The following is a 72089-nucleotide window of genomic DNA, read 5'->3' as shown; positions in this document are numbered from 1 at the left end:
AGGAAACTAAATAACCTCAAAAAGATGAAATATGGAAATGGTAATATATTCTTAGCTCAACTAACTCCAAAACTCTCTGGGAAGCAGTCAAAAGACAATCAAAATCTCAAGGAAAAATAAATACTTCCTGAAATGGAAAAATCCCTTACCATACAAAATAGACTAAGAAATGCCTCAGTAAATTAGACTAAGAATATGGCTGAAAATCTGAGAAACAAAGTCATCAGAATATGTACAAATTCTCTAATAAATTAATTTAAATTAAAATTAGGGTGGTGTATGGTTTTTCACTTGAGAATAGAAATTCTAAGAGTGTACATTTTTAAACAGTTAAGATGCAATTTTGTAATACTATATATCAAAATTAAGGGTAAAGGGACTCAAATATATGGTGACGGAAGGAAATTCAACTTTTGGTGGTGAACACACAATGCAATATACATTTGATGTATAATTAAATTGTAAACTTGAAACCTATATAATTTAACCAACATATAATTTAACCAATGTCACACCAATAAATTTAATTAAAAATAAGATGTAAAATGTTTTAATCAAAATTAAACCTTAAGTATCCTCAGATATAGCAAGGAGCAAACATAAGTGTTAGCATCAGATTTGCATGAGGAAGTGAGACACTTACTGATAACTTAGAGGAGTAGAGCGAGCCAAGTAGAGGCCATTCAGTGGTGACAAAGATTGTTTGTGCTCATGAAACCCACATGTTTCTTTACATTTCCCAGCTTCCCATGCATGCAGTTAGGTTGGTGCAATATGACTGAATTTTGCCCAGTGACACAGGGGCTTAAATGATATATGCTATTTTTAAGTTTCCCCTCAAAACCCCTGCTCAACTACCCATTTCCTATCTACAGTGACCATAGAGACCACATATTGGCAGCATTATGAGAAGAAAGAAGCTTAGATCCCTGCACCTGGGGGACAGCCACCAAGGAAAGCCACCTAACCCACATTGACTGAGATGTCACCAAGAATAAACCTTTATTCTATTACATCATTGAGATTCCAAGGTTTATTTAAAATATTACAAGATAGCCTAGAAAAGTACTTCTGAAATTTTGGTGGGCATAAAAATTCTCTGAAGATCTTGTTAAAATACAGGTTTCTGGGTGACCTTCTCAGAGATTCTGATTCTTTAAGTCTGGAGGTTGGGAAACCGATTCTGTATTTCTAACAAATTACCAGTTTTTGTTGTTGCCACTTGTCCAAGAACAGATTGGTATAAATATCCTAAATAAAATACTTGGAATGGGATTATATAACAAAGTTTGCATGTGAGCTCCTAAGGCAGGAAGGAGCCTCAATTTTACATGTACAAGGAACTGAAGGTAGATGAGTACGGAAGAATTATAAGCAAAGATTATAAATCAAGAATGATACTGAAACTTTGAATTGGAAACTTTGGAATTGATCACCCTGATAATTCCAGTACCCACCCTGATAATTCCAGTACATATATATATATATATATATATATATATATATATATATATAAATTTTTTTTAATTAAGAAAAGAATTACCATATGACCCAGCAATCCCTTTTCTGGGTACCTACCAAAAAATTTGAAAATATTTATTCAAAGAGATGTATGCATCCTGATGTTCATAGCAGCATGTTATTTACAGTGGTCAAGACTTGGAAATAGCCAAAGTGCCCTTTGATAGATGATTGGATAAAGAAGATGTGGTACATATATAAAATGAACCTATATAATTTTATTAAACAATGCCATTCAAATAAATTTAATTTAAAAAATATTACTATAATAAACAAAAAACAGTGATTCAGATTCCCTCTTTCACAAAGGACATTGCAAATTAAGAAAGAAAAACACTAAAAACTCTCTAGAAACAAGTCAAAAGCATGAAAAATCACATACAAAACAACATGCAAGTGATTTAAAAAATTTTTACATAATCTTTTTGTTTCATTTTAGATAGTCTCTATGACTATATCTTCAAGTTCAAATAAGAGGCCTAATGTCCTTTATGATAAAGCATTACAGGTTGAAACTACAGTGAGGACTTTCACTTCTAACCAGGATGAAGTAATTGGAAGCAGATTAACTCTTCCAACTGAAACAACCAAAAATGGACGAAATATATAACAACAATTTCCAGTTGTTTCAATATTAGACATCCCACAACAAAGGAGAGTGATCCATGATACATGAGAAACAAACAAGGTGACAGCCCTTTCGTAGCCCCAGCTTACTATTTTTAGACAACTTCCAATCTGTTGGGAGGAGGAACCAAGTGGTTCTATGCTGACAAGCTGACGATTTAGTTAAACTCTCTGTCTCTTCATTTCCTTATGAATATAACACAGAAGATGATAGTGTCTCTTCATAGGATATTTATGAGTGTTAAATGAGCACATAGAACAGTACCTGCCACTACAGTAAATGTGCAATGTTTTAGACCGTATTATTGGTATAAAGTCAGTTAATCATGGCTCATTGCTAAAAAGGGCTGCCTGATTACATAAAAATGCTAAATAAAGTGGGCAAAATAGGTAAACAATTATTACAGATGTTGGAAATCAAGCATCAGAAGACAATGATACTTGAGAAAGGGAAAACAAACAAAATGAGCCCTATGGCTGTGGTAACTTACTGAATGGAGAAAATTACCAGGCTATTATGCAGGAAGAAGAGCTTCACAAGAGCCCAACAGTTTCCATGAAGGAAGGAGATGGAGTTGGAACTTCATGGAGACCAAAATTGCTGGAGTATACAATTGCAGAGAACTAGAGAAAAAAATGTTACCAAGAGAGGAGCTGTGTGTGTGTGTATACATACACATAAATATATACAATGCAAAAGAGGTAAAATTTGTAGCATATGTATCCTAATAAAAAAATTAATAAGCATGCAAAGAAGCAGAAAAATATAACCAATAAGGGGGGAGATAAATTAAAAGAAACAGTTACAAAAATTATACAGAAGAAAATTCATAGACAAGGATATATTAAAAATTGTGATAACTATATTACGTGTATACAAGAGGTGGAGGAAAAATCGAGACTGTTAAATAGAGACATAGAAGATATAACAAAGACACAAATCAAACTTCAAGAGATAAAAAATATCTGAGATAAAAGTATACAATAGGTAGGTTCAATGGTATATTAGACACTGTAGGATAAAAAGTTAAATTAAATTATAACAATAAAAAGCATCTAAAATTTAAAACAGAGAAAAACTAAAAAATTAACAGTTATGAAAAAGCTTCAAGCACTCTAATATGTATATAATTATAGTCTCTGGAGGCAAATAAAGAAAGAGGGAGAATTTTTTAAAAACTTGAAGAAATAATGGTAAAATTTTTCAAAATTTGATTAAAATTATAAATCTATAGATATAAGAAGCTCAAAAAAAAAAAAAGCCAAAGAAACATAAAGAAAACTACACCAAGTCACATTATAAGAAAATTTCTAAAAACCTCTAATGAAGAGAAAATCTTAAAAGTATTCAGAGAGAAAAGCCACATTACAAAGAGAAACAAGGATAAGAATGAGTTGATTTATACTAAGTAAAACAGTATGGTACTGGCATAAAGACAGATATACAGACCAATGGAATAGAACAGAAAGCCCAGAAATAAACCCATGTAGACACAGTTCACTAATTTCCAACCAAGATGCCAAGAATGCACAATGGGGAAAAAATTCTTTATAACAAATAGTATTGAGAAAACTAGATAGACACATGCAAAAAAATGAAATTGGGCCCTTATTTTACATCATACACAAAAATCAACTCAAAATGGATTAGATTTATAAGACCTGGACCTATAAAACCTTTAGTTTAACACAGAGGAAAATCTTTGTGACATTCATTTAGGAAGTGATTTTGTGTATATGATGCCAAAAGTATAGGCAACAAAAGCAAAAATAGGCAAGTGGGACTGTATCAAACTAAAACACTTCTGCACAGCAAAGGGAAGAATCTACAGAGTGAAAAAGCAACCTATGGAATGGGAGAAAATATTTTCAAAACATTTATCTAATAAGGGGTTAACTTCTAATATCTACAAATATATTCTCAAGCTCAATAACAATAACAAAACAAATCAGAAATTTAATAAAATAAATAAAAATTACCCAATTTAAAAAACGGATGAAGAACCTAAACATTTCTCCAAAGAAGACATACAAATGACCAACGGATATATGAGAAGATGTTGAGCATCACTAATCATCAAGAAAATCGAAATCAAAATCAAAGAGAGATATCACTTCACACCTTTGAAGATGGCTATTATCAAAAAATAAATAAACAAGAGTTGATGAGAATGTGGAAAAATTGGAACCCTTGTACAATGATCATGGGGATGTAAAATGGTATAGGTGCTATGGAAAACAGTGTGGGAGTTCCTCAAAAAAATAAAAAATGTAATTCAGCGACCCACTTTCAATTATTTCCAATATAATTGAAATTAGGATCTTGTAGAAAAGTCTGCACTCACATGTCCATTGCAATATTACAAGCATACGTCGTTTTATTGTGCTTTGCTTTATTGCACTTCACAGGTTGCATTTTTTTACAAATTGAAGGCAAGACCCTCCACCAGCAAAAAGATTATGTCTCACTTTATCATAGTGGTCTGGAAACAAACTTGCAACATCTCTGAAGAATGCCTATATTCACAAGAGACAATACATGGAAACACACTAAATGTCTCTCAGTGGATGAATAGATAAGGAAACTGAGACCTATACATTTAGTGGAATATTATTCAGCCTTGAAAAAAAGAGATAAATCTGCCATGTGTAACAACATGGATGAACTTTGAGAGTATTATGCTAAATGAAATAAGCCAGTCACAGAAAGACAAATACTGCATGATTCCACTTACATGAGGTATCTAAACAGTCAAACTCATGGAAACAGAAGGTAGAATGGTGGTTGCCAGGGCCTGAGGGAGAGGGTCATGGGGGCTGCTTCTCAATAAATATAAATTTTCAGTTGTACAAGGTCAATAAGTTCTAGAAATTGTTGTACAACATTGTGCCTAAATCGACAATACTGTATTGTACATTTAAAATTTTAAGAGGGTAGATCTCATGTTAGGTGTTCCTACCTCGATTAAAAGAAAATATTTTCTCTGACATATGAGAGCTGTAAGAATTATTCACAAACTGCAGACCTTCACTTAAGGTAGAAACAAGAATCAATGAAATAAATAGAAATACAACTGAGAACAATCAATGAAACCAGATGGTGATAACTTCAAAATCAATAAAATTAGAAAAAAAAATCTCTAGCCATGTTGATAAGAAATAAAGAGAAAAGACAAAGTTTATTAATATTAACTATGAGAAAGTAACATTACCATAATATTTACATATATTAAAAGGTTAAAAAATAAATTTTGTTAATAAACTTTGCAATTTAGGTGAAATTGAAAAAAATTCTCAAAAGACACAAACTAACAAAGATCACTATAGAAGAAATAGATAACCTAGATATCCCTATGTCTTAAAGAAAATGAATTTGTAGCTGAAATCCTTCTTAGAAGGAAACCCAAGGCACAGATGGCTTTACTGGTGAATTCTAAATAGTATTTAAGGAAGAAACGTTACCTGTTCTACACAAACTCTTCGGGAAAATTAAAGAAGATAGAAAACTTCCCAAGCCATTGGCTAAATGGAACTTCTCTGTACCAAAACCAGACAAAGACATTACAAGATAACAAAGTTAAAGACAATGCTCCTGGTTGCAAAAATAAATACTGAACAAACTTTTAGTAATTTGAACACAGCAACATGTAAAAAGGATAATACATTAAGACCTTTGAGATCTTTGAGATTTCTCAAAGATAAGCAAGACTAATTTATCATTAAAAAACTATATTTTATTTAACATTTTAACAGAGTACAATATATATATACAATCATCTCAATAGATGAAAAACATTTGAGAAAAATCCAGCATCCAATCCAGGCAAAAACTCTCAACAAATTTGGAATAGAAATAAATTTTCTGGACTTGACCAAAGACACCAATTAAAACCACATTTAATAGTATAACTAGTGGTGAAAGATTGAAGGTACTTATCCCAAGATCAAGAGACAAAAATTTCATGGAGAAAATATGGGAGAAATAAGGACAGGTTCACAAAACTCTAGCCTAACCTCTAATAGACTGTAAGGTGATGATCATCATGACTTACATGTCCCAGAGATATACAAGGCTCTGAATGGAGTGTTTGGTTATGAGAGACTTTGAATTGAATAGTATTTTTTTTTTAAGTATAAGCTTTAGTATTTTTGTAATAAAATATACAATATAGTTTACTATTTTCTTTATCTAGCCTTCCTCAAAGAAAACAATTGTGGAATAGCCTAAGACTAATAAAGGGCAAAAATATTTTCCAACTTTTTTGAACATCTAAGAAGAATCCCGTGGTTTTAAAATTAGCCACTATTAGGGAACACCACATCAAAACTATGTAAACTTTTGGAAACTTTTGAAACTTTTGAAAAACTATTTATATACTGTGGCTACCTTATTGAGTTAGGGGACAGAGTGGTTACTTGAAGCCAAGAGAGAGCTGTGGGGAGACGTTTGATTGACTAGAGCTGTGTAATTCAGTCCAGTGGCAATAAATATCGCAGTCTGACTCTTCACTCTTCCTCCAGTTTCCAGTTGATGATTCTCCTTGGCTAAACCTAATCAGGAAGCCAGAGGACAGGATGCAGTTCATTGAAATCAGCATCTTCACAATGCAGAGAAGGTGAAAAATAAATCTGGAGGAACAAAAAAAAAGCTATCCAGAACAATCCACCATTTTTTGCCAAATCAAAATTCTTTCTATTATTTTGATCAGGTAAAGTATGTGGCAAGATAGAATCCCAGGAACTATAATATAAATTACAGTCATGTTCCCACCTAAAATCTCAAATATTATTCACCACCAGTGCTCTTCAAACAAGGTGGGGTCAAGGAAATGGTGAAAAACAAACAACATGAAACATAACTAACAGCATCTGCCTCTTCTACTACGTCTTGTCTTCAGGCCCAAATTGTTCATCATAGCTACCTTCTTCTACCATCCTTTTGATGTTCCCCTTCACCTCTGCCGCAATCTTGGTTGAATGGGCTCCTGTACTTGGTATTGTGATTCAAAATTTCATTCTTCTAGAACCTAAGTTCATCAGCCAACATCGTCGTATAAGAAAGACCCCCAAATTTAGCAGCAATCCATTGGACTCTGGTAATCAGAGTCAATCATTCCAGCTTGTGGAGTGAGCCCTTTTTCTGCCTATTGGTAGGAGGAAATTAAAATGGCTAAGACACAGTGTTAACTTCCAATTTACTAGAACCATGACTGTATTTTCCATATACCTTGGTGGATGCATTCCACTATTGTGCCTCTGAACATACTGAGATCAAAAGGATAAAAAGCATTGGTTAAACAAAAGTTGGGACCACTCTCACATATACTGTTTTAGTTCCAGAACACCTACACACTGGTTATAGGAAAGTGGTAAGATGAATTTATTGGTTTAAAGTATATATTACTTTCCATAGGACTGTAGACATACTGTAGCCTTAATTCAGTCATTTCAAGTACATATAAAAGCCAGCAGCTTCTGCTGCTTCTGAGTAATGACGCATACTGGAAAATGTGATTTCTATGAAAATGAACCATTGTCATTCTTCCTTTGTTGTTAAATGGGATCACCTAGTTGGAAGCAATGTTGTGTGGGATAGATGCCAATGAATAAGTCATTCCATTCATAGGAAAATCCTGATGAAGCCAAAGTTTTAAGCCAGAACTGTCAGAACAGTTACCATGGGAATCTGAGCCATTTGTTCATTAATTTGCTTAAGCTTTCTGGACATGTTGAAACCCAATCTCATATATACCATTTCCATTGTAAATTGAAATCTTACTGTGCATATCTAATATTATGTTCATTTGATCAATTAATACCCAGCTTTTGAAGGACATTTGTTAGAAAATAAATCATGTCCTTACTGCAAACTTTAGGTAGGTTTAAACAGCATAATTGTCCAATTCATATACTTCCAATAACAATAGGTCTACTGAATCATGAAACTCAAGTAGTAGAGCAATTTATATTCAAACTAGACCTGCTTCAGAAGTCAGTTCTTAGTTCAGGCCCCACTCGAAACTGTAAATAACTGAAGCAACACACCCAAAGATTGTGTTTTCTAAAAAATCCAAAGAAGCTTACCAGGATTATTCCTCTTTTTTTGCACTATGCAGTGTAAGGAGGAAAAACATGTTTGTCCTTCAGCAAAGATATCCTGATATAGCACCAGACCCTAGAAAATTCAAAATTTCAATGATCTCGCCTTTCACATGTGTTTCTCTAGCACCCTCTAAAAAGCATATATCTTAGTAGGAAATCTAGAATGATTTCTTCATTAGGTTCATTTGGCATAATGTCTTTAGTGTAACCAGATGTCCTGTGAAACATCAAGATGATGAAGAACACACTTTAATGCATTTTAACTAAAAGCAAGAGAGGTAAGCTATTTGGAAGATAAGACTGTAAAGATATATTGTTGTCCCTAAAGAGTGTTCTTTGACTGTTAGGGTTGAATGACAACAACAACAAAACATATACTTATTTATAATGGGAGCTGTATCAAGATGTTTCAGTAAAATTACCTCATCTGGAACAGTCTGATTGTATCTGTAAAAATAATGTATTTGTGCTTTCACTTTACTTAAGAAATCAAGTAATACAAATAAAGTCAAAGCGCCTGTTGCTATTCTTACCAGAGGTGATTCAGTCATCTGTTTGTGATTCTTCCAGATCTTTTCTATTTTTTTGTTTACAAAAGCTTTACCTAAAGATATATTAAGATGTGTATACAAAAGTTTTGTGTTTTTTTATTTATATAAAGGCTTTATACTATATGTATCATTTTCCTACCCTATGTGTCTATTCTTTAATTATTGCATAGAATTTCATAGTGTGCATGTACTACAGTTTGACACCTATTGTTGGATATATAGGGAGTTTCTGATATTTTGCTTTATAAACAATACCGCAATGAACATCCTCATATAAGCACCAAGTATAAGTGAATCTCAGGAGAGATATAGAAAAGTGGAATACTTGAGTATACACAGTTTAAATTTAATAAAGTCTGACTGCTCAAATGAATAGTCTAAATTTTATTCCCACAGGCAAAGTTTATAAGAATACTGCTCAATTGCTTGATATTTTCAATTTCTGATAATCTGATATATGAAATTAGGAATTTCAGTTATTTTAATTCAGTTTTCACAATAAAAGCAAGGTTAAGCATCTCTTCATATGTTTAATGGCCTTCAGAGAATAACTTCTTATATGTCCATTTTTCTATTATTATTAATTTTTAACTTATTTTAGGAGCTCTTTATTAACTCTAATTATTAACTTTTGTCTTTAATAAATAAACAATTATTTTTATACAAAATATTTTGTTCAAATAGTCTTTTCATTTTTAGGGTGACTTTTATCATAAAGAATATAATTTGGATTAGTCAATTTATCAATGTCTTACTTTATTACCTTTGCTTTTGGTTTTATTTATGTATGCTTTCTATAACCTCTCTCCTCTCTCTCTCTCTCTTATATTATTATATATATATATATATATACATATATATATATGTATATATGCACATAGGTATATATGTATGTATGTATATACACATGACATATATGCATATATACATATATACACACATGCACACATTATATTAATAGGGACACCATTTCTGGAGTAATTGTTATGCATTTGGAAAATAAGTGCAATTAGATTTGTACCTCCCACCATACATAGAAAAATAAATTTCAGATGGATTCAAAACCTGAAGGTAATATATATAATGTTAGAATGAGATCGCCGCTATGTAAAATAGGTATCAGGCACATACAGCCAGCACAGTGTTGACCCGGCTTAGATTTAGAGCAGTATCTCACCTGATTTAGAGCAGTACCTCACCTGAAATTCTAGTAAATCACAATTACAAGAGACTCTGTATACCTACAAATTTAATAATTACATTATACAGATACATGATGCCTAATGAATTTCATCCTTGCTAGAAGGAAAAAAACATGACTGCAAGCATACTTTTTACTCACATTTCTGTGAACATAAGCTAGCTTTCATGGAGGAGAGGTCATGTATTCCACTGAGAAAAAATGAATTTTGGAATAAACCCATTTCTTTAAAAGAAATTTCTAGGTTCAGGAAATAGAATAGTAATTGATTTTTTTTTTTTAAATGAAAGGCAAAGTTGGCTTCATGCCAAGTTAGATGACTGTCAGTTTTGTACAATAAAATTCATTTAATAATTGGTACCATCTGGCCAGAATGCAGTCAAAAGAGAATGGATATGCTGTTGGAGCATGGAAACTAGAATAGGTTAAAAATGTTGTGACAGTTTTTTTTTTAAAGGCTTCATATCCTGTATAAGGCATTAATTTTCAAGACAGTGATTATGGTTTGCCTTTTATGTACCATTATGTCTAATTTGCTTTATGCTCTAGCAGTGAAAATTATTTTCCTCCCTCCAATTTATATGGCAAACCCAAATGAACATTCAAGTAAAAAAACTCATTGGTTTAATTTGACCAAACACTACTTCACCATAAAAAGCACGTACTTTATTCTGAAGTAAGTGGATAAAAATAATAAGCAATCTTTAAATCACTGCAATTCATTCAGCTGAAAAAAGTGAAGCTTGAAAATAAGTTACCATCCTCATTCCAGAAAGGTGAAAGGGAGTAGCCAAAGCAATAGTAATATTTCAAAACTAATGGCTTGATGTGGCCTTGGTCTTAGTTAATGATTTATCAGAAAGATGCAGAAAACCTAGATAACTAGGGAAACGACTAGTTATATCTAATAAAATTAGGTCTGAAAAATTTTTGTTCAAATAGTAAACAATCATGCACATGCTTATTAGTTTTGTAAACAAGCATGTTCAGACCCATTATTGTGACAGAACTGAAGGAATTTGGTGAGCCAGAGATTTAAAGAGATTTTTATTTATGCTGTAAGTTTCTTTGCATATTTAATAAGTGCATAAAACATCGGTAAAACATAAGGTTAATTACCTATGTCAACTATAAATTTTCAGAGACCAGTTTGCACATTTTCACCAGTCTAAGGATCTTACTGTTTACTGTTGGGAATGGAACAAAGAACCTAAGCCTAGTAACACTATCCATATCCTGAAAACCAAGTGCAATAACATATTATTCTCAAACTATGTTACAATTCACTCCAGAGGCATGAGATGTAAAACCGATATAAGATTCAGACTCTGATGTATATTCTGTGAAGATGTCTTTCAAATGTGATTCCCAAAGGAGTGCTGAATCTAGGCAAAACTTCACCATGTCTTGGGAAGTAAGAATAAAAATAGATATGAATTATCAAAAAGTTACATATATTTTGATTACAAAATTTCCTCTTATACTGAGATAATATTTTTCAATTATAAAATTGTAGTGATATACGTAATAAGCCCCTAGTTCTTATTTGAAAAAGATAATTGCAATTAAGGTTTTTTCTTGTGATATATAAATATCTTGGAAATACTAGTTTATTACCAGTAAAAATTAGACCAGTAATTTTGGGAGGCTGAGGCAAGATTAGTAGATGTTGCTGTTAAAAAAAAAAAAAAAATTGCTATTTTTGTTTTGCTTTTTGTAGTCAAGGAAACAGATGTGTTTGTTATATCAATTCATGTGAGAAAAGCACTTTAGGCAGAAAGAAAATGATAATAAATGGAATTCTGGATTTACACAAAAGAATAAAGATCACTGAATGTGTTAATTACATGGGCAAATACTAATTTGTTTGTTTCTGTGCAATAAAACAGATCTCAATAATTTTAAATAATTCAATTCAAAAGATACTCTCAACAGAATGAATAGACAAGCCATTTACTAGCAGAAAATATTAGCAAATCTCATGTATCATAAAGAGCTTGTATGAAGAATATACAGAGTTCCAAAACTCTAAAATAAGAGAACAAACAAAAAATAGGCGCAAGTTTTGAAAACACATTTCACTAAAGAAAATATATGAAAGGTTAATTAGCACATGAAATGATGTCCATTAGTCATCAGGGAAATGCAATTGTAAATTAAAAGAACAGCAAGATATTCCTACACATCTACTAGAACACATAAATTTAAAAGTCTGACCATATAAAATATTGGTGATGAGTCTAACAATTAGAGATTTCACACACTGCTTATGAGAATGTAAAATGGTAGAACCCCTTTGGGAAATAATTTGGCAGTTTCTTAAAATTTACACATACACCTAGCATATGACCCAGACTCTCAATTCCTAGATATCTGAACAAAAGAAATGAAAGCATGTCCATAAAAAGACTTGTATGGGAATGTTCATTGTAGCTATATTTGTAATAGCAAAAACCTGCAAGCAACCCAAATGTCCACCAGCAAGTAAATAAATAAATTTATAATTGCTCTTCTCAAATTCTAGAGGCCACTCAATTCCTCAGCTCAGGCCCAATTATCACATCATTCTGACCTCGGTTTTCATTATCATATCTCCTTTGACTCTGACTATCCTGTCTTCTTCCTGTCTTCCTGCCTTATATAGAGCCTCTGTCCATCCATATAATCTAGAATAAGTTTTCCAGAAAAAATCCTTAATCACATCTGAAAGTCCTTTTTGCTCTATGAGGTATTATATTCACACATGTTTGAGATTAGAATGTAAACACCTTTGGGGGCCATTTTTCTACCTACAAGAGTCCAAATAAGCCAGCCCTCTCACTTTGTAGGTGAAGAAAAAAAAAAAGGACAGAGAGTCTGTGTGGTTAGTAAAGATCACCAGAGTAAATTAATGACACAGCCTGGAATGAAACCAGTTTGTGAAATTCTCAGGGAAATTAACTTTCTATGACCCAGACTAATTCTAGAAAAATATAAGCCCTTTAATGTTTCCCCAAACACTAGAGCTATGTTTTATGTCTGTGTTAGACTTTTCCCTTAACTGAGTTTTACATATTTCTAATGTCTGTGTTAGAATTTTCCCTTAACTGAGTTTTACATATTTCTAAATAAATTTTCATTTTCCCCTACTAAAATACAGCACGATAAAACCCAGCAGTTTTGTACTCTGTACTAGGTTCTGTCCTAGTCTTTCCTATATGCACAATTTATATATTTTTAAATAAAAATGTTTAGGTTGAATACACAATATTTAATTATATTAAACATGTATTCTTCTTTGGTTTTCATGATCACGGATCATTCATTTATACAAGGCACTGAGTTAAATGCTCAAATAGGTCAACTTACTTTCTCTTTATCTAATTCTAACTTCAGTTCTATAACAGCCATTCGCCAATGACAAAATTTAGTTTCAGAAATGGTAAGAAACTTGATATAGTTCCCTCAACTAGTATGTGACATAAATATTTGAACTCAGAATTTCCAATGAATCTAATAAGACATCTATTATAGGGTGAGGGACAGTCAGTTATTCAGTGAATTTTAAATTAAACCCTTTCTTCCCCTCCTCTGCTCCTCTACAAAATCATTCTGATTTAAAAAAAATATGTTAAAAATAACAGATATAATACCTCATCATTTATAAAGCATCTCTACACATTACATAAAGGAGAGACACATAAATACAAATGCAATAATAAGTAGACAAGTATAAATGAGTATAAATAGTATAGGTAAAGAAACTCCCTCTTGGTTCTCAGGAAGCACAATAATCAAGTCTTGCTCTTACATACATGACCCCTTCTACATCTTTCTCTCCTGACTCCCCGGTGATCCCAGTGACATCTGCCTCTTACGCTGCTCTCCTGTCCTCATGGGCTACACGCTGTGTGTGCTGTTCAGACATAACCCGCCTTGTTCATCCAAATAATCCCTTCTTTTCAGATGACACAACCTATTTCATTCTAATAAAAGGAATCTAGAGACACTTTCTTTATACTGCACAGGAAAGCACTTATTTTTCTTCTCCATTAAATCCTCTGAATGAGGCCATCCTCTCTGTATTTCAGTTATTATTTCCAAAAGTAGGGCTGGTTTTCTTTTTCAATCTGCAACCGTAAACTTCCCCTTGTCATGTAATGTCTTCAGCCCAGTATTGTCTGCTGATCATATGACTTATCTACTATATGAATTGTGTTTCAAGAATTCTAAGAGAAGTCCATAAATCACTTAATCTTCTTTCTCAACCCATTCTAGTTGAAGCTTTAAGAAATCACACTCTTTTATGAACACTTCTTTCCTTCTGAATACAATGAGGTTTGCATGAGATCTAGCAAGCAAATCAGCACATATGAATGTTTTATGTGATTGAAAAACAGAAATGCCAAGACAGACTCATGCTGCATTGGAATAAATGCAGTGAAACAGGAGGGAAGTTGGTCTTACTTTTGGTACTAATAGAGTGTTGTTCCTGTTGATTAGGAAAAAAACAAAAAGCATGACTTTTATGGTACCTCTAGGAGACCTTGACATAAAAAATAAAGTCAGAATTCCTAGCTGTATTGTAAAACCTAAAATTTTATGTGCTGCCTTAATATCTGTGAGCCTCTCAGGGCTCTGAATACTTAACCATGAGTTTCCTTTTAGTGGCCAGATATTCTTCTCACCCTGTAGGTAAGGCTCCCCACTCAGCTAGTTCCTCTACTAGCTGGATAGCTGCACTCTATCCAGTTATTAATCTAACGACCTTAACTTCCCTGGAGCCCAGAGAATTATTCAAATAAGCCAATCACATCTTCTCACGTAAACCAGAAAACACCTCACCTCCCTGTTACTACAAAGTTTGCCTCCCACATTTTCTATTGGAGTTCACTTTATTCTCAAGTGCAACTCCCATGTGGATGAACATAGTATACAGTGTCCTCATCCTCCCACATGTGAATATATGTAGTTAATAAACTTCTGTGACTTTCATCTATCTGGTGTTGAGTGTCACTTGCTTGACCATCTCATACTATTTAGGGCAAGTGTCTTTCCCTCACCAATGAGGTGAAAAAGAGGCAATCAAAACATAAGCCCATATCTGTGAAGTCGGAAATAAAAATTTTTAAGAGCAAATATTTTTAAAATAATGTTTTAATTCAAATAATTATTCGTTGTTGTCACCAGGAGACTGGCTAGGTAAAACGTATATATGAATACCCAGAAATAATGTACAAGCATTCAGGTAACTACAATATTTTGCATGAACAAATTAAGCATGTAAGAATAGTGACTTATTAGGACATTAGGGAAATAATAGGTGGAAACAAAGATAAAAGAAAATAAACAAATAACTTTGCATAGATCACATGCTATAGTGTACCATGAATTGAAGACAAAATAAACATGTTCTGAAGCAACTACTTTTATATAAAACCTGTAAGTTCCACGAAGGCAGAGAGAGAATTTGTTGTATCTCTAGTGCCTTCCTATTATAGCACTTGGTATCAAAGATGCTTAATAAATATTTGATTATTTTTGTTTGAATTTGTCTTGAAACATGGGTTTTCATCATAGAGGTTATATGGTTATATCTTTAGAAAATACTAATTTTATAGGTAATGTCTTCTAATGTGCTATAAGGAATACTGTAAGAATAATACTATACTCCATGTGTCTTTTTCTAACTTTACTGAGATATAATTAACATATAACATTGTGTAAGTTTAAGGTGTACAGCATGTTGATTTTATACACTAACATACATGAAATGATAATCACCCTAGCATTAGCTAACACTCTCATGCCTCAAATAATTGGCATTTTCTTTTTGTGGTGAGAACGTTTAATATATTTTCTTAACAACTTTCAAGTATATAATATAATATTGTTAACTATAATCACTATGCTGTACATTAGATCTCCAAAACTTTTTCATCTTATAACTAGAAGTTTATAATGACTTTAAAAGTGATTCCATGGCTTAAACAAGAGTTTATTACTCTTTAAAGTGAACAAAACATTTTCATATTTTACTTCAATTGATTTTTCAGACCCTTTGAAGACAGCATCCTTTCTACCCCACTTTAAACATAAAACAAATGAAAATCACGGAGATTATATAATTTACACAATAGCATTAACTTGGTAATCCTTGAAAAAACACAAACAGCACTTTAAGTCCCAGATCTCTGCATCTTCCACTAAATGTGTATTTTTATAAAACATCCCTGCTCTATTTATATCCATCTCCAAATATCTTATTTATATAAGAAAATAACACAGAATAAATACTAAAGTCAATCAGAAAGCCAAATGGCAAACGAGATCACAAAAACAGTGTTTGGCCTCATATAAGGGCACTTACATGAATGATAGTAGAAGTGTATTATTGGTAGAAAACAAGTGTATTTTGGGATGCTTTCAGATGAGAAAAAAATAGTATTAAGCAATTTCAAAAAAAGATAATCATCAGAAAAAATCAGGTAATGCATTTATAAAAAGTCCCTTGAGGTCAAGAATGCATTTTTATTTTTGTTTTCCTTACACCTAGAATAATTAATATTTGGCATTCAGAACATGCTCAAAAGTGTTCTATTACTGAAAGAATAAATAATCATAATGATTTATTTATAGGTTTATATAAAAATTTTGAAAGTTGCAGTAAAATTTCAAAAAGATTAAGTTTGCCTTTTCTTTTATTAAAAAAAAAATATCATTGATGACTTAGTTGCAGTTAACCTAAACGTTCCCAAAATACATCACTTGAAAGTCAACTTTTACAGGTTTATTTTTGTCTTCTTAAGTAAGGACAAATGCACAAGTCTTGCCATGTAGAATTTGATGTTTAATGCTGGAGTTTCTGTGACCCTTCAGGACTTCTTGCTTTTGGGTTCCCATCTGAGGAACTAGATGATCTCCCTACAACTGTATCTTTTGATAGGCCCTTTCTCTTATACCATGTACACCTCAGAAAGTAAGATATCAGTAGAAATCCACACTTTGGAGCTCAACAAACCTCATGTGAAGCTCAATAACCCTCCCTCCAGGTATGGAAATTAAATACAAGTGCGGGGACAGTAAATAAAAGAGAGATTACCACCATTGTGTTTTGAGTTGTTGAAAGGAAATGTACACTCAGTTTATTCCAATCATTCACAGAATGCATAAAGGTGTACTATAACAGCCTATAGGATGGCCTGGTTAATAATTATTGTTATTTATTTGTTTATTTTACTTCATTTAGTATTTTAAATTGCAGAAGTAATTCTTGCTTATTTTAGCTATCAAGCAATTCAAAAGTATAAAGTTAATCATCTGTATAAGTTCATACTCATAATATCAATCTCTTGAGTACCTATTATTATTAGTTTGGTATGTATCCTTTTATACTTCTTTAGGTTACATAAACATCTACAGTCATACTCAAAATTACTTTCGAGCACAAGTTTTCTCTCCTTAAATGTTTCTGACTTTAAGAAACTTCCTAAAATTTTATGATACCATAAAAGCTGAGATCTATTTTAATTAATTATCTTCTAATAAACAAATTTTATTTTAAAAGAAATATGCTCTTTGAGTTTATGCATTACTATACTTAATATAAAGGAAACGCAGTTGAGTTAACACAAAATAGTAATTAACATAATTTTTTAAACCAAAGTTTATTTTAAAATAAATTAAGTGAAAAACATAATTCAAAATTTACCTTAGACTGTATGGATTTCTATTACTATACAATTAAGCTAGGATCAAGACAAGGATGTCTCTCTCACTACTTCAATTCAAAACTGTTTTATTTCAACACAAGAAGAGATATAAGATAGCACTAGAAAAAAAATTTTTTAAATGACAATCCTACTTGTTTGCTGTTTATGATTGCTGTAAAAATGTAAGCATCTACAGGTACATGATTAGATCAGCAAAAGTTCAGCAATGTTACTATAAATGCATATTGAAAAGTTACTTTTCTGTATATCAGCAACAACTGATTAGAAGTTATAATTAAAATAGATTGAAATAAATAGCACTGATAAGAGTAAACAAAAATTGATATTTAAGGATAAATTAAATCAAATGTATGCAAAACCTACATGGAGAAAATTTTATTTATAAACATTAAATAATTCCTGAATAAATAGGTTCCTTGTTCCCAGTTAGAGAATAAATAAAATCTTATGAATGTCAAATATTCAGTAATTAATTTATAAATATCAAAAATCCTCAAATTTTGTTTTATTTTTGAATTGCCCACTGATCTACGGATTCTATGGAAGTCCAAAGGGTCAAGAACAACTAAGACGCTCTTAGAAAAGAGCAAAGTGAGAGGAAGTGGAGGTGCTAACCCCACTGGATCTTAAGGCTTCATATAGTGACTTAGATAACATGCTATTTACAAAGATCTAGGTAAATGGATGAATGCAACAAAAGAGCATCGCATAAGACAAAGTCAGTATTATAATTAGCAAAGAAAGAATAGACTGCACAATAAATCATTCTGCTGAGACAATTGTATATCCATAAGAAAAAAAAAATGGATTCTTGCTGTTTTAAAGACCTAAATTTAGAAGTAAAAACCTTTGAAATTTTTTGAATATGTTTATTCCAGCAGAGATTTTTTTTAATAACCCACAAAAAAGAACAACCATAAGACAAACTGTTGATAAATTTGACTACGTTAATAACTTTTAGCATTGCAAGTTTTTTTAGAGACATATAGATGATTATTTACCCAGACCTAGAGAAACATACTCAGTTGAACAAAGAACCCTGCATGAGACTGTACATAGTAGCATTGCTTGCAGTGGTAAAAGATTGAAAATAAAAACTCAGTGGTTAGCCACAGAAGAATGGATATGTAAATTGCCACGTATTTATATAATATGATACCACAAAGCAAGTAAATGAATTTTAACTAAATGTACAACTTGGATAAGTGTCAAAAAGGAAATATTGAATGAAAAATCAAGTTGTAGAAGGACATGTGCAGTATGATATCATTTACATAAAAGTAATACCATGGAAAACTAAGACATTACTTATGTTTCTTCACAGACAACTTCACAGAATAATTTTAAAGTGTTAAAATATTCTTGAGTATATTAAACATTGAATTTAAGACAGATTTTTTAAAAGTGGAAGAAAAAGAGAGTGGAAAATGTTCAAATTTGATAGAGCAATGATTGGTTAAATAGGTGTTATATTTATCTGTAATGTTTGAAACTTTTCCTTAAAAGCACTCATATATAGCAAAATTGTTTGCCATCCTTAAAAGGGATAATACTTATTCTTAAGTTGCACAGAAAATAAAGCATTCAGGTTATATTTAAGGATTACATTGTGTAATATCACTATATACTTAAAATTATAGTATTAAACATAATTAGATGTCCAGAATATGAGAGAAACACTAAAACCAAGACTCTGCTGTGAGCTTGGTAGATACAGGCCTCACTTATCTTAAACTCAGTTCAGGGCATACTGGTACACCTATCATTAAATAGGATAATATTTTTTGTTCTGTTTAAAATCCATTCATTTATACATTCATTCATTCTCTGTCACTATCACTATCACTATCATTCTTGCTTTCTCCTTCACATAGAGTTGGCAAATAACTTGATTTATAAACAGTAGGCTCATTTCTGTATTCTTCAATTTACCAATAGCACTTCCAAATCCAATTCTTCATTCATTCAGTCTAAGAAACCTAAGCAAAGGGTATTCGAATGTCTTCTTTCATAATTTCCTTCCTTTCCTAATTACCTATCTCGGATACATCATTATTAAAACCCATTAAGATTGTGTAGTAGTTCTCAATCAGTTGTGTTTCTGACACTAATGAATACTGGGACTTCAGATGGCAAAGGCAATGAAAGGCATAGCTAACATATTTTTAAATCTTTAGCCACTTACCAATGTTGAAATAGGCTTGTTGAATACCCTACCTAGCTTACTCACTCAAAAGCTCTTAGATGTTTTCATTAAACCCACAAAGTTTCTGGATTGCTGGCTTGACATTTCATCATTACATTTGCCCATTCTGTTTTGACAGGCTTTGTCATATATGTGTGTGTGCATAGACATAGATATTTTTATATATGTACATATACATAGATTTATGTATATGGCATATATGTATGGGTATGTGTGTTATACTGTAGCAAAAATAAAATCACTAAAATATAACATGCCTATCAGCACAACATGTCATACTACAAATAAAAGTTTTGAGAAATGTTGTTCTTACCTGAAGTTACCTAATTGAACAGATAGCCACAAATCTATGTCAAAATCTATTTTAATAGATAGCCACAATTCTATGTCAAAATCTATTTTAATTCAGTAGTCAGAATGTAATTATTAATTAATAGGGGCTTTAAATTATACTATTTTTCACAAGACACATTCTTCTTTAATTTATTAGGTCTTTAAATATTTAAGACATTTCTTCAATCTAAATCTAGTCCCAATACAACTCCTGTTTCCATCAAAACAAAGCAAAAGAACACTTTCGAATTTTCCTGTTTTTCACTTTCAAGAGTTTATGTTCATCCAACTCTAACCAGAGTCTTTGTCTTCTAAAGTTAACATGCCTACATCATCTTTCTAACATTGCATTTGCTTCTAGTGGTTAAGAGTGTGGACTCAGAATACCTGAATTTGAGTAGAGTTTCTGCGACTTTCCTATCTGTGAAGTTAAACCTCATTGAGTCTCAATTTTCCTCAACTATAATATGGTGATAATAATGATACTCATTTCAGTGGATTGCCATATGAATTAAGTGAGTAATATCCTTAAACATTTTAGAACCATACTTAGAGTTTAGTGAATACTCAATAAATTTTAAGTATTATGTTTTTATGATCACACTAGATTTCTCCATTATCAGTGGAAAAAAGCAGGTTTCTTTTATAATCTGTAGGAAAAGCTATATTACTTGTCTAGTCACTTTGGTTGTCAACACAAAAACACAGTTCTTGCATCAATATCTATCAAAATCCACTCCCTCTTTGTTTAATAATTCGCTTCTTTGGTCCATATGCACAGATTATCCCTTCTAAACATTCCATTGCTAATCAAGGTCTCAGAATATTCTCTTTCTATTGAAGTCTACAAAAGTATTCTTGTCCTGTTTTTCTCATTGGAATGTAAAGTCCACAGGAGCAAGAACTGTGTCTGTTATATTCACCAGAACTTGAAAAATTTACCAATATCAACAGTAGGCCTTCAGTAAAAAACTTACTAAATAAGCGATGGCAAAATAGTATGTAAATTCAAAGGGGTTAGGATTTGTCTGCTGTATTCACTGCAGAACATCTAGTACCAAGAACAAATTTGAATTGAATGAATAAAATTTTGAAACTATAAAATAATAAGTTTAAGAGAGACAGACTAGGTATGTCTCCCTATTCATCCACCTTCAAATACTTGATGTGCAGATCTCAGATGTGTTTGTTTGCTAGGCTGGGTATTCTCTGTTGGATTATAGCTGTTCAGTTGTAATTTTAAGAGGAGAGATTGGGGGAGATCTCTCCTCTTAAGAGGAGAGATTAGGAGATCTCCCCTCTTAAGAGGAGAGATTAGTAGATCTCCCCTAATCTCTCCCCTTAAAATTACAACTGAACCGCTATAATCCAACAGAGAATACTAATGCCAAGCAGAAAGCTGAGTCACCCTCCCAACCCTCACAGAGCACACCTCCTCATACTCTCCTAGAACTAGCACCAGGCCCCATCACTGCATCTGGCTGTTGAGGTAGTACTGGGATTTCAGGAGCTCCTCATAGGCTCAAATTTCCATCACTTTCCACATTCTTCCATGGGAGTGGAGCCCTGGTCACAGAAGAGACACACATTCCCCAGGAAATAAAGGACATTTTCTTCACCACAAGCAGAGATCCAGGAGCCTGGAAGTGCAGGAGGCTTGGGCATCACCTAATGGAACACAAAAGGAAAACATCTTCTTATCAATCTGATAAAAGGAAAGATCACTAAATAATAACATTTTTTTAGAAATGAAAGCAGAGTTCATTCCCGTTAATATCTAGGTGGAGAAAGACTTCATCAAACACAATGAATAACCAAGGTGACAAAGTATCTCAGAAAGAAAATAAAAAATCTCCAGAAAATAAAAATATAGAAATATATGATCCAAATGATAGAGAATTCAAGATTGCATTTCTGAAAAAACTCAAAGAGATGCAATAAAATTCTGATTTACTGTTCAATAAACTCAAAAAAAATTAACAAAAAACTGGAATACTTTACCAAGGAGAATGAAATTCTAAAGTAAAAACCAACAAGAACTTCTGGAACTGAAGAACTCAATAAAAAATATGAAGAATGAAATAGCAAGCTAAGAAATAAAGCTGAGCGGATGGAGGAAAGAATTAATGATATCGAAGATAAAAATTTGGAATTGATGCAGATGAAAGAATAGAGAGACTTGTGGAAAAAAAAGTGAAAGAGCTCCACAAGAACTCCCTGATACCATAAAAAAAAGAGCAATATAAAAATAATGGGTATATACACAAAAAGGAGAAGAGAAGGAAAAGGGAATAAAGAGTCTATTCGAACAAACAATTGACAAAGTTTCCCAAACTTTTAGAAAGAACTGGATCCTTGAATCCAAGAAGCAAACGGAACACCTAATTATTTCAATTTTAAAAGTCCTTCTCCAAGATACATTATATTAAAACTGTCAAAAATTAATGACAAAAAAAAAAAAAGAGAATTCTCAACACAGCCAGGGAAAAGAAGATGGTGACCTATAAAGGAAAATCCATTAGATTATCATCAGTCGTTTTAGCACAAACTTTACAAGCTAGGCGGGAGTGGAACCAGATATTCAAACTATTGAAATTACCAACAAAGAATGTTGTCTAGCAAAGCTCTCCTTTAGATATGAATAAAAAATGAAGACTTTTTCAGACATACTGAAACTGGGGAAATTTTCCACCACAAAGCCTGCATTATAGGAAATACTGAAAGCATTCTTTTACCTAAAACAAAAGGACAAAAAAACCCACAAAACTATGAGTAAAATGACAGACAGAAATAGGAAAGTGCAACCCCTATGAAGAACAGGGTATTATAAATTTACATATTATATAATGGCTAAAGATCAAAAAACCTTTTAACCCATTTCCTGTTTGCCCCAAGATTACTTGCTGACGGTGCTTGCAGCTGCGGCATTTACCCCAAGATAACTCATGTATTACAGTCCTAACCTTACACCCAAAGTTTGTCATTTATCTCCCTTATACTTTTCAGAGAGTTATAGCAAAATAGGACTGATGCAGTAGGAACAGCTCATTTGAACAGAAAACAGATGCCAAATGATCTGGAAAAAAAAAAAAAGGATTGCAAAGAGGACAACTGTAGCCAGATTCTGTGGTGAACTTATGGCACTGAAATCATGTGACAAGGAGGTGACAAAGTTGTCAACATTCCACAATGATACTGTTACTGAAGTAGACAACAAAAATGGAAAAGAAACTAAGAAGCCATGTGTCACTGTAGATTATAATGAAAATATGGGAGCAGTGGACTCTGCTGAACAGATGCTCACTTCTTATCCAACTGAGCACAAAAGGCACAGTTTTGGTATAAGAAATTCTTTTGCCACCTTCTAAACATTACAATGCTTGAACTCATACATCCTGTTCAAGAAGGATGATCCAGAACACATGATTAGCCATGTAAACTTCAGACTGACGTTGACTGAAAGAATGCTGGAAAAGCATCACAAGACAGGGCAGCAATGTTTTCAAGGTCGTCCGTGCTCTGATGATGTTACACCTCTTTGCTTGTCTGAATAACATTTCCCGAAGAGCATACCACCGACATCAGGAAAACAGAATCCAACGGGTCACTGCAAAGTTTGCTGCTCACACGACAAGGATGGCAAGATCCAGAGAGAAGCGCCATATTTTTGTGCAGAATGTGATATTTTGCTTTGTGTTGTTCCATGCTTTAAAATTTACCACATAAAAAAAAATTATTAAATACTGATCATCATATACATTTCTGTTACGTTAGGATTAGAGACAAGTTCTACTTAGAAATCAATTTGATAACAGTTTTCATATTTTATTTTCAGATTGAAAACCAGTCAGATTTGCTTCAGCCTCAAAGAGTGTGTTAATGTAAAATTAAATTAACGCTGGCAGCAAGCTGTACTTTTTTTTTCTAAACAGGAAATAGATTAAAAAGAGAAGAAGACGACAGCTACTATAACCTAGAAATGAACTCACGACATAAATAGGAATAATTTGAGACAACAAAAACAGAAAAGATGAGAGAGTAGAGATCTGAATCTGCAAAAGAAAATGGAGATAAGACACAAGCAGCAGAAAAAGGTCTACTATCTATATAAAACTTTCCTTTACATAAACTTAATGATGACCACACACAAAAAATCCAAAACTGAGATATATAACACAGAACAAGAAGGGGAATGGGGGTGGGGGGAGAGGGCAGAAAAAAACACAGAATACCACCAAATTAAAATAACAGAAACACAAGGACAAAGAAACAATGAAGATACTGAGTTACCAGAAAACAAAAGATAAAATGGCTACAGGAAAAATCTCATATTACATTAATCACTCTAAATGAAAATGGACTGAACTCACCAAAAAAAGGCACAGAGTAGCAGATTGAATCAACAAACAAAACCCCACTATATGCTTTCTTCAAAATACATATCAGCTGCAAAGTCAAATAAGGACTCAAAGTGAAAGGATGGAAAATGATACTCCAAGCAAATGGCATCCAGAGAAAAGCACATGTAGCCATTCTTATAGCTGATGCAACAGACTTCAAGGTGAAAAAAACAACTAGAAGGAAAGATAAACACTTTATAATGATAAAGGGGACAATACATCGAGAAGACATAACACATCAATATAAATGCTCCCAATCAAGGAGCACTAAAACATACAAAGCAACTGCTATCAGAACTAAAGGGAGAAACAAAAGTAGGGAATATAAATACCCCACTGTCAACTTTGGATAGATCATCCAAATAGAAAATCGATAAGGAAATATCAACCTTAAATGAAACCAGTTCTTTGAAAAGATTAATAAAATTAACAAATCTCTGGCTAAATTCACTAAGGAAAAAAAAGAAAGGACACAAAAAATCAGAAATGAAAGGGAAGTTATGACAGATACCACTGAAATACAAAATACCATAGAAGAATACTATGAAAGATTACATGATACTAAATTCAATAACCAAGACGAAATGGACAAGTTCTTAGAAATATATAACCTTCTTAGATTGAATCATTAAGAACTGAAAAACTTAAATTGACCGATTAACAGTAAGAAAAATGAAACAATCATCAAAAATCACTCAAAAAGTAAAAGTCCAGGACAAGATGTTTTCACTAGTGAATTCTACCAAACAATCAAAGATGATTTAGTACCTGTTTTTCTCAAAGTTTTCCCAAAAATTTGAAGAAAAGACAATACTTTCTAACTATTTTATGAGGTTGATATTACCCTGATACCAAAATCTATTGAAGATAATATACACACAAAAAAAAACTACAGACCAATATCTCTGATTAATACAGATGCAAAAATCCTAAACAAAATAGCAAATTGAATACAACAATACATTAAAAAAATATACAACATGACCAAGTGGGCTTCATCCAGGGGCACAGGGATGGTTTAATATACACAAATCGATTAATGTGATATACCACATAAACATATGATTATATCAATAGATGCAGAAAAAGCATTTGACAAGATACAGCAACCATTTATGATTAAAACATTTAATAAAATAGGTATAGAAAGAAAGTACTTCAACATAATAAAAGTCAAATATGACAAATCCACAGCTAATATCGTACATAATGGTGAAAAACTGAAAACTTTCCCTATAAGATCAGGAACAAGATAAGGTTGTCCCTTATCACCACTATAAGCAATATAGTGTTGGAAGTCCTAACTAGGGCAATCAGGCAAGAGAAAGAAATAAAAGGCATCCAAATTGGGAATGAAGAAGTCAAATTGTCACTTTTTGCAGATGATATGATTCTTTATATAGAAAAACCCTAAAGATTCCACACACACAAAAAAAAATCTACTGGAAACAATAAACAAATACAGTAGATTTTCAGGATGTAAAATCAATGTAAAAAAATCCACAGCATTGTTATGCACTAACAATAAATTTTCAGAAAAAGAAATGAAAAAAAAAAATCCTTTTGTGATTGTAACAAAAAGAATACAATGCCTAGAAAGAAACCTATTGAAGCATGTGAAGAACCTGTGTACTGAAACTATAAGACTTTTTTTAAAGAAATTGAAGACATAAAGAAATAGACATATATTTCGTGTTCATGGATTGAAAAAATCTACAGATAAAATGACCTATTACCCAAAGCAATGTACAGGTTTAATATAATCCCCATCAAAATACCTGTGGCACTTTTAAAAGAAATAGAAGAAAATATCATCAAATTTGTATGGAAACACAAAAGATCCCGAATAGCCAAAGCAATCCTGAGAAAAATGAACAAGGCAAGAAGCATTACTCTGCCTGACTTCAAATTATACTATAAAGTAACAATAATCAAAACAGCATGGTATTGGCTGGAAAACAGACACACAGACCAATGCAACAGAATTGAAAGCCCAGAAATAAACCCACATGTGTGGGCAAATAATTTTCAACAAAGGGGCCAAAAACATACAATGGAGAAAGGAAAGCCTCTTCAATAAATGATGCTGAAAAAATTGGAAAACCACACGCAAAAGAATGAAACTAAACTGCTGTCACCTTTATTTTCCCATTATTTTGGATACTGTGAAGTACAAGGCTAAATACGTGTCTCTCTTTCAATATTTGCAGAAAATCTTACCGTGTGCATGCTGTATGAGTATCACCTTCATTTTTATTTTCCACTTATATTTTTCTCTTATCTCCATTGCAAAGTCTGTCATTTTCATTAATGTTTTAAATTCTGATTTTCTCTAAAGAATTATAAATCATTTTCAGAATATAACTAGTACTTTATAGTGTAGTAGATTGCATTATTGACCCCAATTCTTCACTCTTTCCTGCATCCACACCTTTCGTCATATAACTTTGAAGTTCTTCCCCTAGACTTTAGGTTCAATCATGTGTCTTGCTTTGGCCGGTCCAGTGAGGCAGATATGAAGTGTGCCAGTTCAGAGCCTAGGCATTAAGAACTTTTATCTATTTTGACACACATTCTTGTGCGGTCATTGCTATTGGAAGAATACTGCTGGATAATCTGCTGGTCCAAGGTAAATAAGAAACACATACAACAAACCCAAAGAATTGGTACATGAAACAAGGCCTCTCTAGCTGTTGTAGCCTAGATTAACAGACCCCAAAAGAGTCCAACTGAGATCAGCAGAGACACGCCAGGTCCTATTTAAATAAGACCTTCTTGTTATCGTCCATGTGAGTTAACTAAATAAATTGTTGAATGTTATTGATATTTTTGTTAGTTTTTTACAAAGCATTATTTTGGCAGTAGCTAACCAATAAATATACAGTGTGTGTGTGAGTGCATGCGTGTGTTGTGTGTGTGCTTTCTCTTAAGCTTGCTTGGTATTTTAAATTCTGTTTCTTGGTTATGTGTCACCCATTATCAGCTAAAATGGAGCTGAAATATTAATGGATATTATTAATTAATAAATGGTTTGACTTGTCACTGATGAGAGATTCATGACCTTGGTTTAAGCTTTAACTCTAGAGTCTATCATCCACATAATATTGTGACCTTGAATAATCTTTTATCACTCAGCCCTTCATTTTTATCATCAATAAGTAGTTGATGTTTGAGTATGTGACCTCAAGCCTCGTCTCAGGATTCTCCACAATTTTGTAGGGTATGACCAATCGATGATATCTGTCATTACCACAAGACTGAAAGAAAGCAGCAGAATATTTGTCAGGTATTTGCCTTCTCTCTAAATATAACATGAAGTATCACCTATTTACTTATTCATGTTTATAGCTAACAACATTTAACTCTCATACTCCATATTACTTAAATGAAGATTCCTATAAAATCAAATATAATATTGTAAATAATCAAAGTCAGTAACATTTATACCTGATTTAAAATTCTATTCTCATAGTGTGGTCCATGAAGATCATTCCATTACAGCTCTTATTTTATTTTAATTTAAGATCAAATTGTTATCCCATAGTAATATATTTATTTAGTAGCAAAACTGGAACTAGAAATCTCCTCATTATCACCAGTCCAACACTCTAACTAGGAGGCCTCACTAAATCTCTTGTGCCTCTAAGTAATTTCCATAATTTTACTAACTACTGCTTTACGGAGCCTCTGACCTAATTTATAGCCTTTTCTCAACAGACTAATGGTAAAGAAAATAGGAGAATTTTATACATTTGGGAAATAAATTCATAGTTAGCCAATAATATTTTCTACATTACTGAATATTAAAAAAGCAAAAACTGTAAAAAGTGAAAGTATCTTCCAATGTTTTTATTAAAGGTCCAAGTATTTCATCATTTTTTTCTTTAATTCTCTCATTAAAGTATATATAAATCATACTTTAAATGTAACTCTAGGTTTGAGTTTCTAGAGAAAGAAGCTATATAAGAATTCTATAAGAGCTTAAATTTATGATTTCTCCATGAGGAAAAAACAGATCCTGAACTGTTTTTAAAGGTGTTATAGAATAGGAGAGCCTCTTAGAATGACTCTAATTCTGAAATAATTAAAAATAAAAATGACTAGTTAGAGATTTTTAATAAAAAGGAGTAAAAAGAGATCAATTAGCAGTATCACTACATACCTCATCCAGTATTTGGTTCCTGAACTTGGTTAATTGAAGAATTGAGTTCACGTCTCCACTTGATCCAATGCCGATTTAATGTGAGAAGTAAATTTATTGTTAATGTGCTGTGGAAATAGCCCCCAAGAGAGGTTAAGTGATCTAACAGCCGACTTGTCAGGTAGCTTCATTTACTTCAAGACACATAAAGACAATTCAGAGAGGACAAAGAATCAGATGTGATATCTGATTCAGGGAGATAATGATACATCAAACGGGAGTCAAAACAAAACCATAAGTCAACCTTATGCATGTAGGAAAACTTGTCTTCTGGTATTAGACTTCCAAAACTGTTTTGGCTTGCTAACTAGAGATTTCTAATTATATTTGTATCAAACCGCTGTTTCCTGGTTAATTCTAACAGAATTTGTATCCCTCCCTGCAAACTGTGAATGTGCATACACAGGCATGTACAGTACAAATGGGCACTTATTTCATATTACTCTCTCTATGTCTGTAATGAACCATTTCTATTGACATGATGCTAACTGCATAGATCTGGTACTCAAAAGTCTAATTCTTTTGCTGCCTGGCCACCATCTGGAGCTACCACCAAAGCCAGTTATCTTATAGATTTACTCTTGATACTCCAGGAATCTAGACTAGAAAATAACAAAGGCTTTACAGTAATTCAGGGCCAATATTGGAAAAGCAGTGTAAGTAAAGTCCAACAGGATTTTCGAAAATATCCAGTATTTGCTTAATGCTGGGTTGGGTGCTCTAAATAGAAAGACGAATAAAGCACAATATCTAATCTCAAAGAGTTTGCAGTCTGGTAAGGAAATGTCATAGGCTGTCCTGATGGTGTGTCAGTAGGGCTGGTTTGATATATGAAAAGTGGAAAGCCATTAAATTAACAGAGAGGTTCCTAAGGTAAGGTGAAACAAGATTTTCATCCTCCCCTGAATTTACTGACAATGGCAATACAAGGAGTAGTAGATATAAATTAACCACCTACCTTTTAGAGCTGGTTCTAAAAAGGATTCAAGACTGTTATGGATATAATCTGCCCATAAATTGCAGTCATGAAGAAAGTAATTATCCTTACTTTAACTTGTTTTGCAGATACTTCTTAGATTGACTTGTGATTGTTCTCTTCTTAAATATATTTTAAAACCATGTTTAATTTTTCAAATTGTAAAATATTATGTATTTATTAGGTAATGTTTGGGCTACAAAAAAATCAAAAAAATAATTCATAATTCCAATACTCAAAGAAAATCAGTATCGACATATTCTTATTCATTTGGTCATTCATTTATATTTTCAACGAATATTACTAAGGGCATGATCCATACTTGAGCTGGTCTCATTATTTAAAAAGATACTTATACCTGGAACTAATATGATATTATATGTCAACTGTAGTTAAAAAATAAATTTTAAAAAGCTTTTAAAGATACCTTCTTTTCTAAAATTCACTTTCCCACTGTGTTATAAATATTCTGTTTATTTGTCTGTACCATCCAGCCCTGAAGAAATTATAAACTCCATGAGGGCAGGGACCATGTCCATATAGGTTATCACTGTGTCACCAGTGTCTGGTAGATAACAAATGTGTAGTAGTTAAGAGAGGAAGGAATAAATTGTCCAGATGGGAAGCTGAAATGTTCTGGACCATGGTGGTAGTAGTTGGGCTGGAAAGCTAACATGGAAAGTACCAAAGGTTTACAAAATATCTGCATTTATGCTGCTGTTCCTGTTCACAGTGGTCTATCTACACTGAGATGTTCTCCCAGCAACATTTTTCCCTTCCACCACCTCAGTGCTCTAGCCAACAACATTTGGGGAAAGGGTTCTTTCCCTAGAAGGAGGCTTGTTCTTGAGATAATTTTCAAGGATGTTATTGGATTTCTTTATCTAGATTCCTGACTCACACAGTAATTTCTCATTCCTGACCTATTGTCTGCTTTGAAGAAAGAGAGGGATGTTGACACTGAGTATGGATGTTCCAAACACTGGTTTCTGGCTATGTTCTTATTTTCTGTAGCTGTGAGCTCTCCCACTCTGGACTTCTGTCCAACTTAGCTTGGAAAATAGAAGTGATGTGTGAGAGAGAACATGGGTTGTGGTGTCATTAAGCCCTACATATGAATTTTCACTTTACCACTATTCAGGGTATAACACATGTTTATCAACTTTTCTGACCCTAACATCATCATCTATCTGAAGGTAATAGAGATTTTCCATAGATAGCTGTGAAAATGAAAATAGGTGATGTGTGTCTGACATATAGCAGGAGGCAAGTAATATTAATCCATTCTCTATGCCATAATGACCATACACAGGCATGATATCTATATTTTTATATCTACACATATATTACTCAGAGCCCATACTTTCACCTCAACGATAACTTTGTAGAATTAATTCACTATATCCATGTGACATGTTACAAAAATTACCTTAAAATGTGAGCAATTTAAACTCTAACGGCTGATAGACCAAAGAAACAGATGTGGTATGTTTTCATGAGTGATTATACCAATCTCATATTTAGGTTTTAAATAAAAAAAAAATCAACAATTTTTAAGCATGTTTTAATTAATATTGTAACTTTGTATTAGTGCCTTTGTTCTGTTTTTAACAGTAAAAAGAAAACCACGATTAATGGCATTATATCTGAAAAAGCCCAATTAGTGTTTTATTGTTTGCCAATTTCATATTACTAGTACAGGTTTTTTTAATTATCTAATGATTTTTAGGTGTAGTTCAGTAGCATTAAGTATATTCGAGTTGATATTCGGAATATGATTTGTTCATGGTCTCAGAGCATAATACATGTAACATGATTTTGATTCTCTAAGAATATGAAAAATATAAAATAGTGAATTCATTTCAGGTAACATTTAATTTGACTTTAAAAATTAATGATGAAAATAAAAGAAGGCTTATGGATCTAATTGTCATTAAAATTTTAATGCCTTTATTAAACATGTCCTGAATTTGGAAAATAGACATTTTGAAGGAGAAAAAGAATTTAATGGTCTCTTGCCAAAAGAACAGTTAAAGAATTTTTGAGAGTATGGCCAAGAAAATCTTTTGTGTCTTCTGTAAGATTCCTAAACAATATCTAATTGGAGATTTGTTTTGTTTTGTTTTGTTTTTTAACTAACATAAGGTAGGGCTTTTATGACCGAAAAAGCACTTCATTTTTAAATTTTCTTAAAGGTTAAGCCTCATTAGGTGATAGAGCAAATTAGTGAATGGCGCCGTACATAGACCATATATAGATAAATATAGATATGAATAGATATAGATATCAATACATGTATATCATTTCTACTGACACAAAACAATTGTAGCAATCTGTGAGAGAAATGATAGGCCAGTCTACCAGAAAACATCTTCACTGCCTGATGAATGCAAGCTCCAGTTAACCTTTCTATGCTTAAGTCAAACTTGTTTACCTTCTTGACCTCATTCTTGGTGTCATTTAGCAATCCCTTCCAATCCCTGCCCCACCCCAATCCCTGACCCCAGCTCACCCCAGGACGAAGCTAACTGAGATCCTCTGCCCTTAATTATTGAAGAACTAATGTCCTTATTTGGTGTTTGTTTGCTCGCTCGTTTCTGATGCTGTTATGTTAAAGCCTACTCACTTGGCGAGTGTTTGTAATTTGCACCATGAAGCTTAGGCTGAGTCCATTCATCTGCCTAACCTTGTTCTCCTAGACTCAGCTACCTTCGCTCTCATGATTAAAATTAGACAAATATCCCATTGTTTTGTTTTTCTCTTTTTTATATTTTGTTTTGTATTATTTTTTCCTCACCCAGGTTCTGCCCCATGTGCAGTTTTCCTAATTCATTAGTTTAATTCATTCTTCTAGCTAACCTTCATGCCTTTTCCTTTCCCTACATAATAGATTTATCTAATCAATGTCTCCTTCAACATGATTAATTCTGATAACTGTTTTCAAACACTCCGCTAAAACAGTTCTTACTCTCTCACCAAGAGTTTATGATAGTTTCTCCATATCCTGTTAGAACTATATATTTTTGAACTTTTAAAAATTTGACGATCTGATAAATTTTAAAAAATAGCATTTCATTGTTTGACAAAACTTCTTTACCAGGAAGGTTTATGTTTTCATATCTTTTTATATATGTGTGGTCTTTTTACTTTTCTCAAAATTATTTTGTATTATTTACTCATTTTTATTAATTAATTTATATTTCTTTTCTAACTGATTTTTATAAGCTTGTCATAAGTAAGTATAGGAAAATAGACCTTTGTAACTTTAAGAAAAATGATATTTATCTGACAAATTTTAAATGTTTTTTTTTCTGGAATGGAGGACGACTTTTATATTTTTTATTAAAATAGCTTTTTCTAATATATCTTCAAATACTTTTCTGTCCTATTGTTTTTATACTGTTTACTTTTTAATTCCAAGACCATTAAAAATTCTTATAGTGATTTGTCTTTGTCTCTATAATTATTATTTTATCTTTGTACTTAGAATCTACTGTGTGTACTCTTTATATTTTCCCTCTCTGAACTCGCTGCGATTACCTCCAGTCTTTCCTTTGTGATGGAGCAGGTGCTCAACTGTTTCTATTCTGTTCCTTGATATTCAAAGTTTTTAATTAGTCCTGTATGTATTGTTTAAATCATTGTTTCCTGAACTTTCTCATCTTCATTTTTATCTTATTTTGCACTCACATGCATACACACATGTGTTCTCTCTCTCTCTCTCAAAGTTCTTGTTTTATTTAGTGTTCTCATTAACTTTAATAACATGAAGTAGTCCCCAGAGATTTCTTTTGTTTGTTTGTTTTGTTTTGGTCTGGTTTTGTTTGAGGAATGTGTCTGATGCCTTCCAGAGTTGACTATTCCTCTGTCTTTGGTTTGTCCTGTGTCTTTTTAAAATCAGATTTTATTGTGATATGTTTATGTAGTTTTCATGGTCTTTCTCATTTTTTTTCCTGACAATTCAAATGCCAACTTTATTAGCACTGTACAAAAATCTAGTCTTAAAGGGTTAAATATAAATCAATACGATGAATGATAAGAGGAAAATTTATGATGTACATGTTAACTATCAGAATAAGATACCAAAAAAGAATATTTTTTGTCTTTATGAAAATATAATAGACAATTAGTTGCTTGTATTTACATTGAACAATTCAATGAGTTTTTTTTCTGTTATAGCTGGCATACAATAATATACCAGTTTCAGCTGTATAGCAGTGATAAGAGATCCACATAACTCACAAAGTGATCACTCCAGTAAATCTAGTATCCCTCTTCCCCTGTTACATATTTATTACTACATTATTAATCATCTTCTCCATGCTACACTCTACATCTCCATGTTTATTCTGCAACTATCCATTTGTACCTCTTAATCCCTTTGCCTTTTTTCTGTCCCCTCTACTCCCCTCCCATCTAGTATCCCTTTAAATATTCTCTGTATTTATGAGTTTATTTCTGCTTTTATTGTTGTTGTTGTTGATTTTGTTCTTTAGATTCCACATGCTCATGAAATCATGTGATATTTGCCTTTCTCTATCAGACCTATTTCATTCAGCTCAATATCCTCTAGGTCCATCAAGCCAGTATCTTTTACCATCACCTTCCTTTAGTCTCTGTGTGTCTTTTAATCTGAAGTAAGTCTCTTGTAGGCAGCATATGTAGGGATCTTGTTTTCTTATCCATTCATCCACTCATCTTTCAGTCAGAGCACTTAATTCTTTTCCATTTGATGTACTTGTTGATAGGAATAGAGTTCTTACCATTCTTTATTCTTGTTTTTGATACATGTTTTTTTCTTCTTAAAGAAGTCCCTGCAACATGTCCTGTAAGACTGGTTGGTGATGATAAATTCCTTTAGCTTATTTTTGTGTAGGAAGCTCTTCATCTGTCCTTCAACTCTAAATGATAGCTTTGCTGGTTAAAGTATTCTTGGTTGTAGACCCTGGGTTTTCATCACTTTGAATATATTTTGCCAAGCCCTTCTGTCCCACATGGTTTGTTTTGAGAAATAAGCTGCCAGTCTTATGGATGCTCCCTTGTAGGTAACTAACTGCTTTTCTCTTGCTGCTTTTAAGATTCTCTCTTTGTATTTAACCTTTGGCATTTTAATTATGATGTATCTTGGTGTGGGCCTCTTTGGGGTCCTGGTTTTTGGGACTCTCTGAGCTTCCTGAGGTTTTATGTCTATTTTCTTCACTAGGTTAGGGAAGTTTTCCATCATTATTTCTTCGAATAGCTCTTCAACATCTTGTTTTACTTCAGGTTCCCCTATGACATGGATATTTTTACCTTAAATAGTGTCTCATAGGCCCCTTAAATTATTATTATAGTCTTGGCTTCTTTTTTCTTGCCATTCTGATTGAGTGTCCTTGGTTTTCCCATCCTCTATATAGATCATTTGATACTCTATTCAGTTTGTTTATTCCATTTAATATACCTCTCATCTCAGATAATGTGTTCTTCATTTCTGATTGGTTCCCTTTTATAATTTCTATTTCCATTTTTGTTTTTTATCTCTTTATTGAAGTTCTCACTGAATTCATCTACACTTCCCCTAAGTTCACTGAGCATCTTTATAATCAGTGTTTTGATCTCTGCATCTGTTAGATTGCTTGACTCCATTATTTCTGGATCTCTGTTCTGTTCTTTCATATGGTTTCTGCTTCTTTGTCTTCTTATTTTGGCTGCCTTTCCATGTCTGTTTCTATGTACTAAGCAAAGTTCCTAAGTCTCCCGGTCTTATTAGTGTGGATTTGTGAAGTAGTTGTCCAGTGGCACAGTCCTGAGAGGGGTTTAGCTGCAGGCCAAATTTAGCCCAAGCTTGTGACCCTCCAGGGCCACCTTTTAAGATTCAGCAAGCATTCCACAGATGCTGTGCTTATAATTGGCTCAAAAGTCCGCAATATAAACCGAGGCCAGCTGCCACCAATGAGAGTCTAGACACTGCTCAGCAAGGAGCACCTGACTTGTGGAAGACACACCTATATGTGGCTTGGGTGGGGCTGTGAGTTGGGGTAGGCAGAGTTTCAGGAAATCCTCTGGGCAGAGTGACCTCTGTTATACAGTTTGATGTCTTCTCAGTTATGGGGCACTGGGTCCACTAAACTGGTATTGGGAGGGCTCAATGGAGGAACAATGGATGCTGCCAGAACTTCTCTACAGAGTTCTGCCTCAGCCATCATTCCATCAACTCAATGTCCCCCTGTAAGTCCCTGGTGTCTCCTGTGCAGCCCAACCAGCATTGGTGCTCAGAGTAAACAGGTCTGTCACTGGGAAAGTCCACTCGTGGACACAGCCCCTTTACAAGGCATCTGCACTGTTGCTGCTGCAGCCTCTGTCATACTCAGCCACGTGGAACTAGGCAGTCTCAAATCCTCACCCTGTCCTATCTTCTGTCATTGCAAGGTGATTTCTTAGATTTCTCCCTAGTTGAATGGATTGTTTATTTGGATCCCAGGTGATTTTTCCTAGCTGTTTGTTCCTTGTTTCTGTCATAACTTTAATTTGGTTGCCAGAGGGATGAACAGAGCCTCTATCATCTACGTCATTTTTTTTCTCCTCCACCAAAGAAAAATCTTTATTTTTAACATCAAGATTAAAAACTAATATGTAATTTTAGTTCAAGTTTTAATATTCAAGATGCATGGAATGGTCCAGCTTTAACCCAGAGAACATTATGGAGAACATCTGTATTAAAATTTCTATTTATAAAAAGTGTAGATTCCAGCCTGCAAAACCAAAACTATTCCTGAAACTTATTGAGAGCATAAGAATAATTAGAGTGTGGTCATCAATCATGGACTTTTTTTTCATTCACCTTGACATCACTACAATAAGCTGCCAACATTGCATATTTTTTAGTATACACTTTACATTCACGAACCATAGGGGATTAAGAGGTGGAGAAAGTGAACTATAACTGAGCCAATGTTATGTTGTCTCATAAAGCAAGGCAACAGTATTTTATCTTTCTGGTTAAGTAGTCTCTATTATTTTACTGAACAGTCCTTTTCTTATGATTAGATATTTAGGCAAATTTTAGAATACTTTCAAAATGTTTAACTTGTTTTTCTGTGTTCTGTAACTAAGAAATGATATATTTGGAAATAATAACTACCATGTCTGCTATTTGTTTGATAATCACTAATAATTTGGGGGAAGTTTAATCATCTTAATCTAGCCTGTGCCATAGCTGAATGTGAAAGATAAGAGATAGCATACTCATTCATTTGATTGATGTATAGTCTATTTTAGTCTAATTATCAAAGTCACTTAAAGTTCTTGGTTTAACTGTGAAAGTAGAGATTATTGTCAATAATTGAAATCATTCACATTTGAAAATTGAAATCTTGGGCAAACGTGGATGGAGTAGAGGTACCTCTAGCAATACTAGCTATGAAATGATCCTTAGTTGTACTGATTAAGTAAACCAGTGTTTCCACCAGAAGGGCCCAAATTTGGTCCTCTGTTCTCTTGCTGCTTTCTGACTTCAGCTACAGTAACAAGGCTCAGTCTTAAGAGATAATTTAGTATAGAATTCAACCCATCAGATTCTCAGTCTAGATAATTGTCAAGGCAACACTTAATTCCTACTCTAATTTGGAGATATTGTTTACAAAGTTATTATTTACAGTTTACAAAGTTATTAAATTTTTTCTCACAGCTGAACTAAAAGACCAGTTCCATATTTTGACTTTTTTTTCTGGATTCTATTACCTTTTTAAATTAAAAACAAATCATTTTATTTGAGTTATTAATTTCACTCCATCTATGTTATAAGCTGCCTAAGAATAGATACCACTGTAAACACCTTTTTTATTCAGGTGAAATTCAAATAACATAAAATTAACCATTTTAAGCAAAACATTGGGTAATAATTACTATATTTGCTGTGCTGTGTAACCATCACCTCTATATTGTGTTAGCATCAGCTCTGGCAGGGAATTTGCATTTGATTAAAGGGCAAATCTAATGCCAGATCCAACCCTGGAACCACTGCTGGTCCTTTTCTTACCCCTTGTCTTAGCTTTAGTCTCAACACAGTAGTGTCCAAGAATGGACTCAGCCTTTGCCTTGGCCATGACCTGAGGCTCTGCCTAGGATTCTGTGTTGCTTTTAAACATGGCATTCACCATGGCCAGTTCTGTGATCAGAGGATTGACCTTGGTTTGGGTCTTTTTCCCCTCAGCTATTGCTTAAGCTTAATGTGCAAGCAATAACATCAGTTTGAGACACAACCATTTTGGCAACCATCCTTGCTTCAGCCAATGGCTAAGACTGTCATTAGTCTGCCTAGGCCTCCATCTGAATCACTGCTTATTTTGACCTCAGCCCCAGCATTTGACCTCAGCCTCCTTTTTATTTGGTCAGTTTATAACTCAAAAGCATACATCAGTACCAATCATCAGCCTGGAAGTTTCCAGGCTGTGCAATGGATATTTTACCCACTGTGAACAGCTTATTCAACATCCACTGCCAATAGCAAAAACAGAATGCAGAGAGAGAATCTTAAGGTGGGATAAATAGTGGTAGACAAGAATATATACAAGTAGGGATGGTAATTTTCAGTTCAGGTGCTCTAAATGCCCACCACTTTTTGAAAAAATACTGTATCAGGTTAGATTTCTTTCTTCATTCACTTTTTTCTGTCTTTATTCAAGAATATCTTTATTTTACCTTCACTTTTTATTTTTTATTTTTTTATTAAATTTATTGAGGTAATATTGGTTAATAAAATTATATAAGCTTCAAATATACAATTCTATAATATGTCATATGTATATTGCATTATGTGTTCACCACCCAAAGTTAATCTTTGTTCAGGTTTTATTGCTTAATATTTTGCTCTGTGTGTGTACATGTGTATTCTTACTTTTATTTAAATAGCAGAGCTTCCACAGTTACGTGCACTTGGAAACAATTAGTTTCCATTTTACAGTGTTCAACTAAATGGCCCCATGTCTACGTCTTAGTGTAAATGATTCAAATATATGTTGTTTGACACAGAGGTGAAGACATGGGTCACAGAGATTAAATCAATGGCTTCAACATGGGTAAGTAGTCCTGACCAGGCACCTTGGGTAGCAAATGGTTTCCAGGGAAGGTGAAAGAGATGTTGAAAAAAAGACTATGTAACTGTTCAAGGTGACCACACCCAGCTTACATCTTCGGTCAAGGCTTTAAGCATGATTGCTCTAGGATATCAGTCTTCAAACATCTTTTGTTCATATACCCCACACAAATTTTGAAAATCTATGTCCTTTCTTTAAAATACATTTTTGAGTTGTCATCTCATAACTTTTATTATAATTTGAAGTAGTTGCATCTTATAAATACTTGCATTTTTAAAAATAAAATAGTTATAAGCTTTGGAGTAAAGTTGACTAGGTAGGAATACTCTCTTGTATCTACTAACAATAAGAAATTTAGGCAAGTTATTTACTCTCCCTCTGCCTCTGTCACCTCATTTATGAAATGAGAATAGTATCCACACATATGATTATTGGGTTATTATAATGTTTAAATAATTTTATACAGGATAAGGCATGGATTGTGCCTGGAACATATATATACTTACACGAGTGTTTGCTTTTATTATTGTTATCTATTAATATCAATTCTGCAAGTTTTTTCTTGATATATTTTGGGGTTCCTTTGTTAGGTGAATATATGTCTATAAGTGTTATATATTCATAACAGATTGACCCTTTTGTCATTATAAAATAACCTACTTTGTTTCTAGTAACAACTTTTGTCTTAAAGTCTACTTGGCTTCCTATTTTGCATGATAGTATATTTTTCTTCCTTTATTGTCTGAATTTTAAGTGAGTGTCTATCAATGGCATATAGTTGGAACATATTTTTCAGTCCATTCTGCCAGTTCATTTTTTATTGGAGAGTTTAAATCATTTATATTTAATGTAATTTCTGCTAAGGCAGGATATAACTCTGTCATTTGACTGTTTTCTAAATGTCTTATCTTTTTTGCTCCTCAATGCCTTTAATACTGCTTTCTTTTACATTAAATATATATTTTACGATGGACTATTTTGATCCTCTTATCTTTTTTTGGTACTATATATATTTGAATTATTTTCTTAATGTCCTGTAATTATGATTAATGTAATTTGTAACAATTTATTTCAAACTAATACCAACTTAACTTCAATAGGATATAAAAACCTTTGCTGTGTATGGGCTATACTTTATTCATGTGTTTCATATTTTTTTTTGAAAACTGAACATTTTAAATAATTTAATGCAATACTGAAATCTCCAGACAGTTAACTTAATAGTCATGTTGTACAGTATTCTTTAAATACCTGAAACCAATAATCTCCCATCCTTTGTCCCTTTGGTCTGCGAATGTTGGAACACACATTTAACACTCAGTCAGACAGTTTACAACTTTGTTTGAACAGCCAAGGTCAGCCAAAGGTGAAAATGTAAAGCCTTCTAAAGTCTTTACAGCCCTAGGCATGTGGACGGTCTTCCAGGTTCCCAGGAATATATTTGAGGTTTTCAAAGTCCCAAATACATCCAATTTTCTTTTAAGCCATCATTTTCTATAAATGTTATACTCCACTCCTCTGCAAGCCCAACACCAGCAAGAGGTTTTTAACACTAGGCAAGTGTCATCAGATTAGATAAAGACAAACATTTTGAGTGGGATTTTCCAGAGAACCACTAGATAAGTCAAACAATGACAGTTGTTCTGAGAATGAGCTGAAACTGAGTTTCAGCTCAGTTCTGTCATCTTTGGTACTGGAAATGTGAGCTGTTATTTTTCAAGGCTACTTTGAGCTGTGGAACAGGGGATGGGTTTAGGGTAAGTTAAAACATCACAAAGCTTGCTGTTCATATTGAGATTCTCCGTTTTTCTTTAATAAACACTCCTAGGTTGCTATAAGGCTTTGGTTAATTTCCAGTTTTGAAAATTTTAATCTTTATGTATTTGGCAACTGTTTCATTGCTTTAGTGGAAGGGTGAATTTTCAGAGGTACTTGCAAAAGACTGTCATTTTCACTAATGTCACTCACTTCTGTTAAAGTTTTGATAAGCCTTGTACCAAAAGTGCACTGCAACCTGGATAATGGAGCGTATTCCTCTGGGAAATCCCCTACTGCCTTGACACAGTCTCAGCAGTCATTCAATGAAGGTCATCTCCTCCAATGGGCAACTTGGCCAGACAGAGAGTTCAGCAGTAGGAGAAGCATCCAAGCCTGGGAGGGCAGACAGATGTTAAATCTTTCTCCATGGAATACTCCTCAGATTTTTTTCTTATTATTATTGGTCTTCTACTCTTGGTTTCACCATGATCTGTGGCTTCCTGGAGCATTTCTAAGATAATATGAGCCAAGACCACTTGAACTCCATTGTACTTCTGATTATGCTTAATGATCTTGAATATTAACATGGATTTTGCAATATTATATGTAGAATATAAATAAATAAATAATAGTTCTTTGGCTTCTGTGGAAGCTAAAATAATTATTATTTGAATATGGCTTATCTTTATATTCATCCCAAGAGCTGGATTTTTAAAAATTCTCCTTTCATGTTTTATTTTACTTGCATCTTAAACTGGCCTACTTTCTCAGGCAAGTCTTATATTTATCTAGGTTACATCTATTTTCCCTTATGCTGTGACCTCCCAAGTAGCCTCCTTACTAAAGATTCAACCAAATCAGGAAATACCTTGGAGAGAGACACAGTAATAAATGTTTCCAAGTAAGTAGTCATTTTTATGTATTTTGAATAAATAACTCTCAAAAAGGAAGACAGTTTATCCTTACCTCATGAGAACACTTCCTTCTATATATAATATAGAAGGGGCAAAGTCTCTGCATTTATATCATGCTCCCCAAACCAGAGGACCAAAACTAAATTTCAGAAATTCTAGGCAAACTGTTCATTATTTAGTATCTGATAAAATGAAATCTCTGTACTTTTTAATACCATGTATATGAGGCTGTTCATATTAAATAACATGACATTCATTTCTACTCATGCTTTTCTTCTACCCAGGCTCATGAATTTCTGAACAAGTGATAGCAAAAAAAGACCTTCACTCAGTTCATCTTAACATCAATAATCAAAGCTTTATTTATTTCAAGATCATAGACAAGTGGACACTTAGGCTTAAGGTTTCACTTGGAATATCCAACTATACTTAAGACAGAGTAGCACTTTAATTGATAGCAATAAGAGTGGAGCCTTACAAAATGCCTTTCTGCATCTCCACTGCTACACCTTGGTCTGGCTACCGTGATTTCTTGGTCAGCAGAAGTAACCTATAAATTGATTTCACCAAATCCATTCCTACTGGTCTCCAGTTCACTTTCCAAAGTGTATCCAGGGAGATTTTTAAAAAATATGCACCTGGTCATTCCCATTTCTGATTAAAAGCCTTCAGAAGACCCTCATTGCTCTTAGTATAACAATCTGTCAAGGAATTGAATCAGCCACTACAGCCTTCTTAAGCTTGATTTCATACCACTCTCATTGTATTTTCCGACCACTTGATTTCATACCACTTTCATTGTATTTTCTGACATTCCAGTCTCACATTCACATTTTTGTTCTAATAATATAGGCTAATTTTTCCCACCTTAGTGAATTTGAACATGCCCTTATCTTTCTTGGAGCTGGTTTCCTGTGTGTCTAATTAATTCTAATTCAACCTTCAGAGTTCATCTGAAGCATCACTTCCTCAAAGTAACCTTTACTGCCTGCCTAATTCAGATCGGAACGTTGTCCTTTTTAGCAATGCCACAATTTTAAATAATTGATAATATAATTTGGTGTTAGTATCTGTTTCCTCCAAAAGAATAAAAGTAAAAATAGAAAGGAGAGTATAGTCAATAATATTGTGATAAGTCTACACGGTGATAGATGATTACTAGAATTGTGGGGTGATCATATTATGATATAAAAATGTCAAATCACTATATTATACACCTGAACTAACATAACTAATATAAAGATTGTATACCAACTATACTTAAATAAAAAGTAAAAAGTTTTAAAAATTAAAAAATAATAATATAAGTTGTACAGATGCTGGAATTTCACCATGATTATTCCTGTGTTCCTACTTCCCAGTGCAGAGCAGTACTTAATAATTAGATATGGATAAATAAAAGTTATTAGTGAAGTTTATGAAAAGTTCACAAGATGCTTTCACATAGTTTATCTTATTAACTCTACCCCCATAAGTTAAAAAACAGTTATTCCCATTTGATAGATGAGAAAACTGAGCATTAGTATGAGGATAAACAAATGTTGTCCTGAGTGAGACAAATAGTTCATTCTGCCCAGTTTCTCTCTGACAGTAAAATGGAAGAGTATTTCATGAATAAATATTATTTCTACCACTACAGATGAATAATACACTTGGATAAACTTATGTATCTTAGTAATATGATCTAGAATCTTAAAATAAATTATGTATTCATTGAAACTTATATAATTTCTGGGCCTTAAGTTTAGTCTTCTTGATTTAAAAATAGAACTTCATTTTACTTATTTTAAAATATCATTTTGTTTCATAATTGAAAATAAATGTAATTGAAATCCCCTTGTTCATTTTTATTGTTTCTATATTCAATGGACTACCTCCGTTAATTTAGTAATGCCAATGTTTTCTTTCATATATAATAGAAATTATGTATTCATAATATGAATATCAGTATACAGGCCACAGTACTCCATATGAGAAATCAGTGTGGATTTCTTATGAGGCTATGCGTTTGAATACGTGAGTGTATGTGTGTGTGCACCTCTATATGTGCAAACTTAATTTTCTTTTTAAATTTAAATGTCATCTTTAAGCATTTACTCTATTTCCTCCTCTTCTCTAGAGTTTAAGGCATTTTCTTCTTTGGTATTTTACTAATATGCCTAAAGTAACAGTTTCAGTGTGTTCAATCATGAAATTCCACTTCCAGTTTGCTCTAAAATCTATAAAATAGGCAAGTCTGAATTTTCAAATATTTAAATCCTCAAAATAAGATATGATATTTAGAAAGTAGGTCAAGTGCCCTACTGCTGGTTTGACATGCATCAATACAGTATTCATAAACAATTTTAGCCACTAGGCACCACAAATGAATCTTTAAATTTGTTTCTAATACTTCTTATATGCTTTTCTACTTAAGAGGATAGAGTTTTACAAAATATTAAGCGTGAAATAAATTTTAAAAGCTTAACCCATAGCCTATTTCGAAACTTTTAACAAATTCTTTTGTCAATGGTTTTTGGCATTTCAGAGAGGCTAGTGTAGAGACCGGAATTTGAGCCCTGCTTTCACTTCTTAATTATTGACTTTAGGCATGGGAGTAATCATTTTTGTGAGTAATTTCTATATCAAAAAGAAGATAATAATTACACAAAGATATCTAAGGGCTCAAATTACAATGATCATCACAGTATGCAAACCATTTCAATGTTTCCAAACCAAGCTCTGAATTTACTGAACTATTAAAGTGATGCTGATAAGCCTAGGTAACTTACAAATGATTTTCTTACAAGTTAAAGAAGCACAAAAGCTAACTGTCTTGTCATTACTACAAACATACAATCACCTTCCCCCATTATTTCTGGCCCATCCTTTCCCATGCACAGTTTTCTCCTTCTCTTACTCATAGTATTTTCTCAATTAAGTCAATATTATTCTTTGAGGTAATTACTTTAACCTAGGTCTGTAATATTTCACTCTTCTTATAGACACCACTCTGTTTTTTCAGATAACTTTCTAAGATTGTCCTTCTCTTCCACTTTGTACTACAATTCCTGAATCACGGGATTCTTCTATTGCTGTTTTGCCTTTCTAAAGTAACTACTTTATGTAATAATTAAAACTTCTTATGCAATGTTATCTAAAAAATATGAAATGAAAGAGAATGCACAACTCTTAAAATTTGAGATCTAGGCTATATGGAGGTTGAGAAAAAAACTGTAAAACAAACTCTTTTCTGAAAACATGTATCAAAAATTAAATTAAATGAACATAAAAATGTCATTTGAAAATAGCGATTTTTTTTATATTTTTGTGGCTATTTATTTATTTATTTTGTATTAAGGTACTGATTAACAGCCTCAGTAAAATATTAAATAGATGTATTTGGAGCGAATGTCTTTGCCTTCCTCCAACATGGTTTGTACGTAGGACATTCAAAGCAATCTTCAAATAAACTATTGCAGTAAAAAAGAATTTAGCAAAGTCAAATATACAAAGTTAAAATACAAAAAATCAATTGTGTTTATACACCCAAACAATAAAAACTTAGTAAAGGAAATTTAAAATAATATTATTTACAATACCATCAGAAGCTATAAAACACCTGGAAATAAATCAAACAAAAGATTTGCAAGACATCGCCACTTAAAATTATGAAACATTGCTGAAAGAAATTAAAGAAAATCTAAATAAGTTAGATATACCATGTTCATCGATTTAAAAACTCAATATTGTTAAGATGTCTATTTTCCTCAAATTAATATATAAATTAAATGTAATTCTCTATCAAAATCTGAGCAGCCAATTTATAAGAAATAGATAAAATAAAATTTAAAATGTACATGAAAATGCAAAAAATCTGAAATATCCAAAATATATTTTTAAGTGGAAAATAATTGGAGGAAATGTAAACCAAAGGAAATGGAAATATATGTCTAGAATAATCAATGTAGATTCTTATTCATAATAGCCAAGAATTGAAAATAACATGAATATCCATCAAAAGAGGATTAAATGAAACATTCGTACAATGGAATACTAATGAACAATAAAAAGAATAACTATTGACTCATGTAGCAACATGAACAAATCCCAAAAACATTAGGTAACAGAAAAGCAGTCAGACAAAAAGAGATCAAACTGTATGATTCCAATTATATTAAATCCAAATACAGGCAACCTAATCTATTGTGATTCTATTTTGTCGGGAAGGGGATATAAAGACTGGGAAGAGTTATAAATTGAAATATTTGGAGGGAAAAATATTGTCTATATCTTGCTTTGTGCAGTTGTTACAAAGTTTCATACAGTTGTCAAAAACTCGTCAAAGTAAACACAGTTGGGGATCAAAAGACTGTACACATGAGACTGCCTTTCCCAAAGTTATTCTATTCTCTGAAATCCATATAATAGGTTAAATCTGTACTTTATTGTATGCAGATACAGCATGTGTTCTTTAACCAAATGAAATCCATAAGGTAAATTCTGCAAAAATTCTGCTGCTTGATAGCATAATTCAGAAGAACATTTAAAAATGGAGGCATAACAGTTTATTTTTTTAAAAGAACGACTAGTGTGAAAATTATCAGTTTCCATAACCCCAAGGAAGAGTTTCAGGCTAACTCCAATTTAAATTTAATGTCCGTAAATAAGAAATTTCCATTTGTGAGCGCAAATGCCTTAAGTAAGAAATTTTGGTTCTTTTGTCCACACCTAGCATGGGAGATCGACTATGAGACACCCTAATCTATAGGCGTCACTGTCACCACTTATCTTTGCAAGACCTCATACAAATAATGTTATTGTGATAACATTTTTAAAAGAGTACTTTATGCAAATAATTAGCAAATTAACTTCATGGACTAGCAGTTAGTCACCATTATTGAATCTGTATTGGATTTGCAGTGTTATCTATGTGTAGGCTTACTGTTATTTTAAGGCAATGGAAAGGTGAGTGTGAAAAGAGGAAGATTCAAATATGGGGAAATCTGAAGAATCCTAAGGGGAAAGTCCAACTGTACCATTAGGAAATCTGTAGTGGATAATGTTGGAGCTTGTCCGTATATTCCTCTTTTCATTTTTGTGTACACTCACCCCCGCCCAGTTTCACTGTACTTCCAAAGGCCAGCACTGAGGCTCTTTTAGAAGATCTATTCTCAGCTACTTAGGTGAAAATAATTTAGGAACCTTGTTTTTAACTGATAAAAAAGAGGTAAAGTTAGAACTTGGTATGCAAGCCCAGTTCCCTTGCCTTGAGTTCCTCTATGAAATCAGACTGAAGCTACCTTCTCTGGGATTGCACATGAGATCCTCCCCTTCTCTACCCTGCTTCCCTCAACAATTTCCCCTGAGATCATTTCCTTAGTAACTCACTCAGGAGTCCTCATTCCACAGTCTGGTTTGGGGGGACTCAACCAAGATTTGATCCAAAGGCCCTCTGGATGCATAGACACTAATGGACTGAAGAAAGATCTGGATACAATTCCTGTTCTTAGAGAACTATACATCTTCTAGCTGACTCTCACCTCATGAAGCGGAGAAGCAGAAAAGTTTCAGAAAAGTAACTTCAAAAAATGACAGGGGTTTATATTCCAACTTCACCTTATAGAGGCAGTTCAGAAGAAACAGTGAATCTAAAATATCCTCAGAAATGCAACCCATACCCCTGAATTTTTAAAATATAGTCTAAGAGTAACTTTAGTATAAGGCAATTAAAATCCTAAAATATAAGAACTATTGGGGCTTGTGCTTTGCTAAGGTGCTAGGACGAATGGGAAGAATGAGCCATAGTCCATTGGGTATAGATTGTATTTTGGTTGGGTAAAATAATTCCTAATGCTAGACATTTAAAGAGACCACAAGGAAGATTCACAACAAGGGTGGCATGCAGCCTCAGAAGAGCTCTGTCCCTTACAAACACCTAATTTCCTGAGTTAATAAAGATTAATAAAAAAGCAATATCTAGCACTCAAACTATAGGTCAATCCCCAGATAAAGTAGAAAGAGAGTCAAGGGAAGTTAACCCATACCATTCCATAACAATTAGAAAGTCTGGATATTGAGCATAAACCACTGGGAAAAGAAATGACTATGAAAAACTATGAAAACGTACAAAACAAAGGAGGAATGCAATGGACAATAGGAAACAAAGCCTGGAATAAAACAGAATCCAAGTGACTTTTATATTTCTTGCTATTTGTCTAGTACAAACAACTCCATGAGGCAGGTACTATTATTATAGATTAAAGAAAGATGTTGCAAGCAACAAGCCCAAGGCCACAAAGCAAGGGGAGGATCTGGTACTCATACAAATGTCAAAAATAGACACAGCAGGTGATGAACATTGGGAAAAAAATCAACACTGAACAATGATAATTATGTTTGTAGAACAGAGTATACATTGTAATTTGCCTCAACAAATAAGCAAATGCCGCGGTCCAGTCACGACAGGATCCAGGGGGCCCCGAAGGTGGGCAAGGTGTCGGCGTGGGAGACAGTCGACTACACAGCTCAGAGGCAGTGTGACACTGTTCCGTTTTATTGTGATTTGAGTACAACTTTTATACTTTTTATTTTGGCATTTGATTATACTTTGTTGTTAAGGTAGCAGGGAGTTAAATTTCTGTGGTTAGGCGAAGCAGAAAATCTTATAGAGTATATTATTATTAATGTTCATGATTAACTAGTACATTTTTCTCTCAATCATTAGAACAGAACTACCTGATGGAACAATCTAAACTTTTCATTCTTATATCTATTACGTAAGATACAGTTTGATTTAAGTAAAGGTGATAGATAGATGTATTCATAACAGCAAGCATTGGCTTGTGGGCAGACATTGTTCTTCTTTCTGCCTGAAGAAATCTTTTAAATGCTATTTGATTTATGCTATATCTAAAGTTCAAGCTGAACCTTTCTCATAGCTGTTCAAAAGTTTCCTTGGTGCAGTAATGAGGAAAATATTTATAAAAATCAGTTTTACAAAGCTGCTTTCATAAGCTAAGTTTCTGTTCCTTTGTTTTTTAAGCACCAAGGAGATCCTGACCTAGCCAGCCTTTCTATGAAACACTACTATAAGGCACATGAATTCTATCTTTATTCACTACATGTATACTATCTTTATTATAAGCTTCTGTATAAGGCAAAGGAAGATCAGGTAATCTTTTCATACTATTAGCCCCACTAGGTGGATACCAGAGTTTTCTATTTATCCACTAGGCCACAAAAGGAGGCCCTTCTATAGCAGGCACAGGCTTATGAGTAAATTTCTTATCCTTTACTAATTTTTCTACTAACTGCGTGGGAACAGGAGTATAAACTGGTTCTAGTAATTCAGCTTGTTATAATTTATTCGTAATATCTTTAAGAGGCGCGTCAAAAGGAATTTCCCTTAATAATTGTTCAAATAAAGGGTTTACGCATTCTGGACACGTCAGGGTGACTAGAGCTGATTCCATACGCAGGGAATTTACTATGTTTTCCTCAGAGCCAATTTTGAGGAAATCCATTTGTACAGCATTTACACTTACTAGAATTTGTGCTACCCAAATTCCCCCTATTAATAGGATCATTTCTAAGAAACCAATTATCCCTAAACACATGCCACGTCCTCGTTCTTGACGATGCATTCCTTGAAGCCTCTGTCCCCATCTCCGGATCTTGTCACACAGTAAGGTAGAAAGAGGACGCGGCAAGCAAACAAAAACATAAGAAACAAAAGTCAGGATATGAGAAAATTTTCAGAGGGTAATATTCTTATCTTTCATAGCAGTAAATAAATTGATGTTCTCTATGATTGAACTGCAGTTGAAATTCTAAAGCTCCAACTTCTTAACACAGAATAAGTGAAATCATATAGGATTCTAGTATCCCCTACCATGAAAAATATTAACTGGAGTTTAGCAATTCCTTTAGTTTCATCTCACATTTTTCTCTATGTTAAGTTCTGTTAGAATGATATGTAATACATTTTAATGTAAAATTATATTTTTATATTATTACTACTATTTTTTATGCATCAAGAAATGACTAGAATAGTGTTACCAAATGTTAACACTTAAAAATTCTGAGTGGTGGGATATTGTATAATTTGGTGTGTTTCTTCTGGGTAGTTTTTAGTATTGTTTTATTTATATAAATTGCATGAAATTTTAAAAATTCAAACAAAATAATTGTATTGCCTCTTAGTTATTGATTGACTTTTCTAATACTTAATTGAACAGGGTCACAATATCATAATTATAATTTTCTAAAAGGTCCATTTGTGTATATAATTTCATCCCAATTGAAATCTTTTCATTTAAGTCCTCTAGATCATTCTTTTTTCTTTCTTTCCTATTGATGCATCAAGAAAAGAATTAAAAAGATGTAGAAAAAGTAATCAATGATGTTGGTGAAAATATCACCAAAATAATTCACCATGAGATACAGGCTGATGAAGGACGAAGGACAGCAAAGTCGGAGAAGTGATAACTTCACAGAAATATCCTCTATATTGACTTTTCCATATCTTACCAAGCAATTTGTTAAGCGGGAATGAAGGGAGAAAGTACATGAAGGAGGTAGGCTATGAAATGTGGTCTGAGAATTTTAGAGAGCAACATTTCAGTGAGAACAAATCTACATGGTAAAAAAGATTTCAAATGTAGTTAGATGAGTGGATTGCTAAAGTGAAGATGGAAGTTACTGAATCAGGTGAGATCCTAGAACTGTGTGGCAATATTGGGATCATAAAGTCATTCATTGTGAACTAAACCAGGAACTGGGGTGGCAAAGAACTTGTAAGGTGTAAAAATTCATGTGCTTAAATGTAAGGAGCATTACAGAATGAAGGTGTAAAATATGGGACTTGCACAGGAGCCAGAGAAATGCTGACTCTACATGATGCTTCAAAGTAATTAGATATAAATGTGTGATAATGTGAGTGAGTGTAAATTAGGGTCTCTAATTGAGAGATTGTTCAGACTAGTATGGTAAGGGGAAAGGTAATTAAGGTCCAGAGGTAAATCCAATAGTCAAGAAAAGTTTAAGGGTATAAAACTACTTTATTAGTAGTGGGGTTTCCAGAAGTCACATTGAAAAAATTAACAATGGGACCTGCAAGGGTAATGCAACAGAAGGGAAGGAAAAAACAGGATGGGGTCAACAATATGGGGATCTGGCTGATCTATGATGGAGAGTAAAGGATGTTACGAGCATTTGTTTCAGTGTAGAACCTGGAACATTGTAGGTGCTTAGCATTACTGAGAGAGTAAATGGAAACAAATTAAATATCAGCCTCAAGTTTGCAAATGAGAATTTGGTATGAAGTTTTAATTACTTTCCAGAGGCAAGCACTTGGCTATAAGAGACTAAAATTATCATCAATTTTACATTTCTTGTTAAAAAGGAATGCCAAGAAATTAGAGGATGTCAGTCAAAAAGATAGATTTCCAAAATGACAGTTAGGAGAAAAATAAACTCACTGTTTCTATAAAAGGTCTATCTGAGATGTGTGAGCAAAAACAGAGGGGTGAGCCAAGAAGAAGAAAGACAAATGGGATATTTTCATCTTTCTTAATGAGCAATAGATGTGTGGAGGGGATGCTCATAAGTTGCAAAAACTTGGTCCTTGCTTATCTGATGATTCTTGTTAGAGAATATTTTTTTACCAAATAAAATTTTAAACTCAGGAAATCCTAAAGGCCTGAACTTTATAGGCTATTAAAATGAGTGAAACTAGTAAAGTTATCTTGGAATTAAAACTAAAACAATTTCCTTTCTGGTTAATTGCCAGATACTGTCAGAGTTTTAGATACTTAAAAATTCTACTTTTCATCTCTCATGGACACTCAATGCAAAACTTTACATTATAACATTCTTTCTTAATCCATCATTTTAAATTAATACATCTTGAATTTAGTTGTATTGAGCATACTTTTTAATTTAGAACACAATCATTTTATTATAAAAATTAATTAAAAATGAAGAATATATCAATTAACTTTTACTACCACCCAATAACAGCTTTATTTCATTGGTTCCCTCCTTTCCTCTCTCTCATGCTCTTTTATAATAATTTCCAATAGTGGTTTGATATCTTATTGAATATTTACACTATCGTTGATTAAAATATTTCCCTGCCATTAAGTACTTATCTCCTCCTTTCTCCTTTATTTTTATACTTAAACATAAATATTTTATAAATATATTCATTTTCTTCATTCTAAGCAATTTCAAAGATTAGATTATGAATGAGGCATTATTTAATTAAATGGCATAAATGTGTTCATGACTCTTGCAATCCATTGGCAAAATATATAAATACAAACAATTCTTTGGAATACAGCCACAGGTGATAGTGATGAATAACTCTGCCAGTTTTTTTTTCTAACATCAAGAACTCTGAGTGTTATAAATAGTGCTTTCATAATTGCTAATTAAGGGTAATAAAGGTTAATTGAATTTCTTTGCTAACTAATATAATTTAATTCTCCCTCTCTCCCTCTGTCCTTCTCTCCCTCTCTTCCTTGCTCCCTCTCTCCCTCTCTCTTTCTCTCTCTCTCCCTTTCCACCCCAAAGTATATTATTACTTGTATTCTGATATGGAATATGCTATGGCAATTGTATTAATGTGAATGTTGATGTCAGAAAGACCTGGCCTTGAAATCTATTTTGTCTACTTTCATATGACTGTTTTCTAGATTCCACACTAAACAACATGTAAATCCATTTTTTAAATGTCTGACACATAGTTCAGTATCTATCACTAGCAGGGAGTCAATAAATGTTTGTTGATTTGAGCTGTGCCTTCAGGTGACTTACCTAAACTCTGTTTCACTTTTCTGTAAAATGAAGCTACAATGATAAGGAGTCCGAAAAGTAACCTGGATAAGATCTGAGCCTCTTCTGTTTACATTTCCTTTTTATATAGAGATTATTTGTTTATAACAAAAGTAGGTTTTCTGTTTGTTTCCCTCTTTTTCTTCTATGGATTGTTTTCCAGTTCCCTTTGTCTGAGATCTTTGTACAATATAGTTATCAAAACTCTTTGTCTCTGACAAATTTTTCATTTTTATATACTTGCTCAGTAATACATCTAGGTAAACATACTAATGCCAAAGAAAACTTCTTTTTGAATGCTGATTGGTACAATATTCGAACTAGAAATTTACTTAACAAAATGTCTATTTTACAACTTTTGATGGAACTAAGGACATGATACAACTCTCTAGTTATCGTTTATATTCTCTCTTTCCTTTAACCTCAGGGACAAAGAGATGAAGTAATCATACCCATGTGTTCATGATGTGCAATTGTCGTTGGTCTGGTCAAGGACTTCATGTATGTCCCTTCCATCATAACACATCTCTCCTCCACCCTGCTTCATGGACACCCATTCTGATTTATAAAATATGAGTCCTTGAGCATGTCCCCACTTTGCACTTTTCTTTATATAGTTCACCCAGATTGCTTATTGTCTATTCCACAGAATATTTATCTTGTTGCTATATTGTGAGTGATATTTATCAATTACATAATTTCAGTATTTAATTATTTTCTCTTACGCAGCTCCTTAAGGGAAGTTTTTTTTATTATATCTAATAGTTAACTACTCAGGATCTTCTGTGTATGCAATCATGGAATCTATTAATAATTTTTCTACTTGACAGTATTATTATTATTGCATAAACAAAAATTTCTACAATCGCAAAGAAATTGTAATTATAATTATATTAGTTATTGCTATTTTTAAACTTTAAAGCAGTGTATTGAATAGTCTACAATAGAATTTGATAAATACTAATAAATTAGAATAAAAACCTTTTTCTAGCTTCATCTATTTTAATATGTTTCTTTAAAATTCTTACTGAATTTTGGCCAACATCTTTACCATTTCTTGTATAATTATCATTATTTTCATTTAATTAATTACATATCAATTATAAATCACATTTAATACTTTTTTACCTTTAGAGATTTTCTATAAGGGCAGATGGGCTTATGGTATAGTGATTGATGAAAAGTTACACATCTATAAATTCCCTCATATTTTCAACTGGAACATGAAACAAGAGAAGAGCAACAGTCTATTCCAACTTTCAAAAATATTACCATCCACCAAAGCCAGAGCCACAAAGAAATGATTCAACAACAGCTTTCTGCTCAACACATTAAGATGTTAACCAAATCATGTACACAACTGTCTGGAAGAAGGAACTTCAAGAAGATTGCAAGCATTTTCATTAGCTAGTTACAATTCTCTAGGAAGCTCTGATATTGCCATTCATTGATATATTAATTGTAAATGCAAGTACATTAGGTGTTGATTGGATCATCTCTCACATGTGTAAGAATGAATTTTAAAACTTTTAGATATCAGTTCTTCATTACTAATTATTAATTCATCAAATGTCTTCTATAAGTTCTGATAAAGAGTAAAATTGTATTCCATACTATATACTTACAAGACTGGATCTCTCCAATTAGACCTAAAGATACTAAGAAGAAAATTGCTTTAAATCTTCTGATGTGGCTTGACACTGATCACTACTATTAGTGAGAGTAATTAATATCTGTAATAGACTTAGTAGCCATCACTATTATTTGAATCTCTGTGACATACAGCCCCCACAATGAAAAAAAAAGGTTGAATGATTATATAACTTAAATTTGTATACTACATATTTAAAATAATTTTTTAAAACTATTATTATTTTCCTTAGATAAATTTTTCTAATTTGGCCTGAGAAGAACAGTTTATCTTCCTTTTTATATTTACATGTTAAAACTACTGCAAAACGATATTCTCATAAACTCATTTGTCCTTTGACACAAATTTAGTGCCAAACTTTATAGAACGAATTTGCATAATTAAACACAATAAGTTATTTTTAAATCTTATCAGATAATGTACTCCAAATGTTGTGTTACAAAATATGCAGATTGAGAATTCAATTAGAATTGTATAACTTGTATCACTATTCATCTCTAACAGAAGATGTTCAATTTCAAAAGCGATCGTTTTAACATTTTCTGCGGAGTACCCGTGGTCAGGTTCTGCATGCCCTTATATCGGTTAGAGTTTTCATATAAGTTAACTGACATTACTTTCAAGAAAATTAACCTATATCGCAAATGCTTGGACAGGTTCCCTCATATTTCAGACTATTCATTATTCCTACATTCAAGAAAAACAGGAGTTGAAACTAGGAATTAGGACTTGTTCCCTGGTTTTAATTAATAATTTTATTTTCTACCGGGGAAATGATAGGTTAGTAAGCAACAGGCCTCACTCGTATGCACTATTAGTAATGTTGAGAGAAATACTATGAAAGATAGTATCCTGATCATAGGAAAGGACTACTACAGTTCTTATTTGACTTACTTTTGGTGGGGTCTCCATCGAGACAAACTCTGATCCAAGGGAATTCATTGCCTTTATATCTACATCCAGCACAATTACTTTGAAAGATTCCTGTGCTCTGTGGTGTTTCTTAGGACCTAGACATGAAAGGAAAGAATATGGACATTGCTTCTTTCTATACACACTGAACACCCAATAAAAGACTTGAGGGTACCATGTGTTACTTATACTGCTGAAATAATTAGTCCTTGTTTTAAATCTGCTACCTAATCAGTCCAGAACTTATCTGTGTTTATCTGCCACAAAGAAGCCAGTCATTGTGTCTGAGAACCAACAGAAAGTACATGCCCACGGTGTGTAACTTCTTGCATTAATGCACAAGATCCTCTGGGTAAAAATATATTATGATAAAAGTGATACACAAACATGAGTGTTTCCTGTGGCTGGTCAACAACCTCTCAGGAGGTGACCAGTATCATCTCCACACTAATTGAATCTTGTGTTTTAGCCATAGAGTTCCTCTCTTATCTCTGTAGTTGGAACATTTAATTTAATACGTAGCTCCAGGAGTTTATTCTTAATACTGTCATTAGCTGACCACCTAATGGAATTAACCTTTTCCTCTATCTTTATGTGAGATTATTTACTTGAATTTCCCCATTATCAGAAGTATAAGGACCCAGGCAATTACCGATGTGGAGATTTGATTTTTGTCTCCAATTAGTTGACTTTCAGGATGATAAAATAGAATAATGAAATGTGCATCCATATAGAATAATCAAATAGAGCCCACAGCCTGTTTATATCCATAGTTTAAACAGAACAAGGTAAGTGTATTCATTTCCAAATGTTGCTATAAGTTACCACAAATTTATGGTGTTACAGGTTTGGAGGTCAGAAGTCTAAAATAGGCTGCATTCTTCCTGGATATTCCAAGGGAGAATGTTTCCTTGCCTTCTCACCAATAACTATCATTAAAAAAAAAAAAAAAAAAAGCAATTAACGAGCAAACTGTGTAAGTTTTAAAATATCAAATTTTAGTTGACATTTTTACATAATCCATATCAAAATTTCATTATAATGAGTAGGTCCAAAGAAAGATTCTCGTGATATATATATATATATAATATTACATTTGGTTAAAACAGAAATTTGTTTCATTTACCCATCCCGTTCCTTTCAGCTCGTTTCTTGCTTTTTAATAAGCTGTGTGTACTCCATCTATTATTTGATAACTCTGTTCAGTCTGGAAAGCAGAACCACACCAGGGACTGTAATTCAGCAAACTAGTCAGAGAGCTTGCAATAAAGCTAAAAACATGAAAAGATGAGATACCCAGAGATAAAGCATCTGCAAATCACTCTTAAAATGAGAGATATGAAGGAAAGAAAGGGGAATGATTTCGGAGTTCAGAAGCCAGGGTCATCAGTAGGGAACTGAAACCCCAACGAAGGAGCTGCCCAAGGAACCACCAGATAAGCCATGTAGAAGGAACCACCATCTGGGAGCTGGAACTGTGGAGAAGAGACCCAGAGCAGGAGTTGAACCCATGGTTTGGGTTTCCAGGTTGGAATGAAACTATATGGGAAAGAAATGGTGGCATGATGGGACTGTCTAGAAGGAACTAGAATCAGGGAGGAATAGCCACTGCTGATTACACTGTAAGCAGAGAGATGGAGAATTAGCCTCCCTCCCCACCCTTCCCCCACTCCAATCTCCTGCCATTTAAGTTCACAGAACATAGGTTGTAAGTTAAAGTTAATAAGCAATGGAAATTGAGAAATGTACTTTTCAAAGATCAGCTTCCTGCTACAGAAAGAATGGAGTGAAGTATAGGTAAAATGGCCAGAACAATGACTCAGGGAAGATAAAAGTAGGTATTACCCTTTTTTAAAAAAATCCAGTCTTAAATGATTGCGATTTGTTCTATTGTTTATTTTCCACCGTTGAATGGAAATGATTTCTAATATGCTCTAATGTGCACTAGTATCATAATTATTAATTTATCTCAGCGTTGGATATAAACTTTTAACTGTCCTGAAAAATATTTAGGACCCATTAATAAAAATTCACTTACACCATTTTTATGCACTGGGGAGTTACCATTCCAGCTGATATATTGATTAGCCTCCTTATTTTGATATGTAGACCTTAACATTATCCTCTTCTTAATTCTAATTGTCAGAAAATATGCATATGACCATCATCACCAAAATTAATAACCACATTCACATTTCCCCTAACAGAGTTCATAACAATTGTGAGGAACCAAGAGACTGGTTTTGTTCCTCTTTTCAAGGAAGAAGATACAAAGATCGGAGACTGACTAACTTCATCTGGGTCAAACAACTAATAGCAAGTACTAGAGCCGGAAATAAAATCCAATACTTAGGAAAAGAAATTCTTTGTTCCTTTGTCTGTACCATTATGTTAGAATACATAATTAACTCCAGTTACATTCTATTAACTGCAAGATCCAGAAGCTGATTTACAAAATTAATTGAATAAGTGACATAGTTGGGTAAATGACTTCAGTGACACTATAAAGAAGTAAGTACTGTGATAAACAATTTTGGCTTTTGAAAAACCACCGTATTGTTTCTTTTCAGATAGAAGATACAAAAATTAAAGAACTAATTTACACGAGCATACTGATTTACTGATTATGTAAATTCAATCCGAGAAACAAATGATTATTATGGGAAGAAAACCTATGGAAAAAAACCTATAGAAAAAAATATGTTTGCCTTCTGCTTAAGCAGTGTAAAATCAATGACAGTATTTATTAGCTTTTATTAGTTGTTTCCTTCCTTAGATTCCCACACCAATATCTTCAATTTTGCATGGCACAGAATTTGTTAAATGCCATTTGTGTTCCTCAGATTTTCTTTAGTGTATTTTTCTAAATGTCTGCTAAACATAGAAAATAAGTCATCTTATTTTTATTTCTCCAAAGCTAATTTGATTTTTTTATTTTATCTTAAAAATATACACTCTTTTAGTCATGTGATAATTCAGTTTACCCTAACAAATTATATAATGATTCAAAAAAGTAGTATTGTTTTTAAATGTATCTATTATTCTGGAGCACTTTTCCTCTCTTTGGCATTAGAAGAAAAATATCATTATCTTAAACACATAGCCTCATTTCTGTAGTCATTATAAAACTAAAATAGTTATATGGATAGTAGTGAAACATACACATACATATTAATTGATATGCATATGCGTGTGCATGTATATTTTACAAATATATGATTATGTATTTATATGCATGTATATCTTTTAGTTAGATGTACACACTTATGTTTACCAAGATAGGAGAGTGTAGACAGAAAGAAAAAAAATGCTGGGAAAGTAGATATATCAGCTGTACAAACAAAAATGGGAAGAGAAAGGCATAATTATTAATAAATATATATGCACTCCCTGGGCGTGTATGTGTGTATACATATACACAAACCATAGGGTCAGTACTCTTTTGACATGATTTCTCATATTAGATTCACCTTTTATTTGCTCTGTGGTTGTAGAATTGGTTTATGTGTATATGTGTGTGTGTGTGCATATGTGTGTGTAAGAAACTCTTTAGCACTGTCACAGCAGCAGTTTGAAACTGGGAATTTATTACAGAGAATGAGAAGTTTTTACCTGAGACATTTGACCCAGAGCATCAGGAAAAAATATAAAAAATTCAAGGACAACCACACTGAGGACCAAATTATCAAGGTTTGGGGCAAAAGTACAGAAACCTGGCTCAACAGAGATCAGTAATTGCTCACTCAGACAGAAACCACCCATGTACTGGCCCCAAAAAAGAGTGACTACATCTTTCCTCTCTTAACCTTTTGGCCTCAATTTCATTCTTTTCCCCTTTAGTCTCCTTTTGATATGTGAAGAGGGCTCGTTTATTTGTTTTCAGTGTAGTCCCACAAGAAATGGTAGATGCAGAGAAGTAGCTAGCCAGCAAAACATGAAATTTTGTTGATGAACAAAGGAGTCTGCCTCCCACTGATGGTTTAAGGATGAGAAGCTGAAAACTATTGAGGCATTAAAATAATACACAGCTTCCAGATTCCTAAATATAATATAGAAACATGGGTCTTTGTGGTTAAATTTAAGAACCAATAGCAATAACTATGTAATTCTGAGTTCTTAGTTTCTTTCCCCTCATGCTTTATGATTTGTTTAATCTTTATTCTTTTCTTATTTTCTTTCCTTTTTAAATTATACAAGTGTATTTTAATTTTAAACTATGTCAACTCCTTTTAAAAGTCGTTTAGGCAATGGTTACGAATATCCTAACATGGTTTAATTCTATTGCTCCCATCAACCCCTACCGTATTTATTTTCAAACCAAAGATCCGCACAGGTAAGTTCCCCCCCCCCGCATTGGTCTATTATGGTTTTTTTCCTACTCTCTAGTTTCAATAATAACTACAGTTAGAAAAATAAAAGTAAGCAAGCATTTCCTATATTCCGCCAAACATGGATCATATATGGGCATTCACATATATTATATCTAAACCTCACAACCAAGGTTGTGAGGTTTAGATATAATATATGTGAATGGCAATTACTATTAGATATAATATATGTGAGTGGCAATTACTATTTCTGTTTAATTTTATAACAAAACAAAGTGGAAGGAGTGGTAGGATCTGTGAATAGTACATGTGAGGAAACTGAAGCTGCAATGAACTCTACAAAGGAAATATTCATCCAGATTCTCAGAGGGAGAGAAAATTCAAATCTCGCAACTCAATTCAGTGAAGAATCATTCTTCTGAGATCATCTGGCCCAGGAATCATCCTGCTAGAATAAATGTGTGAAATTCTGATAAAAAATGTGCAACCTTGCTTGTAGCAGCCTCCATGTGGTGAAAAAATTTAGGAATTAACCTAAAATGTTCATAAACCAATAAATGGTCAAATAAATTATGGTTTATCTAGACGTGAAATACTATGAAGCTTAAAATTAAATAGATATATTTTTATACGTTGATGTAAAAAATCTCTAAGAGATAGTAAACCAAAAAAAAAACAAAGAATAGAACAGTGTACAGAGTGTAATGTTTTTGATGAGATAAAAGTAATATTTATAATTTAGGTAATATGTAACATAATATTAATATTAAAGGTTATTATCTTTTCATAATATCTATGATTATAAATGATATATAACACATATACATGCACTTATACACATCTAGAAAAGATAAAAAATAAAAAGCCTGTAAGTGATTTGGGAGGATAGAAGTTTGGAATATAAAGAAGTTTACTTTTAACTTATAAATTTGTATGATTTGAATTTTTGTCATGTTAATATATTATTTTTATATTAAAATATGTTGTTTTTTAACGGTGTGGAATTATGGATTATTCAACTTGTCAGAATTCTGCACATATATTGTATGCAAAATAAATATTATTTTAAATTAAAAGCAACAACAAGATTGATGAAAACAAAGCATAGCACTTCTTTTACAATCCTAAGAAAAATTTATTACTTAAAACACACACACACATCGGAAGCAAACAGAAGAAAACAGATGAGAAAGAAAACGTTATTAAGATTATCAAATGCTGAGACAATATGGAGAAGAAATTACTTTAAGACATTTTAAATAGTATTACTCAGAGCTGAAGGACTGTGCTTTGAAACTGAAAGAGTCAACAAGTACAATGGTCAGAGAATGAAGAATGTCTGTGGCAAAAGATGTTAAATGACATTCTAGAATACCAGCTATCTGTCCGAGCTGCTGTAACAAAATACCATACACTGGATAGCTATTTCTCACAGTTCTGGAGGCTGGAAGTTCAGAATCAGAGTTCTGGTATGGTTGGGTGGAGGCTTCTCTCCTGGGTCTCTAACTTATTGTATTCTCACATGGCAGAAGGAGATAGAGAGCTGTCTGGATCTCTTTTATAAGAACAGTAATCCCATTCTTGAAGGCTCTGCTCTAATCCTCCCAAAATCCTCACCTCCTAATATCATCAGGTTGGGAGTTAGGATTTCAACACATAAATTCAAGGGGACACATTTAGTGCTTAGACCTAGATTAAAGGGAAATATTTATAAGTATCAAGATAAAAACATGTACACAAAGTCTAGAGTAATCAGAAAGACACTGGACATTTAATCAGCAGCAGAGAGATCTAGATAACAGTGAAGAATATCTTTAAATTTTTAACAGAAAAAAATGATTTGCAGCCTACAATTCTCTACCCTGATATACTACTGATTAAGAATGACTATAGACTAATAATAATTTTCAAATACGCGAATTTTCAAAACTATTACCTCTCATGCACATTTCCTAGGAAACCAGTGAAGAGCCATTGCTACTAAAACTAGAGAGGAAAAAAAAAATACCAAGGAGAAGGAAAACACTGGGTCTAGAAAATAGGGTTCCAGTTATAGAAGAGCAGTAAAGCAAAGTTCCTAGATGACAGCTGGGAAATTATCCCTATTAGGCTAGTAGGATGGAGCACTGTAGGAGGGATATCTTCAGGGAAAAAATGCAAAATATTATTTGATGATATAGCTATGTAGTCCGCAGGCCTGAGAGACTATAGGTGCATAGGAAACTATGTAAGCAAAAAATTGAGAAAATTTTTACACTGTAAGTAAAATAAGGTGTTATATAGGAAAGGAAACATAATTTTAAAATATTATTTGGCATTATAATGAATAGTTATAAAATTATAGTAATATAAATTCAGAAAACTGATTTTACTTAAAAGACACTTGAAATAGTGTTTGACACTTGAAATAATGTTTATGTCTTACTCTGAAAAATATGAGTGCGTGTATATATATATATATAATTACAGCAAGCCCCCATAAGTATTTTCCTTGGAGTTATATTTCAAATTTGCTAGTATGCCTGATATGAAATCCAGTTTTTTAAAAAATCAAAATTCATGAGATTTCTTTTGCAAAACACCTAAATGCTGCTTCGGTTAGAGCTAACATACCTTGAAAAGCATTGCAGAGCTCACAAAACAGTAAGGGAAGTCCTCTTCCTGAACCACAATGCCAGCAACAACAAAAACTCACAAAACAGTACAAAAAACTTTGAGCCGAAACTGGAATGTAAAATTCACACAGGAGCCAAGGCTTGCTTCAGAGTGTGTCCCACTCAGAAACCTTGAGCTTTGCTGGTTATCAGCTGTGGAATAGGATACAGGCCTGACAAGTCAGGGAGCTGAACCTGAGACCCTCCACATTAAGACAAGTACCTGACATATGTATTATTGAATTATATACTTGAAACGTATTTGATTTTATGTCACCTCAATAATTTTAATAAGGAATTAATTAAGTAATTATTTTAAAAGACAGGTATCAAAAATAACTGTATCTTGATTAAAAAGGGGCATATCAAAATATTTGCATGTTAGCCAAGTGAAACAAAGAGAAACAGTCTGTGTCTGCTGGACTTTAGCGGGAGAAGTAACAGTTCCTTCCCTAATAATTTGCAGCCAGACTTCTTCTCTCATTCAGTCCTAGGATATGAATTATAACACACTTTCCTGCTGTGAAATCTGAATCCAAGAAACGAAATAAAAAGTTCTGTCTCCAGATCAGTAGAGCTCCCTGGTCCTGGTAGAAACAAAGATGAATCAGGTCCCAAAGTTTCCCAAATTAAAAGCTCCACCAAATAGCTCATAATTAAATCTAGAAAACATGAGGAAACACAATACCCCACCCTAATCAACAGAGACTGCAGAATGATACACTTAAAATATAGATACCGAAAATATAAGAAACAAAGTACAACATAAGTATGTCTAAAGTGTTTAAAGAAATAATGGGAATTAAAAAATATTCTAAAGAATGAGACTATCAGAAATGACCAGGAATATTTTAAAGGATACAAAATATAATCACCAAATTTTTTAATTTACTTGATATACTCAAACAATAGATAGAGTATAGCTGCAGAGAATATCATCAAACTATAAGAAGAATATGAAGCTATTATTCATAATACAACTCAGAAACAAAGAAAGCAAAACTGTTAAAGAGAGACTAGGTGAAACCAATTAACAGCATTAATTGGAAATCCATATGGAATAACGAGAAAGAAGTAAAACCATACTGCAATGCTACAATTTTTTCAGAACTGAGTAAAAACAATTTTCAGATATAAGAAGAATGACAAATTTAGAAATCCACTTCAATCACAATATAATAAACTGCAGACCACAAAAGTGAATGAGAAGACACTAAACCACCAGAACTTTTCACAATCAGCAACGGAAGCTAAAGACACTGGCTGACTTCCTTACTCTATGGTACATCTATGAGAAAACTGGAACCACAGCCCCGACCAATTGTCTAGTCTATCAGATGCCTCTTCATCCTTCTCTTGTCTTCCAATTTTCCATCTCCATCCTTTCATCATATCATTGATATAATGTAGAGTAATTTTTTGTTTATTTCACACTTTCTGCAAATTGCCCTCCGGTCGTCCTTCTATCTCTAGATTTTTTGGCTTGGAGCCATAATAATAATAATTTCACAGTCTTTGAACGCTTAAATTTCTTCAAGAAATTTTTGCTAATCCCTAGATATTTACCTTCAGGGCTTTCTTTGCTCTTATCTCTAGCTTCCTGTGTAATATTTTTATGCCTTATGTCAACTTAGGTATAGACTGTCTCCACATTAAATTTCCCTGAAAATAATCACTTTCATAAAAATAATTATTGGGAATTAATCTTGGTACCAAAATATTTTATGGCGTAATAAGAAGTGAAGAATTTTGTGTTAGTACCTGGTCAGAAGTCATCTGCCAACAAAAGAAGCCAGATAGCCTCCTCCTGAACAGTCACCAACTGGTTCTGGATGAGCTCTGGAGGAAAGGCTAAAGTGAAAGCAAGGACCATGAATGTATTAACTAATGAAAGTATGGGGAGCAACAAAGTAACATCAAGTCTTAAGCCTAGACCTGGAAATGCTGTCTCCTGCTATGTGTGCCCTATCCCCTTCCTGGAAGCATAAGGAAATAAATAGACAGGAATTATGTGGACATACACTAGACAAAGAAAGGCATTACTGAGGTTCTTAGAGGCCATATTCCTTGGCTCTAAGTGAAAAATCTCCTGCTTCCCAGCAGGCAAGATGAAGTAAGAATAATGAGTTTAATAATTAACTCTGCAGGTTACTTGCTATAAGAGAGTCTCATTATATTCTTTACTCTCTCCAAATTCTCATCTGTAAATCTGTATATGGGGAGTTTTCTTAAAGATAAATTATGTAAGATATAAAACATATCTGACATGTTCTAAACCTGACAAACTGATTATCAGCCTTCACACATTCTCCAATGTTTTTCTGGCAATGTTCACAAGTTTAACATACTTATCTGCTACCTTATTAGTTCCTTATATTTTGCTTTATTTTTTGGACCCTGATAGACTTCAGGGACTTGTTCATGGGTTTTTTTGTTTTTTTTTACCTTATTACTTTGAATGCAAGTAATTAGTATTTGAAGTGACCGTGTTCCCAGTGTGATACTAGACAGCAGATTTTGCAAAGATCATGGCTAATGAATATTGAATTACATGGGCTAAAAATTCTGTTGAAATCAGTAAAGGGTGGGATCTATATTGCACAGAACAAATTAGAATGAAAGAAAATAAATGTGAAGGTTATCTAGAACCTAAAGAGTTAAGAAATAAAGGGAAACCTCATTACATCTTTCTATCCAACCCATGTCTCTTTGTTCTTTACCGAGGGGCAGACAATTAGAAATATTATTTAGTTCCCCACAAAGAAGATGACGAACCTGAAGAACTAATCTTAGAGATCCGACCTTTGAATATTAGATAGTGCCAGAGGAGAAGAAAGACTGACTATAGCAAGATTGATAAGCACATATAGTTGAGGATATTTCTTCTAGATTAAACAGGAAATAATCCCAAAATAAATGAGATTCACTGGGATTGTTATCTACAATTAACAACAACCAAAAAAGAATGATCACAAAGATATAGTCCATTGTCAGTTAAGATAGAACAGTTATGCTAACGTAACAAAACAATTCCCAAACCTGAACATAGAAAAAAATTAAATTCTTGCTCATGCTTCATTCAGGTCTAAGGAAAACTACTTGGGGGAGGGGAAGATGTTCTCTTTTTATTCCTTCAGGGACTCTGCCTGACAAAAGTGCTATCAAAATTAGGTGATTTATACATGTCTTTATAGAATTCACACAGAAATACCGTGTCACTTCCTTTCACTTTTTGTTAGCCAAAGCTAATGACATGACCATGTCTAAATGAAAAGGGGGCAGAGATGTACAATCTTATTAAGAACCTAGAAAAATTGGGAAAGCAGAATATTTGTAATGCCCTCATCTTCATGACTGTCATATAATCTCATAAAATTTTAAATATAAAATAAATAAATGTACAAGCTACTAAGGAGAAAAATCATGCTACTTAGAAATAAATTAAAAATAGAGTTAAATGAGAAATTCTGGGAGAGAAGGGCATATTTCAAGAATTGCCTTTGCACCCATACTGATCTTTGTATATGGAAGCAAAAGAAAGAATTATAAAATATATCTTTGGATAGTTATAAAATATGCCATTTCACCAAACTCTTTTTAAGGAAATACCTCCAAATATTAAAGGCTGAATTTCAGAAAGAATTTTTGAAAAGGGATGTTGTTGATGAAAAAGGATGCTGACAAATCCATTTACGAAGAGGTGAGTAAATAAGAACATGAAAAACAATAACTGCAGCTGGTTAGAATTATTTAACTGTTGGAACAAACACATCACAAAAAAATACACAATATAAAAATCTACAGCAATGTTTTCTTAGTTCCATTTAGATTAATAAGATGGTGGAGGACTAAAAAGATATAATCATAAAACATAGCACTTCTCTTTCCTATATAATCAAATCCACAGTTATTATTGAATATTTGAGTTATATGAAAGATTAATAGCTCAAGAAGTTTAATAATCAATTCCACATATATAGACACACAAATATATGTATATATAATTGACACTACAAATTGATTTAATTTCTAAATTTGAAAAATCATACTTAATTCAATACAAGATAAAAAGCTGAATAAAACCTGGTGCCAGGACCTTTTATATAGTATCCCTAGTGCTTAGCACAATTCTTGGTAACACCACGGCATTTAAGATATACAATTCTTATTTGTTGAGATAAATAAAAGGCAAGCTACGAAAAGGCAAAAGGTAGGACATAAATCAAGTATGATTTCCAAAAGTAAAACAATATATCTAAATTTTTCCATATACAAAAGACATGCTAAAGGGAAAATTCAAAGGTTAGAATAAAACAGTGGACAAAACTATTCACCTAATATTAATATTGCCACCATAGTTTTTCTCCTTTTCATATTTAAATCAGTAAAATTTAAGAGAAATACTGTAACGTGGAAAAAGAAGGCAGACTTATATAATGATGAAAAGGAAAGACAAATGTGAAAATACTGAATCTATTTATAACCAACAAACAGTAAGGCATTCCAATACATAAAGCAAAAATTCTGTTACAAATACTCAGAATAATGGAAAAATCCAATTGCAGTGATTTTTTTTTTCTGGTTGAAGAGGAATTTTCCACTTAAATGGCTAAGCTTGTAATCAGCTCTTTGTTATGCTGCTGTAGACATGCTTGCCAAGTAGGCCAAAAGGCAGGGTGACCTCGAAATCAACTGAAGACTCACCCACCCCTTTGCCTGTTATGTCTAGATAACAGATATATCCCCTTTGCTTGTTCTGTCTAGATAACAGATCTTTTGCCTTAGCCTGTTAAACCCTACAAAAGTAAGGTGACCCCTGGGCTTGGGGCCCAGATCTTCAGAGCCCTAGCTCTTCTGGAATCATCGACATAATAAACCTGAGTTCTCCAACTCTCCGAGCAGTACTTTGTTTCTTGCCGGTCTGATTTTTCTGCAACATAGTGAACATTTTTTAATTAAATTTAGTGGAGTGACACTGGTTAACAAACTTACATAGATTTTAAGTGTATAATTCAATAATATTCACATTGCATTGTGTGTTCAGCACCCAAAGTCAAATCTGCTTCCATCACCATATATTTGACTCCTTTTAACCTTATCTACCTCCATCCCTCCCCACCTTCCTTCTGGTTAACACTAAACTGTTATCTGTGTCCATGAGTCTCTGCTTTTCTCATTTGTTTGTTTGCTTTCAGTTTTATTTCTCACATATGAGTGAAATCCCATAGTTCTCAACATTTTCTATCTATTTTGCATGATAATAATGTATCAAAGGACACTTCAGTTGTTTCCATGTCTTGGCTACCATGAGTAATACTACAATGAACATCGGGGTGCATATATCTTTATGGATAAATGTTTTTAAATTTGGGGGGTAGATACCCAGAAGAGGGATTGCTGGGTCATATGGTAATTCTATTCTTAATTTTTTGAGTAAACTCTATATTGTTTTCCATAGTGGCTGTACCAATTAGCATTTTATAGTTCCAAGAAGTTAACAAGTTCATTTTCAGAATAACTAGTTAGAGAGCCAAAAGGCATTAATGCACTTGATGTCCCATTGTCTTAAATAGCTTTGTTGTTTTGTGATTAAAAAGCTAAATACTGCATTTGATCTCAGTAAATTTCCTCTAGCCTAAATATGTTAGATTCAAATTTCTCATGTGTGAAAAAAGGAACTAATGTACTGTAAATAAATGAATATAAACTAAATTGTTGGAATTTATAATGAGAGATGAAATTAAGGACTTATTCTGCCTCTTAGCAGTGAAATGAGTTCTAGTCAATCGGATTATTTTTCAGTAAAAGTTTTACAAAAGTCTAAATTAGAAAACACAAACTAGACCAAATTAGAAATCATGTGTAAAATACAAATGCAAATTTATTTTGTGGAAGTAAATGAATGTTTGATGGGGAACATGAGCATGGGGGATCGTGATTAATTCCTTAAGCATCATAAAATGAATGGTAATACACACCTTTATTTCAATGAAAATTTGTTTTCATGATGACTAGAAATTTTTGGAATCCAACCATATCTTAACAATTATAAAGTCTAATTCATTATTTTCTATGCAGAGAAAGCAAACTGGAGAAGTTCCCTCTTCCAAGTTTGTGTAGCCAGCACAAAGATTAAAATCCAGGCTTTAGCATCCAATACCTTTCTTTCCAGAGATCTGCAGATTATTGTCATCCTTTATTATCTGAGTCATTAATCATATTTTGGGTTAACATATTTTAAAATTATCTTTGGAAATATCCAAACTGAATTTTATTAGAAAATGCTATGGGGACTATTTATAAAGAAAGAAAAACAGGGTGTTAGCATTGGAACTTCCAAAGACTGAAGAAAGAGTGGTTGGAGAGAATAAAGATCTGACCTGGAGCAGTAGAAAATAATTAGAGAAGCCCAAGCCGAGAGCACCCCTGTGAGGAACTAAAGAGAAAGAACTACATAACATCCCAAAATGACAAGTTTCAAAGTCAAGAATTCATGAGTGAAAATGCACACAATACTCCTAGATTCAAGGGTGAAATAGAGTGGAAGAAGGTTCTGCCTTCGAAATTGCAAAGTAAGTATGGCAGAAAAGTACTCTGTAGCTAAAGGAAGCTGCAGGTGTCCCTTGATGGATGTGTGACATGGCTATGCTTGATGGCCATGCCCTAGAAAGGTATGTGATTACAAGAGTCAATAAGGAATTAGAAGTGACATGACTATGTAATGATATCTGCATGTAGGCAGGATTATTTTATGATTAGTATCATTGAAATGAATAACAAATTTACCCTCAGTTTTGGGGTTTTTGTCTTGCATTGTTTGAGTCTGAGGTGAGGGCTGAACAAGTGTGTCTGATACTGTAAAATCATCGTAAGATGCTCAAAGATGTAGTTTCTCCCCATCAAATGAGAGACTGATTTTTTTATCTAGTGATTTAACTGCTCTGAAGGATGATGAAGGTAGTGGGAGAAGGGAGACGATTCCTATTAACTGACCAAGTCTTCTTAAGGAATAGGTCACTCAAGACCCTGAAATGTGAACGTGGCTTTCACATGTTCTTGTTTGTTTTAGGCAAAATAACCATGTTTCCACTTTCGATTAACAATGTCAGGAAGAGAGATGCAAAAGAAAGAGATATATATATACAGAGAGATTCGTACATACACACAAACACAGAGAAAAGTCTACACTGAGTTAAATAGAAAACCAAAAAGTGAGCACACATCGAGATACAGAGAGACAGACAGTCAAAGAGATACACACTCACAGACAAAAGCACAAAGACACACAACCATAGAGAGAAATACATAGATATACTACATGTACACAGAGACACAGACATAAAAGAGATACACAGGACAGTAAGAGACAAAAAAAAAAAAAAAAAAGAAAGAGAGACTCAAAATCAGATAACTCTGGCATACAGAAAAATTCACATGCAGAGACAAAGATATGCTCAGAGAGAGATATGAGCCACACGCATGTAGAGACACACGGAAAGACAGAACAAGAAGAGGTACATGCAGGGAAAGTCACACTGAGATATAAACTTGTGTTGTTCTCAATAATCCATAAAACTGTGCAGGCCAGGGCCTCAGTCACCTCTGCCTTATCAAAATTGCCAGGGCTGAAATCAAGAATGAGTCATTTTTAAAAAGCCGCACAGATAGTTCTATTATGTACCCTTGGCTGGAAACATCCTTTATATGAAATCTTCCTTACTCCTAAAGTAATGTGCATATCAGCTGTTCCTTTTAATCTGAAAGAGCCTTACCAGTACACTAGAATTTTTTATGGTTTTTTAATGATTTCGTTTGTCACTTCTGCCCAGTTTTAGAATGTTTCACCAAAATGATTCGTAACTTATTTCCTACTTAGCCTTTTTATTCTTATTTATTTTAGCTTTGTAATATTTTAGGTTCTCTGATTTTATTTTTGTCTATTTTACTATTTTTGTTTGTTATTTTTAAATATTGTTGCATTTTATTTATCTTCTTAGGCTAGCTCTTTTTATACTCAGTTGTTAACTATTAAATTAATTTAGAATGCTTTTGATTGTAAGCAATGGTAAAGTCAAGTCAAACTGGCTTAAACAATATTCCTAATATATCTTCCAAAGGCCTAAAGTGCTATCTTAAGGGTTTTCCTTAAGAATAAGTTTCCCAGAATTCCCTTTTCAAAATCTCCCTAACATTTCACTGGCCCAAATTAGTTTTGTTCCCTTTCCTGAACCTATCTCTGTGGCCTAGGAGTAACCTACTATTTATCACAGGTTTGAGTCCTTAAACCAGTCACTGGCTGGGGGATGGGATTTTGTTAATTGACTACTTTGAGCTCATTTGTGAGCTGGGGCCAACCTCCAAAACCAGGAGAGGAACAGATACAAGAAGGAAAATTAAGATGTTAGTAGAGAAAAGGGAAGGGTACCCAGCTAGCTGCTGGGTAGGTAACCAATAATATCTATTTAATATCATTATCACCATCATCATCACTTTTACTTTTCTATATGTCTTAACAGAAATAAAAATCGCAGATGTGAAATGTTTCACATTTGTTCTGATTTTTTTAAATTAAAGTGACAGTTCTATTGACTATCCTCCATTTTGTTTTTTGTTTGTTTGTTCATTTGTTTGTTTGTTTGATTTGTTTTTAACTAGAAAATTTAGAGATCTGGTGAACTGTTTACCTCCTGTGTGAAATCTTCCCTGATTCTTAACCCCCAGGCATAATTAATGACACTTTTCTGTGATATTTCATTTATATTTTTGTCAGAGTGTTTTTATTGATTTATATTAGAGTGTGCTGGATCACAATTCCATGGGGGTGGTATGAGGCACTCATTGTTGAAGCCCCAGGACCTATTATAGTCCTGGAATATCTGAAATACACAATTAACATTTACTGAGTTGATTTAAATATTAGGCAATTGGAATGTGTATAGAGCACATTTATTGACATACATGATATTATAAAGGATGATTGCAGATCACGATAATTTTGAGGAAAACTCCATGAGGGCCACATCACTTTGCTTTAAGCTATTTTGGAGAAATTGACTGTCCAGATTTTAAAACCTACAAAAAAATTTCTAAAATTGGGAAACAGCTTTAAGATAAAAGAATGAGATGCTGGGTAAGGAATGTGTTGTTGATAGTGTATTACTCATCCTTAAGTCAATAAATTATTACTTTTATATTCATAGAATATCTCAGATGCATTTTTTTAAAAAAACTTTTCTTCAAATCATTGAGAAAAAAATACACAATATCAGTGGGACAAAAAAAGATGGCTCTGACAGCAGGCTTATCAACTTATAAGCAAATGTCCAGAATTATTTAAAAAATATATAATATATATTTGTAATTTTATATATATTTATTTACATATATATAACATTGCCCTCTGTTTCATCTGTGTATAAAATATAAAGCATAATGATTAGAAAACAATGTGTGTAAACAAAGCCTGAGAATTACCACTTACCTCTCACAATTACAGAATTAGAGTTTAAGACCGATTTTGTAAAACAAAACTTTTAAGTCGCTCGAATAGCATTATAAATAGAACATAACCATCTTAAGATAGATACTGTGGATTGACCAGCTCCACTTCTATCTCACACACTTTTCTTTTATGGGACTTTCCTGTAAAGAGCCTAAAGAGCAAAGCAATGCATTTCCCAAACTATTTCACAGTTAGAGTTTGGGGTGAAAATTGGCACAGAAACTTTGGAAAGTGGAAGTGAATTAGAGATTATCTTTGATCTCATTTTCAAATAAAAGCACAGAAACTTTGGAAAGTGGAAGTGAATTAGAGATTATCTTTGATCTCATTTTCTATTTTAGCTATTAGCAAATAGGGTGTGGAGAGAAGGCTTTCCTGCATCAGTTGTCCAGTGTCCAGTCTCCAGTTTCCCAGGGGATGTGGTGGTGGCAGCAGCAGCAGCAGCAGAGGAAGCTGCAGATTTCTGATTCCGGCTTCCTGTGTATTAGATATCACACAAGTGTATTGTTAAACTCAATATTTCCAAGGTGATTTCAAAGATAGTAGTTCCTTTGATGGGTCAGTTCTTCAATGTTCAGAGAATTATTCTTGGAGTCTCAGGCTAGAGTTTGCTTCTCTAGAAATTGTAACAATTTTATTTCAAATACT

The sequence above is a fragment of the Pteropus medius genome, unplaced genomic scaffold, assembly GCF_902729225.1.
Source record: "Pteropus medius unplaced genomic scaffold, Ma_sr-lr_union100, whole genome shotgun sequence".
NCBI classification, from domain to species: Eukaryota; Metazoa; Chordata; class Mammalia; order Chiroptera; family Pteropodidae; genus Pteropus; species Pteropus medius.
Note: the sequence above shows the minus strand (reverse complement) of the source record.